Source organism: Halichoerus grypus, chromosome X, assembly GCF_964656455.1.
Source record: "Halichoerus grypus chromosome X, mHalGry1.hap1.1, whole genome shotgun sequence".
NCBI lineage: Eukaryota > Metazoa > Chordata > Mammalia > Carnivora > Phocidae > Halichoerus > Halichoerus grypus.
This window is the reverse complement of record NC_135727.1, coordinates 35,656,631-35,728,719: the sequence shown is the minus strand read 5'-3', so window position 1 is coordinate 35,728,719 and position 72,089 is coordinate 35,656,631.

Sequence of the window (72,089 nt, the reverse complement as noted above, 5' to 3'; positions counted from 1 at the left end):
CAAGCAAATAATCAAGAAAAAGCTACATGTAAAACAGTAGGAAAATTTGTGGCATTTTTGCTTGCTCTTGTCCTGCTCCTTCCCTACATGGCACGGTCAGGAGGAAGTAGTTCAATTTCTGGGTCTTTCTCTCAGAATAGAATGAAAAGAGCAAAACTTCTTTGCAACATTCTGGCCTATCTGCAGACTGCCTAAAGCACTGGTTTCTGAATCACCTAATGGAGGGCTCAGGCAGGAATGATGGTGACATAGTTTGGATCTCAAGTTGGAGGGTGCAGAAGGCAGTGGTATGTGCTGTGCCACATGAAGATTACAGGGAGACTGGAGACCTGTGGATACATGGCGGAAAGAGATTAAGAACAGAGGAATATAATATAACATCTTAGATCCCAAGAAAAAACAGGGGTGAGACTCTTAGTGAAATTAAATCATTTAGAAGCAACCTTGTACATGGGAGAAATGGAAAACACACACACACACACACACACACACACACACAAACCCAGGACCAGAGAAGACATATGGCCATAAAAGGCCTAAGAAGACTTTAAGCCTTCATACTAGGCCAATTAGTGAAGTTCTTCCCCAACACAACCAATCTGCAAAGACCAGGGGAAAAAGACTCTTTTTTCAAATGCCTAATTTTCAACCAAAGATTACAATGCATACAAAGCAATATGGAAAATTGAACATCAGGGAATTATATATGAATAAAATGATAATGTCAACAAAGGGATAGAAATTATGAAAAGGAACCTCACAGAAACTTTGGAGCTGAAAAATACAACAATTGAATAGAAAAATTTCATTAGAGAGGTTCAACAGAGGATTCAAACAGGCAGAGGAAAGAATCAACAAATTTTAAAGATAGTTCATTTGAAATTACCAAGTTTGGAGAGCAAAAAGAAAAAAAGAATGAAGCAAAGTGAACAGGGGCTCAAGAGGTTTATGAGACATTATCAAATTGACCATTATCCACATTATGGAAATCTCAGAAGAAAAAGAGAGAAAGTGGACAATGAGCTTATTTGAAGAAATATGGACAAACATGTTCCAAATTTGAGGAAAGAGATAGATATGCAAATTCAAGATCCTCAACAGATCCTATGCAATAAATACAAAAGACCCACAGTTAGACATATTGGTATTTTTTAGATTTATTTTTAAGTAAATACTACACCGAACGTGGGGCTCCAACTTACAATCCCAAGATCAAGAGTCTCATGTTTTACCAACTGAGCCAGCCAGGTGCCCTGGTAGGACACACTGTAATAAAACTGTCTAAAGTGGAAAAACAAAGAATCATGAAAGCAGTAAGTGAAGAGTTGTCATATACAGGGGATTCTCAATAAGATTATGAGCTGATTTCTCAGCAGAAACTTTGGAGGACAGGAGGCAGCCGAATGGTATATTTAAAATGCTGAAAGAAAGAAAACTCTCAACAGAGAGATCTATATCCTACAAAACTGTCCTTTCAAAATAAGGGAGAAATTAAGACATTCCAAAATAAGCAAAAAGGGAAGGAATTCATTACCACTAGACCTGCCCTACAAAAAATGCTAAAGGGAGTCCTTCAAGTTGAAATGAAAGGATGAAATACAGTAACTTGAAGCCATATGAAAAGTTCTCTAGTAGAGGTACATACATGGATAATTAGAAAAACTATATTGTAATTTTGGTTTATAACCCTACTTTTTATTCCTCTATATACATTAAAGTATAAAAACATAAAAATAAGTATATAAGTCTATGTTAATGAGTCCACAAGATACAAAGGTGTAATTGGTGACATCAATAACAAAAGGAGGGATTGTGAAGGACTAGAGATGCTGTATGCAATGGACGTTAAGTTGGCATCAGTTTAATAACTTTCAGATGTTATATATAATCCCTATGGTCACCACAAAGAAACCACAATAGGTTAAAAAAGAAATCACAAGAGAAATTAGAAAAAAACTTTTGGATGAATTAAAATGAAAACAAAATATGTCAACATATATGGGATGTAGATAAAGCAATGTTTAGAGGGGAAATTTACAGCTGTAAATGCCTATATTAGCAAAGGAGAAAGCACTCAAATCAACTAACTTTAAATTCTAAGGGACTGGAAAAATAACAAACTAAAACCAAAGCAAGCAGAATGAAAGAAATAATAGAGTGGACATAAACTAGAGAATAGAAAACAATAGAATCAATAAAACCAAAAACCAGTTATTTGAAAAGATCAACAAAATTGACAAATCTTTAGCTAGACTAACCAAGAAAAATGAGAGAAGACTCAAATTATTAAATTGAGAATTCAGAAGAGATCATGATTATTGATCTTACAGAAATAAAAAATATTATACAGGACTACTATGAATAATTGTATGCAAATAAATTAGATAACATAGATGCAATGCTCAAAACCTAGAGAGACACAGTCATAAGTGACACAAGAAGAAATAAAAATCTGAAAATACCTATGAAAGTAAAGAGATTGAGTTGGTATTTTTTTTTTAAAGATTTTATTTATTTATTTGATAGAGAGAGACACAGCGAGAGAGGGAACACAAGCAGGGGGAGTGGGAGAGGGAGAAGCAGGCTTCCCGCTGAGCAGGGAGCCCGACGCGGGGCTGGATCCCAGGACCCTAGGATCATGACCTGAGCCGAAGGCAGACGCTTAACGACTGAGCCACCCAGGCGCCCCCCCCTTTTTTTTTTTTTTAAGATTTTATTTATTTGACAGAGACACAGCGAGAGAGGAAACACAAGCAGGGGGTAGTGGGAGAGGGAGAAGCAGGCCTCCCGCAGAGCAGGGAGCCCGATGCGGGGCTCGATCCCAGGACCCTGGGATCATGACCTGAGCTGAAGGCAGACGCTTAATGACTGAGCCACCCAGGTGCCCCTATTGAGTTAGTATTTTAAAATGTCTCACAAAGAGAGGCATAGGACAAGATGGCTTTGCTAGTGCATTCTATTAAATATTTAAAGAAGAATTAACACCAATCATTCACTAAATGGATGCATGAATGAAAGAATGAATGAATGAACACTTTCAAACTTATTCTATTGCCCTGACTCCCAAACCAGACAAAGACATGAGAAAAGAAATCAAAATATCAATATTCCTTATGAATATACATGAAAAAGCTCTAAACAAAATACTAGCAATCTGAATTTAAAACATATAAAAATAATTATATAACATGATCATGTGGCATTTATCCAAGAAATGCAAGGTTGGTTTACCCTATGAAATTAATCAATGTAATACAACATATTAATAGAATAAAGGGCTATAACCAACTAATCATTTCAGTAGACACAGAAAAAGCAGCTGGCAAAATCCAACAAGCTCTCCAACAAGCTCTCCTGATACACTCGATAAACTGAGATTAGAAGATAACTTCCATTAAACTGATATAGACTATTTATGGAAAACCCACAATAACGTCATACTTAAGGTTGAGAGAGTTAGTGTTTTCCCCATAAGATCAGGAAAGCAAGAGCAAGACAAGGATGTCCACTCTCACCATTTCTACTGAACATTGTACTGTAGGTTTTGGCTATGGCAGTTAGGTCATAAACAGAAATAAAAGGTACTCAGATTGGAAAATAAGAAACAAAACTATCTATACTTACAAATGACATGATCTTGTAAATCGACAGTCATAAGGAATGCACCAAAAATCTACTAGAACTAATAAATGAGTTCAACAAGGTTATAGGGAATAAGATCACTATATAAAAATAAATTGGAATTCTATACACTAGCCATATAAAAATCCAAAACTGAAACCAAGAAAAATTTCATTTAAAATAGTATCAAAATAACAAAATATCTCAAAATAAACTTAACAAAATAAGTGCAAAACTTGTACTTTGAAAAATACAAACATTGTTGAAAGAATTTGAAGAAGACCTAAATATATAGAAAGATAGCCCATGGGGAAAAAAAAAAGAAAGATAGCCCATGTTCATAGACCAGAAGAATTAATATTTTTAAGATGGCAGTACTTCCCAAATCTACAGATTTCATACAATTTATTTTCAAATTCCAACTTTCATTTTTTTCATAAATTGGTAGTTTGTTCATAAAATTTTTATGGAAATATCAGGGATTCAGAATAAACAAAACAATCTTAAGAAACAACAAGGTTGGAGGGCACACACTTCCTGATTTTGAAATGTACCTCAAAGTTACAGTAATAAAAACAGTGGGACTGGCACAAGAATAGATCAGTGGAATAGAGAGTCCAGAAATAAACCCAGGCTTTCATGGGCAATTGATTTTTGACAAGAGTTTCAAGACAGTTCAATGCAGGAAAAGATCATCTTTCTAAAAATGGTGCTGGATATCCATATGCAAAATAATTAAAGTTGGACTCCTTTCTAAAGCCACACACTAAAATTAACTACAAATGGATCATAGACCTAAATGTATGAGCTAAAATTATAAAATCCTTAGAACAAAATATGCTAGTAAATCTTTGTGACCTTTGATTATTAAATATATATATATACACACACATACATACATATATATACACATACATACATATACATATACATATATGTATATATATGTATATATATATATATGTATTTGAAACTTTCTTCACTGTGCCCTTTGTGAAAAGACAATGTCCTAAATGGGAGAAAATATTTGCCAATCGTGTATCAGAGAAGGAACTTTTATCCAGAATATATTAAAAACTCTTACAACCCAACAATAAAAAGACACATGACCTAATTAATAAAAGGGTAAAGGATTTCAAGAGACATTGCTCCAAACAGATATACAGATTGCCAAGAAACACATGAAAAGATGCTCAGCATCACTAGTCATTAGGGAAATGCAAACCAAAACCACAATGAAATATCCTTTTATACCCACTAGGGTAGCTATAATAAAAGACACAGATAATACAAAATGTTGGCAAGGATCCAGACACACTGGAACTCTATACACTGCTGCTGGGAATATATATAAAATGGTGCAGTGCTCTGGAAAAAAGCCTGGCAGTTCTTCAAAAGGTTCAATATATAGTTACATTGGGACTCAGAAATCTCACTCCTAGATACATACCAAAAGAATAGAAAACATATATCCTCAAAAATACTCATATACAAATGTTCATAGCAGCATTATTCATAGAAGCCAAAATGTGGAAACAACCAAAATTTTTATAATATTATTCAGGATGAAATATTATTCAGTCATAAAAATAATGAAGTACTGATACATGTTGCAGCACAGATGAACCTTGAAAGCATTATGCTAAACAAAAGGATCCAGGCACAAATAGACACATATTTTATGATTTCAGTTATAAGAAATGCCCAGAACAACCAACTCTAGACAGAAATTAGATTAATGGTTGCCTAGGTCTGTGGGAGGTGGGGGAAGATGAGTGACCGTTAATATGGGGTTCTTTTTGGGGTGATGAAAATGTGCTAAAATTGATTGTGTTGATGGTTGCAGAACTCTGAATATACTAAAAATATTAAATTACACACTTTATTTTTATTTATTTTTAAAGATTTTATTTATTTGAGAGAGAGAGAGTGAGAGAGAGCAGGGGCGAGCGGCAGGTAGAGAGAGAGGGAGAAGCAGACTCCCCACTGAGCAGGAGCCTGATTGTGGGACTCGAGCCCAGGACCCTGGGATCATGACCTGAACCCAAGGCAGATGCTTCACCGACGGAGCCACCCAAGTGCCCCATTTTGAGTTAATTTTTATTTTATTTTATTTTATTTTATTTTATTTTATTTTATTTTATTTAAGATCTTATTTATTTATTTGAGAGAGAGTTAGAGAGAGCATGAATGGGGAGGAGAGGGAGAAGCAGACTCCCTGCTGAGCAGGGAGTCTGATGTGGGACTCGATCCCAGGACTCCAGGATCATGATCCGAACCGAAAGCAGATGCTTCACTGACTGAGCCACCCAGGTGCCCAAATTATACACTTCAAATGGGTGATAGTGTAATATGTATAGATTGTATAGTATGTGAATAAATAACTCAATTAACTGTTTTAAAAATAGTGGCATATGAGCTTAGCTGGATGCACCATGACTCTAATGAAACTAAAACCCTGGACAAGAGTCAGTACTTTGTTTTTTCCTGTATCACAGGTAGAAATACAACCTCTAAGTAGGCAGGCACCAAAGGAGAAGAAATTTAAAAATTAAAAAAATCTCTCTGCATGATCAAAAAGCAACTCCAAATACATAACATGATGACAGTTGGATCAGTGTTTCCTTCATGTAAATAAAGTATTACACAATTTTCATTTGATAGACAGTTCCAGGAACAATTACTGGGTGTAAACCACCAGAAAATTGTTTTGCTAGCTTTTTGTCTTGCTTTGTTTGTAACAATTCATTTTTGTGCCAAAGGGATCTTCCAAAACTGAGTATCTCTATTAATGAAAAGACAATTATGTGTTAAATAAGGAAGACAAGAGAAGAAAAAGAAGACAAAGAAAATTTATCTTTGTCACCCGGGAGCTTACATTTTATTAGAATTTGAGCACATGCTTAAATATAAGGGTCATTATACCTTTCTCTTTTACATCACTTATCACAAAACATGAAGGGTGGGCAAAAGGGCTGAAAATGGAGATGAATTTTGACTTGCGAGATGCTCTTTAATCAGGTTGATTTTGAATAAGATCTTTGAAGTCTAGAAATATATGAGCCAAAAAAGATGGTAAAGCATTATGGATTAGAAGAGATATCATGAGCAAAAGCAAAGTTAAGAGAGTGGGTGGTATGTTTGGACAGCAGCTCCTTGGGTTGAGTGGCTGGGATGGATAGAGCAGGACAATATTAGATACAACTGAGAGTGTGTGTTGGGGTCATTTTATAGAATACCAAGAACCGCGGGTTTTATAAGTATTGGAGAGCATGGTAAGCATTTCTGAGGAAAGATGTGATATGAGCAGGTTTATATTTTGGAAATGTAATTATGATAACATGTAGGGAAGAAGTGGCGACGGGGAGCCAGATAGGAGTCTAATGCAATATTCTAGATGTGAGATAACATGGGCTTGAACTTTATGAGTGAAGAAAGAACAAAGCCAGGGAAATTTACATAGAAAATGTGTGTGGAGAAGGAAGATCCCTGGGGTGAGGGTGCAGGTACACTGAACAGTTGTGATCAGACTGATGGGAGTAAAACAAGAAGGGCAGAGAATCACGGGAAGACAAGGGAAGAGAGAGTTTCAAGAATGAAAATGGTCGGCAATGTCAACATAAGGACCAAGGCAGTACTATTAAATTTGTGGACTTGAGGGTCAACAATGATTTTTGACAGCTGTTTCAATGAAGGGCTGGGTCAGTCAATGCAGAATTCTAATGATTATTTGTGAAAACAATTTTATAACTCATTTATATACCCTACTAGTTGTGTTTGTAGAGCCTTCAGACTGATGTAGATTATTGTCACACTATTATGAGAGGGATAATTGCAATGTAAATTACCTGCCTTCAAAAAGCATTTTAATTAGCTATGATGAGACATTTACTGTGTTTTAATTAAATAGTAGCTGATTTATAGAGAAGCACTGCTGAAGTATATTCAGTTTAGAAGAGTTAAACATTATTGATTTTTAATTATGTCAAAGTTACTTAAGCAGTCAACGGCAATGTGGACAAAAAGCTCTGAGGAGGGTGTGGAGTGTGGAAGAGCATAGCATCCACATTATCAGCAACATCAACACTAGTTGGATGACTCCATGCATCTTATTCAAACAACTGAAAACATCAATGTGCATAGCAGATAGGCTAAAATCTACAATGTCAAGTCAAAACTTTAAATGGGCCCCAACTCTCTTCCAGCCCAGTCCTATATTTTTTTCTACATAACTCTGTGACTTGGCAGGACAATAAGGAAGCCGGCAGTATTGCCCCTAAGCACACTGACACTGCCTCAGTTTCTGTCTTGCTGTCACAGCTGAGCATTTAGCCATAGCTCCCAAAACACTCAAAAAAAAAAAAAAAAAAAAAAAGAACTGTCAAGTACTTAGAAGATTGAATGTATTCTCAGGCTGATCCTAGGACTCCACATGTTCAGGGAAATGGAGCACTCGAGAATGGCAATAAGACAAGAGGAATCTCAGGCTGTTGTTTAAGGACATGCTACCTGCTTAGTAATCAGTATTATAACCATTTTCCATAAAGAGTATTTGTGAGTAACTTTTCCTGGTCTGCAGGATAGAAATAAAAAGAACTATATATAGTTCTTCACCTAGTCCTGCTATAGACCCTAGAATACATTTGTGAGCTCTTTGAGGGATAAAAGCTAAGATATGGCTGTGACCCAAGAACAGAGTAGATATAACTGACCTTTACAAAGATTTTTAACTCACAACTTTGCCATTATTAGAACCATTTGATTTCAGACAGTAATTGACAAATTCATTTCAGAGCGGTGGCGGGGCATGAAATGATTTTGTCTACAGTTTATCCTTCATCTATCAAGAAAGTCAAGGCCAACTTCCAGTTAAACATGGCAGAGTGAACATGCATTAATTTCTGCTCTCTCCTAAACTTCATTAATAGGATAAAAAGACATAAATCCACAAGGAAAAAGGGAGTAGAAAAGCAGATGAGATGTTAACACGCTTTTGGGAGCTGGAAAGCAGATAAATGAATGGTAAGTCATGGCAGAAGAGAGAAAACTAAAAATTGCAAAGGAGAGCAAGGTAATTATAGCACCCTGAATCCCTAGACTTTTAATAGCAGTTGTATAGTCCTTATTAGTTATGTAATTCAAGCACTGAATACTGATTTAACCAAAATTAATTATATAAATCTATGATGAGGATATTACAAGGAGGAGTGTGTGTGTGTGTGTGTGTGTGTGTGTGTAAGAGTGATGAGTCCTTGTCTTCCATGGCAGGAAGATTATAGAAAGTATATAAAACTGAAAATCAAAAAAGTGTTCTAAGCATGTTATTCGCAATCATGGGGGCAAATACCAAAAGAAACAGCTAGAATAGATAAACATTCTTATGGGGAAAGGAATCTGGGATGTGAAGGGGAGGAGCAGGGGACCACTGTTTCTGGTAATAAGCCTTATAGAGCTATTGGAGTTTTAAATGATGTAAATACACTAATTTAATTAAGAACACAACTCTTAAAAAGGTAAAAATACAGAAAAAAGAGAATGCCACATTTCTTTTGCTTCTCAGACAGGTAGGTAGGTAGGTAGGTAGCTAGGTAGGTAGATAATTAATAGATTCAGATTTATATTTTGCCCCTTTTGCATTGTCTTTTCTCCTGTACTGCATGGAATTTTTCTTTGTGTGAAGGTGACTTTGAAATCAGTGGTAGATTTTTACTTAAAAGTTCTGCATGGGAGTGTTGCTTGACCTCCAGAATCTGACTCATGAATAGAAAGCAGTAAGATGTCAAGCATGTGTGCTGTTTCTTCAGAAAGCAAGCACTCTTTTGAAGTTGTTGTAGCTAGTAATGGACCATTAGCCACAAATTTCATTTATAGAACATCTTAATGTTCAACTGGTCATGTTAACAAATGCCTCTTGATCATGTTGATGGTACTATTATGTTTTTCGTTATTGACATTAAGGACCCAGCATAAACTTATTTTCTGACATAAAAACTATCTTTGTCATTGTTTAGGAAAATTAAAGTTGTTTATAACTAAAAGCAAACCTATTCCTTAAGAAATTTATTTTTTGGTGTATACCTCCATCTCTAAAAACTTACTCTTAAATAAATATAGTTTTCAATTTTTTGCATAGTTACTTTTAGATATAAAATAAAACTTTTCTTCTTGGATCCTTTGAATTCTTTATTTTTTTTTCCTGACCCTTTAGTCCCTGTGTCCAATTATATTTAATTAGACTCAGGAAAATCTTTGTTTTTCTTTTTGTGAACGGTATTAAATATACTAAAACAACTATAAGTTAAATTAGAATTAGGATAGGTGTTATGAAATATTGGTATAGCTGTGCAATTTTCATAAATACAAAGACTATATAGATTTTAGAATTCTTTTTTGACTTTTTGTTTGATTTTCAATTGCAATAGGAGATATCAAAATCAGACTTTTAAAATTTTGTTGCATTTGAAATTCACTTATTGAAAAATATTTGATCACTTGCAATGTGTGGCAAACACAGCAATAAATGGTGGAGACGTACGTAATGGAAAACGAGAGCTACGTGATTCCTTCTTCATTAAGCTTACATTCAAGTCAAGGAGACTGATAAGAAAAAAAAGCAATAAAACGACAATACAAATGTAAAATTGCCAATTGTATTAAATGCATTGAAGGAGAGAGACAAGAAGCTAAGATTAAAAAATTAGGGACAGACCTCTTTAAGAGCAGGTCATTAGAGAAGATCTCTTTGAAGAGGTGACATTTAAACTTAAAAATTAAGGAGCTGATGTGGATGGAACTAGAGGGTATTATGCTAAGTGAAATAAGTCAATCAGAGAAAGACAAATATCATATGATCTCACTGATATGTGGAATTTAAGAAACAAAACAGAGGATCATCAGGGAAGAGAGGAAAAAATAAAACAAGATAAAACCAGAGAGGGAGACAAACCATAAGAGACTCTTAATCATAGGAAACAAACTGAGGTTTGCTGGAGGGGAGAGGGGTGGAGGGATGGGGTAACTGGGTGATGGACATTATGGAGGGCATGTGATGTAATGAGCACTGGGTATTATATAAGACTGATGAATCACAGACCTATACCTCTGAAACCAATAATACATTATATGTTAATTAATGGAATTAAAACAGTTTTTAAAATGTGCAAGTGGTACAAAGATAGATCATGTATTAGCCAATAAAATGATCTACAATAAATTTTAAGAGATTGAAAAAAAAATCAAGGAGCTGCCTATGTGAAGACTGGCATGGTAGTAGGGGAAGGAGCCCCCTTGACAGGAAACAGAGACTTTTATAAAGGACAAGAGGCAGGAAAGTTGGTGCTTTACAGGAAGTGAAAAGAGTGTAGGAGAGCTGTGCATATTGTATAAGAGGAAGTTGATAGATATTATCTAAAAGCGAATCATCAATGAACAGCAGTATAAGCATGTTTAGTTATAAAGATGTAGGTAGAGAAAGTATCACAGAAATGATGGGATAGAGTGAGCAAGGGGAAAGGGGCAGCAGATGAGGTTGGAAAGTTGGTAGGGGCAACATGCTGCAGAGAATTCTAAGCCTTTGTAAAGAGTTTGACTTTTATTCTAAGTCCACTGGGGAGCAGCTGAAGGATTTAAATCAAGGGAGTGACATGAATTGATTTGTATTTTGAGATAATTTTTGTTTCCATGAGTAGAATAGATATGGGGGAAAGTAAGACTAGAAAACAGGGAGACAGGGATGCTGTGGCAGAGAAATGATAGTAGTCTGGATGAGAGCAATGTCAGTGGACGAAGAGAGAAATTGATGGTTCAAGATATATTTTGATGGTAGAACCACAGGTCATTAATAAATGGATTGGCTGTAGAGGTAGGAGACATGGCAGAATTGGTGATAACTCGTAGATTTCTAGTTTGGAGGGATGTGATGCCATTTACTTAGATGATGAAGACCAGTATGAGATGGGGAACAATCAAGACATCCATATAGAGGATGTTAAATTTTTGATGTCTGTGAAACATTCAAGTGAAAATGTCAAGCAGGCATTTGATTTTAAAAGATTCAGGCTGTTGCTGATGGTTTATTTCTGGGGAACAATGAACACACTTGACTTTTTAAATTGAGCTCCATACAAAGGTGAATAATGTACAAATACCATTTGTTTGCCTTTTTAAATACTGATTATTCAGCCATCTGCCCCCACATCTATGTTAGACATGAGAATTGTCTGCCTCTCTATTATCTATTATCTATCTATCTATCATCTATCTATCTATCTATCATCTATCTATCTATCTATCATCTTATGTCTTTCTAGCTATTTAGTTATCTAATAATTATACCCACCTGCTACTAAAATTAATTTGAAGTAGCTTATGTTAAAAGACATATATACAATAGTGTTGCTAAACTAAATCATCAGGGTTCTATGGAGAAGAGGGGAGAAGGTGACAGGTTAACAATTAAGTATGATCCCTATAATGACTGTATTTTCTGAACTGAAAATCATGACTTGACACAGAATCCAACAAAGGCGTTTTTTTCTTCCCAAATTTGTGAATGTATTTACATTAAAAGTTTTAAAAGGTAGAAAACAAAGTGCGTATCTATGTATATACATATATCTGTATGTATATATTACATATATGAAAATATGCATCTTCTTTATATATAATATATGCATATATTACATATATATGTATGAAAATATGTATTACACACACACACACACACACACATAAAGAACAAACTTACATGAAGTCATGACTGTCTTTGTAAAGCAGCAGATCATTTGTATATTATGAGGTCCTGACTGAAGAAATGTAACATGGAGTTGGGAAGATGTCCAAAGAGAACAAGTAGGTGAGCCTGACAGATGGTAGTTACACTTGTAGTGAGCACAGCATAATGTATAGAGAAGTTGAAACACTATGTTATGCACCTGAAACTAATGTAACATTGGGTGTCAACTATAGTAAAAAAATTAAAGCAAAAAAAAGAAAGTGCAGTAGATTTCAGAGAAGGGAGAGCCTGAGGCAGTGGGTGAAATTCTTAACTGGGTCTTGGATATACTTAAGATTTGAAGGTGAGTAAAGCATTTTCTTTAAAGTATACTTGAGTAGCCATAGGGTACAGGGATCAGTATATCTATTTCATAAGCAGAAAAAAATTAAGGGGCATGATAAATATCTTAGGACAATTTTGATTCACAGTTTTAATGCTATCTGAAGCATATATAGTCCCCAGAATGGGCTGTCTAGCCATAAAGTATGATATTTATTGGCCAAACAGAAGCAAAGGGATGGTGTTTTCTCAGATGGGTCTACCTTAAATATTTATCTCCCTTGTCATCAGGGTGATGGGTGGTATACCAGCAAGACTTCCACTTGTCTGAGGGAACACTTGGTGTCCTTTAGTTCATTCATTTCTTTATTCATTCATATGTGTAGTCGACATTAATTTGTCACTTATCATGTACCCAGTACTCAGCTAAGAAGTGGGAAATACAGAGATAAATTTATAGTTCTTGCCTTCCTTCAAGGACTTCACAGTCTAGTGAAGATGTAATAAAATAAAATGGTGAACATTTATTGAACTCATAATCTGTACTAAGTACTTTCCATATATCATATCATTTCACTGACACAACAACCCCATTAGGTAGTTGCTAAGTATATTTTTTTAAATAGCAGGAAACAAGGGCACAGAGAGTGCCTTGTTCAAGGTCAGGTAGTCAGTGATGGAACTGGGCTTTGCATCCAGGCAGTGGGTGCCCAAAACCATGTTCTTTATTACTGTGCTCTTCTTCCTCTTGGATCACTCTCCTAAGCTTGTGTTATCTAGCTGCTCAGGAAAATATCTTATAGGGCCCAAAGGGCCTGAAGAAAGAGAAAAGTGTTAATTATATTTTGAGAGAAACTCCACAAATTGTTTTGTTTTCCCCCTTTTTTGCCCTTTCACGGCCCCAAAGCTCATCCCCAGCTGAAAAAAAAAAAAACCAAAAAACAAAAAAACAAGCAAATACATAAACAAACATACAAACAAAAAACATTATCAGTCTCAGGGAATAGAATCTTATTGATGAAATTGGAGCTTAATAATCACTTGGGACCCAGTTTGTATCTTTTGGGGCGTGGTCAAAGACAAAACCCATGCCCCTTTTACACTGAAGTAATTTCAAACCCTGAAATCATTGAATTCCTATGACATAAGCAAATTCTGACCACTAAATATTAGAACAATCTTCTATAATTAGGTAGAGTGTGCTTTTGTGTAAAGGTGATTACAAAGATAGCAGGAAAGCCCGTATTTCACCCCTTTTATCAACCTGCCTGTGATCACATTTTTAGGAATCATCCCTTTGGAAAAAGACATTGCCATTTCCAGACATTAAACAGTTACCATTTCAGCATCTGAATGTATGTGAAACTATTAGATGACTCTTCCCTGAGAACAGGGCTCAGAGGCAGTAGCCGGTGTGATGGAGGCAGGTAAGAGGGTGGTAGGGTAACTTTAGGGCTTGCACATTTTGTGTGTTTTTAGATGCTTTCTAGGGTTAATTTATATAGCAACACATTGAAGAGTCATCAAAAGCCTACATTTCTCTCATAAAGTTATGTATAGGGTTTCTTTATTCAGTTATACATTCAATAACCCTTTGCAGCTTTATTTGTAATAATAGCAGAAGATGGAAACAACACATGGCCTTCAAAAAGGAACTGGTTACAGGGCACCTCGGTGGCTCAGTTAGTTAAGCGTCTGCCTTTGGCTCAGGTCATGATCTCAGGGTCCTGGGATGGAGCCCCGCTTGGGCTCTTTGCTCAGTGGGGAGTCTGCTTCTCCCTCTCCGTCTGTGCATGCGCTCTCTTTCTCTTGCTCTCATTCTCTTTCAAGTAAATAAATAAAATCTTTTAAAAAGGGACTGGTTACATAAATTCTGGTATATACACAAAGGAGCTGGAGAAGAGGATGACAAAGCACTCTGTGTAGTAATACTGAAAGATCTTCGACATATAATGCAAAAAAGGCAAGGGTTAGTGCAGTGCTTATTGTATTCCCTCTTTTTTGTAATGAAGTGAAATGAGACTATGTATTCATATTTTCTTATATTTGCACAAAGAAACACTTAACAGATAAATAAGCAATGGATAGGGGCAGTGGGGGGAAATAAATGAACTGGGCCAGGGATGAAAGGACAGGCTTCTTAAATTTCTTTTCAACTTCATGAAAGAATCACTTATTCGAAATGTAAAAACATCAAAATATTAATTGCTTCATGAAAATCCAGCTAAGAATCAAATTCTTTTAAACAAAGCAGTGTAATCTGGGAGTAAGTGTCCTCAACTTAGAATCAGAATATCTGTGTGGAGATAGAGTTACTCAGAGGGGCTGTCATGGAGTGATATTGAGCATGGACTCTGAAGACTAACTACCTAGCTCTCCTATTATTAACCGTTAATTAAATTAGATGTTTGTATATTAAAAAAAAAAAAAAAACACCTGGCACAGAGTAAATGCTCTTATAAAATGAAAATCTAAGATGCCCTTACATTTAAAAAATGATGGGGGTATTTTAGATCCTATGGTAGAATCAATCAGAACAGTCATTTTGGAAAGGGTGAACTTCATGCAATATAATTTAAATTTCAAAAAATGATTCCTGTACCTGGGACTAATGCTGGGATCAGAAGCTATTTATAGCTGGCTTGTATTCATTTGCTACCTGAGTTTCTGCTTGAAATCCAGTTAAGTGTCTTTTCCTACAACTGTACAGGTTGCCAAATTGTTATCTATAATGTGGCAGGGAGAACTATTTGCATGAGATCTTTTTTGTCAACTAGGTACAGTGCTACCGTGTTCCTGCCAGGATAAATCTGGTCTGGTCTTCCATGGTGACTCGAGTCTCTGTAGCACCTGTGCTGATGACAGCTAATTAGAGGAGTATTCAGTTTTTGATGTTGAGTAAAAATATGAAGAGCATATGAGAACTCTACTATTTTTGCAAATTTTCTGTAAATCTAAAATTATTTTGAAATACAACCTACAGTGTGTGCAGTTTCACAAAATAGGGATATACAAATGCTACAAATGCTATACAACATAAGAAAAGATGCCCAGGCTCATTTATGATCATGGGAATGCAATTTAAATAAAACTGAGATGCTATTTATTACTCATAAAGACAATACCAAGTGTTAGTAAGGATGTGGGGAAGTAGGAACTCATATAGTGATGTTGGAGAATAAGTATATTTGCTTTGGAAAAAAATGGTTTGGCATTATTTAGTTGAAGTTCCCCCAGAGGGAAACTTCATATACAAGAAGGTTTATAGTAGCATTTTTCATGATAGCCCCCAAAGAGAAACAACCCAAAACCATTCACAGTAGAGTAAATAGGTTGTTTTTATAGATGGCATTATAATGAAGATATTATTATCTACGGCTCCCTACAGGACCTGTCCATATGGATGGATATAACTTCCCATCCTATTTCTACCAGGCTTGGCTATGTGATTTTCCAAAAAGTGTGAATGGAAGTGACATTTGCCACTTCCAAGCAGAAGCACTGAGAGTCGTTGTGTGAACTTCCATCTTCCTCTTTTACTTTTTTATGAGACTAGTAATGGTTTATATAGGGTCTGCTTTTTCAGCATGGGTCCTATAATGAAGAAGACATAAAGCAGACAGGCAACTAAACTGCAAAGGGCGTATAATGTGAGTGAGAAACGAAACTTTCTTTTTGAAAGTCCTAAGGTTTAGGGTTCAATTGTATTAATGGTACAGCCAATAATTTGAATAAATTTGACAAATATAACATTGAGGGAAATAAGCAAGATCAGAAGAAAACGTAGTGAATATTCCAACTATAAAAGTACAAAACCAGGCAAAAATAAGCTATACTGTTTCAGAATGCATACACAGGTAGTAAAAGTACAAAGAAAGACTTTAATTCAGATGATTATCATAGAAGTAAGTATAATGGTTATCTCCAGGAGGGAGGTAGGGGAATATGATGGGGGAGAGAAACAAAAGAGGTTTCTGGGGCACTGCCAATGTTCTGTTTCTTCATCTGATTTACTCACATGTTGGCTTTGTAATTATCTTTGAACTTTACATATGTTTTATGCACTCTTATGTATGCATATATCTTAAAATTTAAAAAGTAAAAAAATTATATATACATATACACACACACACACACACACACACACACTTGTACAAATGCTTATGGCCCTCATTCTACTTTTATTCAGCATGCATGTAAGAATTTTTTGGTATTTTTGAGGGGAATACAATAGATACAATATTTCTAAACTGCAAAATTGTACTGAGTTTTTGGTCTCACCCTGGTATTCTAGAGGGAGATGTTATCAAATTAGCCTATCAGTTTCTTGCTTTTCAAACAGTAAAGAAATTAAGGTCTCTCTCTCTTAATGATTTTTTTCAATAAACAAATATCTTCTTCAGTAATAGTAGAATGACTTTTGTCTAAAAGTGCATTTGCTAATTTGACACATTTTACAAATTAATTTTGCTTTATTTTCCAAAAAAACAGTAGCAATGTAAATGAGATCAGTTAATCAGTGCTAAGAAAGATAATTACTATAGTTCTCCAATGATGGTTTCCCTTTGCAAGTGAAGTTGAATTTCAGGTGTACCAGAAGTAATCTAAATACTGTCATTTACATTATTAGATATGGACAAAGCCATGATTTAAACAAATGCAAATCACTGGTATCAAAAAACTCATTAAAATAAAATAATATCTACCAGCTGTGTGAACCTTTCTACTTACTCCCAGAGTCTCTTTCATTTTTTTTTAAGATTTTATTTATTTATGATAGACATTAAGGAGGGCATGTGATGTAATGAGCACGGGGTATTATATAAGACTGATGAATCACTGACCCCTACCTCTGAAACCAATAATACATTATATGTTAATTAGTTGAATTTAAATTTAAAAAAAGAAAAAAGATTTTGTTTATTTATTTATTTGAGAGATAGCATGAGCATGAGCGGGGGGAGGGGCAGAGGGAGAAGCAGGCTCTTCACTGAGCAGGGAGCCTGATGTGGGGCTCGATCCCAGGACCCCAGGGTTGATCCCAGGACCCCAGGATCATGACCTGAGCTGAAGGCAGATGCTTAACCAACTGAGCCACCCAGGTGCCCCCCAGAGTCTATTTCAGAAGGTACTTTCAAGTTACCAGCAGTTAAAACAACAAAATAAACCCATATTTGGGAGTAATTTTCCTGGGTTGAAGTTTAACTTGAATGTAAACCTTGAATAAGGAGCTTCACCTTTCTGGACGCCAGGATCTCATCATCTGCAAAGAAACCTGCTCTTTTTTTGGAGGGTAAAAAAGAGTGTGGATGAGGGCCTATGATGAGAAGGGCCCACCACCTTGGGGGGATGTCTGCTTGGTGTTAATTTCTTTTCACCTAAAAGATAGCCACCCAAAGCCTTCCCACTAACCTTTCCACAGTTTCCTGATTCTTGTGGACATGCAGTTCTGGATGTCCTTAACTGACAGCCCAGATACTTTGTGGGTGTTAGGTGGATACATGGCCCTTATGACATGTGATCAATTGAGTAATACATTTTCCCTTTTTTGGCAGCATTTGCAAATGCTAGTTAGGGTTCACATCCAACCAATTGACTGATGACTCCTTAGAAACATAGTCCCTCCCTAATTAATGCATAAATACTTTCTCCTCCCTTAAGCCTGCCTTTTCTCTGATTACCCTGTCACTTACCAACCTCTGGCTGGTGAAGCCCTTATTTCTCGGGGAGTCCTGGATAGCATATTAATACATTCTGATTTTTCTGATTGATGTTGGTTGCTTAGCCATCTGGTAAATTCCCGAGGATAGGATTATGGGGCAAGAGGGCATAGATGTCCCTCTAGGGTTTATCTAAACAGGGACTCTGTTCTTCCCTTCCTAACTTGAAGAGCTCTCCTTTATTCTATACAGGCAATGGCTTTACCATTTGCTAGCATTTTATTAACCTTCTTGTGTTTTCACCTCATTTGTAAGGATGATGATACAGAGTTTTTGTGAAGGTTAAATGAGTTAGTACATGTTGCAGAATTTAGAACAATTGCTGGCATATGGCTAACACTGTTCAGGTGTTTGCTATTTTATAGTCATTACATTAACATCTATTTTACATTTATAGCTTCCATGTTAAGTAATGTTTGAGGAAAGAATTTCTCTTTTAAAAGTCTTTGAAAACCTTTGGACTAGGTGATGGGCAAAGGCTTTTCTTGGACTGATGTTCTGTGGACTTAGCTAACTTTAGGCCACAATTCTCTTTCATGGTGAGCTGGTAATTATGTTAAGATGATGTGATTTGGTGTGAGCAGCTTTCAAGCACAAGAGTGTTAATATGAAAGGATGAGTACTAAAGGTTTGTTGCCTTTTAATTAAATTATATAAACCAAATCACTACTGAATTGCTCTGATAGCACATTTTAAGCTACTTTCAATTAGAGAACATATCTAACTCTTCCTTCTCCTTTGACTGATTGAAGCCCAGTCTAATGAAAGTTAGCCAAAGGGTATCTGCAGCCTCCCAAATTAAGTTTATATGATTCTTACTTAAATTTGTTACTCAAAAACACTTTCCATCATATTGAAAGCAAAGTGATACCAGGGCTAAAAAGTTAATGAAAAACCTAATTAACTTGGCTGGGTAGCTTTCTGTTCTCAATTCAGGGTAAAGGGCTTACAGAATATCAGATAATGGAAGTGTTGATTTGGACAGCAGCAGACATTTAGCCAGTGGAGCATTACAAATGTCATAAAATGGGTGCCCCCCAAATTCCCTTTAAAACTCATATACACCAGGCCCCTACTTCCTAGCTCCCTAAATGCTACTGTTAAGCATGGTATCTGTCCGCAGGATACTTTCTATACTTTCAATGATTGAGATGTGATCATAAAGCATAAAGAAAATTCTAATTTTTTTAATAAAATGTGGCTGTGGATACAAATACAGACCCATGTGTGCGCGTGCCTGCCTGCATGTGCGTACATTTGAATTTAAACGAAGGGTTAACTCAGAGGAAGTACTGGTTATTGAAAAAATTAAACATAAAAAGCAATTTAATAGATGATGCGACGTGACCATCACAGCAATGAACATTTTTAAGAGTCTCACTGGGAATGACTCCCCCTGTTCTTGATTGGATTATTTACAAGCTGCACAAGCTAAAAGGGCAAAACCACTTACGCTGATAGCTCACCCAGAAATCTCTCACAACATTTTTTGTGTTGCTCTTATGTGGCTATGAAATAGTCATTGTCTATGTGGAAACTAAAATATTTGAGCGATACCCTCTAACTGATTGAAATGTGAATGTGTTTTCGCCCTCATGTAGTTATTTATGTGTGGGAAATCAATATGCATAATTGCACATATTCACGAAACACATAGTTATTAATATGTACCATGTTGTTACTTCTTACTTATTGAATCTTTTAACAAATATTTATTGAATGTTCCTATGCTCAGGCACCATGGTAGTGCTAAGATATAGTGGTGAATAAAACAGTTATGATTCCACTTCTCACTGAGATTACATTGTGGTGTAAGAAGCTGGCAAGAAACAAGTACATGAATCAGTGTACAGGCGCTAATATGAAGAACCTACTTAGATTATAGGGTCCTAGTAGGTTGTTCTGAAGAAGTGACATTTAAACTGAAACCTGATGAAGTGACGATGTTTCAGACAGAGCTGCAGTATGTGCAGAAGTCCTGAGGTGATAAAGGGCTTGGCGTGTCTAAGGAATGAAGATGAGTGTGGCTGGTAGGATGTAAGTGCTGGAAGAAAAGCCCAAGGTGAGGCTGAATTGTAGACAAAGGCTAGACCTTACAGGAGCTGGCAAAGCCACATTAAGAAGTCTAGGTTTTATTCAAAATGACTTAGAAGCCATTGAGGAGTTTTAAAACAAGGTTACATAATCCAATCTATATAATGAGAGTCACTCTGGTTACTTGATAGAATTGAAGAGAGTCTAGAGAGGAAGTAGGGAGGCCAATTTGGAGACTTTTGCTGCAGCCCAGGTGGTGAGAGTGTCAGTGAGAATGAAGGGAAAGCCAAAATGAGATATATTTTAGAAGCAGAATAGACTGGATTTGGTAGTGGAATGAGTGTGGGATGGGCAGGAGGAGAAGGACAAAAGTGTCTCTGGCTCAAGCAACTGGGAAAATGGTGGTGTGATTTACTATCATGTAGGAGATTTGAGTGAGGAGTATGTTTAGGAGGAATGTTAAAGAATTGGTTTAGGACATGTTAACTTTAAGATGCCTATGAGTGGTGCCTGAGTGGCGCAGTCAGTTAACCATCCAACTCTTAATTTCAGCTCTGGTCATGATCTCAGGGTCGTGAGATCAAGCCCCACATCGGGCTCCATGCTCAGCACAGAGTCTGCTTAAGACTCTCTCTCCCTCTCCCTCTGCCCCTCCTCTCTCTTTCTCTCTCTCTCTCTCTCTCAAAGAAGTAAATAAAATCTTTTTAAAAAGATGCCTAGGAGACATCAAAATCACTTGAAATTTTGATTTCTATCATGGGACTTGATAATTTCAGCAATCACTCAGGCTAGGCTATAGTTGCAGTTAAATAACAAAAATCCCTTCTCCAGAGGATTTATTTTCACAGCCATCACAGGCAATGCCCCTTTCATTAGTAATAGCAAAGCTACATTTACATCACTTGCTTATTATAAAATATAAAGGGATAAAAATACCCCAATTACATACTATATATCATTAGGCATCTGACACATTAGATTTTTTTAAAAGATTTTATTTATTTACTTGATAGAGAGAGCATGAATGAGGGAGAGGGACAAACGGAGAGGGAGAAGCAGACTCCCCGCTTAGCAGGGAGACCAACGTGGGGCTCAATCTCAGGACCCCAGGACCGTGACCTGAGCAAAGGTAGATTCTTAACTGACTGAGCCACCCAGGCACCCCCTGACTGCAACTGAAATTCGAATTAACCTTGTGGAGTTGGCAGGGCAATATGACCCCCATTCAATAGATGATGAAAGTGAAGTTTAGAGAAGTGAAATGATTTGGCCAAGTTTATTCATCTATTATATGGATGTGCATGTCTGAAAGGGACAAAGGTATTAAAGTATTATTATCCACAGTCTTTCTGCCTTACCTTTCTAAAGTTTTTAATGTGGCAAGATATACATAATATAAAGTTTCTGATTTTAACCATTTTTAACTATACAATCCAGTGTAATTAAGTATGTTCATAATCTCATGCAACCATCACCACTATCCATTTTCAGAACTTTTTGATCAGATCATCCAAAAAAAACCCCTCTGTACCCATCAGGCAATAACTCCTATTCTTCCCCCTAGCTTAACCCTCATTCCTGGTAACCTCTAATCTACATTCTGTTTCAAAGAATCTGCCTATTTAGTTATTTCACATAAGTGGAATCATGTAATATTTGTCCTTTTGTGTCTGGCTTATTTCACCCTACTATAATGTTTTCAAAGTTTACCCATGTTTTAGCATGTATCAGAATTTCCTTTTTATGGCTGAATAATATTCCTGTGTGTGTGTATGTGTGTGTGTGTGTTCATTCCTGTTTTGTATTCATTTATCTGTTGATAGACACTTGGGTTGTTTTCACCTTTTTGTTATTGTGAATAATTCTGCATGAACATTGGTGTACACGAGTATCTATTTGATTCCCTTCATTTAGTTCTTTTGGGTATATACCCAGGAGTAGAATTGTTGGATCATTTGGTAATTCTGTAGTAAGTTCTATATTTAATTTTTTGAGGTACCACCAAACTGTTTGCCACAACAGCTATACCATTTTACATTCCCACCTACAATGCACAAGGGTTCCAATTTCTCCACACCCTTGCCAACACATGTTAATTACCATTTTAAACATGACTTAGTTATTTAACTTTTTTCTAGGTTTACTGAGATATAATTGACATATAACATTGTATTAATTTAAGGTGTACAACATAATGATTTGATATATGTATGGATTGCAAAATGGTCACCACAATAAGTTAACATCCATCACTTTTTAAAAAAATAATAGCCATCCTCATGGGTATGTACTAATATCTCATTGCATTTCCATAATGACTAATGATACTAAGCATTTTGCCATATGCTTTTTGGTCCTTTTCATATCTTTTTTGGAGAAATATCTGTTCTATATCTATAATTGTCATTGGAGAACTGTCTGCTTATTTTTGAATGGGTTGTTTTTTGTTGTTGTTGAGTTTTAGTAGTTCTTTATATATTCTGGACTTTAATTCTTTATTGATATATGATTTACAGATATTTTCTTCCATCCCTTACCTATATTTTTTTAAAAGAGAGAAAGCACGTGCATGAGTTGGGGGGTGAGCAGGAGAGGCAGAAGGAGAGAGACAGAGAGAATCTTAAGCAGGCTCCCTGCTCAGCACAGAGCCCAATGCCAGGGCTCGATCTCAAGACCCTGAGATCATGACCTGAGCCAAAATCAAGAGTTGGACATTTAACCAGCTGAGCCACACAGGCACCCCAATTCTTTACCTATTTTTAAAAGAGGAATCTTCTGTAATTTATGGCCATTAGGTCTTTATGATATGGATCCAGACAATGGATGGAGAGGAGAATTGAGGAAACCAAAAGAGGATTAATTGGTTTATTAAGAAGCAAAGGGATATAAGGAAAAAGATAAGAGATCCAGAGGGTGACAGATGAGGGCAGGAATAGAGCAAGGGAGGGTGAAGAGAGGGTCAGATGATGAGAGTAATTTATGTGAAGAGAGAGAGAGAAGAGTGAGTATAAAGTTTGGGGAGACTATGTATAAAGCAGCTTTTTTTGAAATATAATTTATTTATTGAAAAATCTGAACTGTATAAATTACAATCAAAAAACAATTTTAGTCTTTCTCCTTGTTGGAATTATGAGGATACTCCAGTTTTCTCCACCTGAGTTTGGAAGTCACTAAAACATTTATAGATACAAATAAGAAAGAGAAACAAAAAATACATCTCTATAACTGGTAAAGCTCATATCGGATAATGCGGCTTATATCTGTGGGCAAGAAGGCTTTCTTATACACACTGCAGATTTAGACAGAATCAGCCCCAGATCGTAGTGGAAAATCTCAGGCCACCCCACGTCAGGGTTCTGGCTTTGTATAAAACTCACTGCATAGAGACAATGACTAGAATATGTACTCCCTACACGCCACAGAATCCTGAGTGAAAAAGGAGAGTCAGATTCTGAGTGATACATCTAGTTCCTTATCCCAAAATTATCACTCACATAAGTCACCACAGTGATCTCCAGGAGCAAAGTATGTGAGGAGGGTGGAGAGACTGTATGGGGTGGTTTTTTTAAATCAGTGTCCCACTATATGGAAGAATATCAGGTAGGGAAATAAGCATTTCTTTCCTATTATGCAGCACTTCCTGCAACCCAAGTACGCTGACTTTCCACAGTGATTTCACAGGCTTTCTGGTCATTCTTGAATAACAGAAGTCCAGCTTAGTAGATGTAATACTCTTGTTTAGCTTAATATTTTCTCTGTCACTTTGGATATTGGGGATCCAGGAAGTTACTTAGAGTTGAAGAAGGATATACATCATGTTTATGAAGCCAACACTGATGTCATTTATATAATGTCAGTAGGGGCTTCATGTCATCTATATGAGCCCGTGTATTTCTACAAAGACTGATGAGGGAAGCAAGTACAAAATTATTAGGCATGGAGAGAGAGATAAGGGAGAGAGATAGAGAAATGCCCTACATACAAAGAATCTACAAATAACACATGGCAAAACTAATGCTACGGATAGTAGCCCAAATAACCTGAGATAGAGGATTAAAATGGAAAACATCTAGAAAAGGTTTAAATTAAGTATATTTGGGAGCTAAAAGAGATAAAGGAATAATATTCATAAAAGAAATTTAAATAGAGAGAGAGAGAACAAAATCAAGAGCCCCCAAATAAACCTGTGTATATATGGTCAGCTGATATTTGACAAGGGAGTTAAGAATACTCAGAGAAAAGACAGTTTTTTCAATAAATAGTGCTAGGAAAATTGGATATTCACATGAAAAGAATGAAACTAGATTCCTATCTTACCCCACTCACATAAATTAATTCAAAATGGATTAAAGACTTAAATGTAAGACCTGAAAGCATAACACCCCTAGAAGAAAACAGAGGGAAAAAGCATCTTGACATGAGTGTTGCCAATGATTTTTTAGATATGACCCTTAAAGCAGAAGCAACAAAATAAAACATAAACAAATGGAACTACATCAAACTAAAAAGCTTCTTCACAGCAAAAGTAATGATCAACAAAAGAAAAGGCAAACTAAGGAATGGGAGAAATATTTGTAAACTACACATCTGATAAGGGGTTAATATCCAAAATATATAAGGAACTTGTATAACACAATAGCAAAAAACCCAAATAATCCAATTTAAAAATGGGTAAAGGATCTGCATAGATATTTTTCCAAAGAAGATACTCAAATGGCCAACAGTATGAAAAGGTTCTCAACATCACTAGTTATTAGGGAAATGTAAATCAAAACTATAATGGGATATCACTCACGCCTGTTAGAATGGCTATCATCAAAAGGATAAGAGATAATAAATGCTGGTGAGGTTGCAGAGGAAAGGGAATCCTGTTACAGTGTTGGTGGAAATGTACATTGGTTCAGCTACTATGGGAAACAGTGTGGAGATTCCTCAAGAAATTAAAAGTAGAACTACCATATGATCCAGCAATGCCACCTCTGGGTGTATATATGAATAAAACAAAACAACTATGCCAAAGATATATCTGTACCCCATGTTCACTGCAGCATTTTTTATAATAGCTAAGACATGGAAACAACATAAGTGTCCATCAGTGGATGAATGGATAAAGAAAACTCACACTGGAATACCATTTAGCCATAAAAATGAAGGAAATTCTTGTAACACCAAGGATGGATCTTGACAGTATTATGCTAAGTGAAATAAGTCAGAGAAAGATGAAGACTGTATGTTCTCACTTGTATGTTGATAGAAAAAATCAAACTCATAGAAACAGAGATCAGATTTGTGGTTGCCAGAGGTGTGGGTGGGAAGTGGGGGAATTGGATGAAAGGAGTCAAAAGGTACTAACTTCCATTTATAAGATAGATAAATTCTAGAGATGTAATATACAGCATGGTGACTATAGTTAATAATACTATATTGTATACTTAAAAGTTTCTAGGGGCGCCTGGGTGGCTCAGTCAGTTGGGTGTCTGACTCTTGATTTTGTCTCAGGTCATGATCTTGGCATTGTGGAATCGAGCCCCATATTGGGCTCTGTGCTGGGCATGGAGCCTGCTTAAGCTTCTCTCTCTCCCTCTTCTTCTGCACTCCCCTCCCCCCCCCAAAATGTTTCTAAGGACTAGATCTTAAAAGTTCTCACCACAAGAGGGAAAATTGTTACTATGTAAGGTGATGGATGGTAACTAAACTCATTGTGGTAATCATTTCATGATATATACTTATATCAAATTATTATGTTGTGCACCTTAAACTTATACAATATAAATATGTCAATTATATCTCAGTAAACTTTTGGGGAAAGATTAAGATTAAAAGGATCCTAATAGAAATCTTAGAAATGAAAAACCTCATTATTAAGCTAGCAATTTGGTAGGCAAGATAAACTAAACATGTGAAAAAGGAATTTATGAAATTGATTATATGGCCATGAAATTCACTCAGAATGCAGCACATTAATAAAGATATCAAAATGATGAAAGTTGAATTAATAGAAATACATTCCCATGTGGGGCTCCCTGCTCATTGAGGAGCCTGCTTCTCCCTCTCCTCCCTGCTCATGCTCTCGTTGTCTCTGCTGCTCTCTCTCTCTCTGTCTCAAATAAATAAAATCTTTTTAAAAAATAAAGCAAGCTCAAGGTGATGGGGCTCAAGGAGGGCACTTGTCCTCATTGATGAGCACCAGGTAATGTATGGAAGTGTTGAATCACTATATTATACACCTGAACCTAATATTACACTGCATGTTAACTAAGTGGAATTTCAATAGAAACTTAAAGGAAGAAGAAAATCAAGTCAAGACTATTCCGTGTATGTATGTCAGAGGAGGAGAAAAGATGTGCTGAACAATGTTAGATACTATTAGAAAAGTTTTTAGGTAAAGATATGTGTAAAAATATAGTCTAACTATTTATAAAATAGAAATATGATCCTTGGATTTGGGGGTACCACAGGAAATAAAAAGGTTTATGGAGAACTTCATGAATTAAAAAAGAATCAGTAAGGGTGGAAATGAATTATTAAGAAGGGAAAGTAAAAGGGAAACACAAGAAAGAGTGAGTGAAATACACTCAAATATTTCATAATCAGAATGAAGTAAATAAGAGTACCAGATTGGATTTGAGAATAATCAGGTATATTGTGCATATAAGAGAGACCTAACATACAAATGAATATAAAGTTGGAAAAAAGATATATTAGAAAAATTATTTTGACAAAACTGTCATTTTGTACTTGAGATGATTACCTACATAAAAAACTGAAAGAGGGGTGCCTGGGTGGCTAAGATGGTTAAATGTCTGCCTTGGGCTCCGGTCATGATCCCAGGGTCCTGGGTTCGAGTCCCATGTCAGGCTCCCTGCTTAGTGGGGAGTTTACTTCTCCCTTTCCTTCTGCCCCCCGCCCCCACTTGTGCTCTTTCTCTCTCTCAAATAAATAAAATCTTTAAAAAATACTGAAAGAATCTACAGAATCAATTAATCTACAGAATTAGTAGAGTAAGTAAGACAGGTTGGCAAATTTTTGGGACACAAAAATCCATTAAGTACATTTATATTCACCAGAAACCAAGAGAATATATAAGAAGAGATACCATAATTAGTAGCATGAAACATTTAAAAATATTTTAATGTTACTACTGAATTTTAAATACATATATAAGAGCAAAGGCCAAAGAGATTCAAGATACTGCTAAAGGAAAAGGACAAAGTGTAGTGCCTTGCCTTACCAGATATCAATAATTATTAGAACTTGACCAAAGAAAGAGAAATAGCACAGAAAAAGATTTTCACATATGTTTAAGTAAGCTGTATTATTATTCCCCCTAATTGCTCTTCTCTCTGTAAGAGGATTATATGTGGCTACTCATTGCCATACAATTTCAATGTCTCTTCCCTGTGAGGTCAGGCCTGGCCGGGTGACTTGCTTTAGCCGATGGAATGGGAGAAGACCTCTGCCACATCTGACAGAAGCTTTAACCATGGTAACTCTGTAACTATATAATGACAGAAATTTCACTGCATGGTTTGACAGTTCTTTTCCTTCTGCCAGAAAAATGTCATGTTCCAAATAGAGACTCTTCCTTCAGTTTGAGTCCTGAAATAAAAAATAGAAATGTAGATGAGACCCAGCGCTGATATACTGTCAATAATGTCAGCAGGAAAGAAACTGCACAAGCCACTGAGATTTTGGGGCTGTTTGTTATTGCAGCATTAATTTTATGAGAACCTAATGTACAACAGGATCAGCTTTCCAGTTCAAGGAGGAAAGAAGAGAATTTGCAATAGAAAAATATGAAACTGTGCCCCCACATCACATGGGGCATAAAAATAGATTGCAGGTGTACTAAAGACTTCTGGCTAGTATTATAAAAAGTTTTAGAAGACAATATAAGGGACAAAAAGTACAATATGTGCAACACATATTAATCAGGAGGGACTAATATGCAGGACATCAGAAAAAGCAATCTACTTGATAAATAAGCGAAAGACTTGAATAGTCATTGTGCAGAAGAGGAAACCCAAGTGGCCAATAAACATATGAAATGATGTTCAGTCTCATTAAATTAAAATGACAACAAGATACCATTTCACATACCCCGTGTTGGCAAAAATATAAAAGTTTGATGGCTCTTTCATACCCGGCTATTTATTCTGCAGGGGTTGGCAAACTATGGGCCATGGACATATGTGTCCCACAGACCATTTTGGGAAGGCCCTGAAAACAGAGAATGTTTTTTTCTTACACTTTTAAAAAGATTTTATTTATCTATTTAAGAGAGAGAGAGAGAGCACAAACCAGGGGAGAGGCAGAAAGAGAGGGAGAAGCAGACTCCCCACAGAGCAGGGAGCCTGATGCGGGGCTCGAGCCCAGGACCCTGGGATCGTGACCTGAGCTGAAGGCAGATGCTTAACCTACTGAGCCACCCAGGCCCCTCCCTTTTTTACATTTTCAGAGTTGTAGGGAAAAGAAAGAATATGCAACTAAGACCCTATGTAGTCCACAAAGCCTAAAATATTTACTATCTGGCCCTTTATGTGGAGTTTGCCCATCCCTGACAGAAAATCTAATGTATGCATATGAAGAGATGTTTATAAAAATGTTCCTAACTGCACTCTTTGTTAGTGGCCGCGATCCAGAAATAATATAAATGTTTATCCATTGTGGCATAAATAAACTGTTTACATATTCATACAATGGGCTATTGCACAGAAGTGCAAATGAGTGAACTAAGCTAAGCAATAACACAAATGAATCTTAGTCATACTGTTCAGTGATAGAAGGAACTTACAAAAGAAGGTGATTTCATTTATCTAACATTAAAAATATAAAATAAAATAATGTATTATTTTAGGATTCAAACATGGTTAAATAAGCTAAACCAAAAAATTCAGGTTGGAGCCTACATGTGAAAGCAGAGAGGAAGGATGGGTAAGGCTTCTTTTGGTAGAATTTAAGGGATAAAGCATTAACAGGGGTAAAAAGAAATATCACCTCATAACAGGATCAAGCTACCAAGATATAACTGGTATGAGTTTTTATGCACTGAAAAAAAAACATATTTTCAAAAATAGAGTATGAACTGACAGATTAACAAACAGAAGTTGACAAAACTGTATGACATTGGAAGATTTTTACACATATCTGTCTGAAACTGATAGATTAAGCAGACAGAAAACTAGTAAGTTTTGAGAAAACTCAAAGATGCAAATAACAAATTTGATCTAATACACACATATTCCTTCAGAGAAAAAGTATGGAATGTATGTGGTTTTTAAGCTCACCTACAAAATGTATAAAAATTTATTATGTGCTAGATCCTGAAGGAAACCTAAACACATTTGAAAGAACCGATATCATGCAGGAAACTTTCTCTGAACACATTGCAGTTAAAAGATAGGTTAAAAAATATATGTTAGTTAAAAACCATATGTTTGAAAGTTAAAAATATGAATTACTAAATAAGGAATAACTAGCAAATCATAAGGGAAATCATGCATATTTAATAGTAAATGATAATGAAAGCAAAAATTCCAGAATATGCACAACAAAGTACCATTTATGTCAGCTAAAATGTAAAACACTAGCACATATTTTAGAGATAAATACATATGTAGCTAATATATGTAAACAAATCAGAATTATATGTATATGCTCAGTATTGAAGTGGGCATGCAGGAGAATGGAATCAGATACACACAAGGTGCTGGGACTCTGTGAGTTTTCAAGATCCAAAAGAAATGGAAACTAGTGAAGATTTATTTAAGCTGGGTGGTGATTATGCATTCTATTATCATCTCTACCTTTCTGTATGTTTGAAATATTTCATGATAAAAAACTTGCAAAAATAAAATAGAGAGGGAAGATGCATTGTACATAAAAAACTACATATAGTTTTGTTTTCTGGTGGGCATAAGAGATAATAAATGTAATTGTTATAAGTTTATTTTCTCTCTGGGAACAAGGGATTAACTTTGAAACAAAAGGCTTTAAATTGATGCACGCTATAAGAAGATGACAAATGTAAGACCTTTTATGTTTTCTTGTAGTGTTTGTCACTTTTTTTCTGATGGTTGGTTTACAATTCCTCTCTCTGGTGAGCTATGTTGGGCAATTTAAGTGGATATAGCTGAATATGACAAGTAGAATGGAAATACTTTATTGGCATAATTTGTGGATAGCTTTGGGTTAAATCTGGGTACTGTAAAATCCTAGCCAGTGTGGGCCCTACTGGAAAGAAAGCAGGGAACTGTGGCCATGGGGAGAGGGGCTCTTTGTGTGAATTCACTTTCTCATGCCTCACCTTCTCTTGTTATTGGAAGTCAAGGGGATGATACCAAGGGACAGGGCACACAGTATACCTCTACTTCATTTCTGAGCCCAGGGCCAAAAAAGAATTCTTTCAGTTCCTGTGGGTTCAGCCCAGCTCAGTGGGTAGGTAGATCAACAGGTGGTATCGGTTAAGAATTTAGCTAATGATAAAAGAGTGTGGATATTCCTGGAGTTTTCTTGGTACTGTGTGTGGGTGTGTAGCTTGTGAATATACTATGGCAATAGACAGCTGGTTGAGGAATCAGGAAAGTGGGGTCCGATCAAATATCTCTTCCATCCCAAAGTCTGATGACGATAGACAACTGTTCCTTTCTTCCTGGAACTCTCTCTCCTCTTGATTGTAGATCTCCTGCTCTTTCCAAGTTCTCCTGCTATCTGCCAGCATCATTTCAGCCTCTTGTTCTGATTCCTTTTTCTCTAATCCTTTCCAAATATCTGTGTCATTTGAGGTTTTTCAGTCCTCTTCCTGGATTTTTTTCTGTGGATGGTCTTACCCACCCACCCTTGACTCCTAAATGCTCTATCTCTAGTCATATCTCCAGACTTGTATCTCCAGCTGGATGTCACAGGAATTGTCCCAAACTGAATTCATCACCCCAATGAACCTGATCTCATGCTTTTTTCTATTTACATTCATTTTGCTGATTAAAAACGCAGTGCTTTCTACTAGGTAAATCAAACTAGTAACCTGTGACTTACAGCTGCTTGATTCTTTTCCTTTACTCCCAATATAAAACTATTCTCCAAGTGCTGTTTCTATTTTTTAAACTCTTTTGTGTTTTTTATTGTCCATCCACACTTCTTCCCTAGTTCAGATTTGTTTCCTCTCCTGCCAGCTTCCACACTGGTCTCTAAGTCTCTATTGTTTTCCATTCCCAATACCTTTTCCATGTTTCTGCCAGAGTAATCTTTCTTTCTTTTTTTTAAAGATTTTATTTATTTATTTGACTAAGAGAGAGGGAGGCAAAGAGAGAGAGACAGAGGGAGAGGGAGAGGGAGAGAGAGAACAAGCAAGGTGAGCTTTGGGCAGAGGGAGAGGGAGAAGCCGGCTCCCCGTTGAGCAAGGAGTCCGATGTGGGGCTCTATCCCAGGACCCTGGGATCATGACCTGAGCCAAAGGCAGACGCTTAACCAGTGTAATCTTACTAAAACATAACTCTCAGGGGCACCTGTGTGTTTCAGTCAGTTAAGCGTCCAACTCTTGATTTTGGCTCAGGTCGTGGGATTGAGCCCCGTGTCGGGCTCCAGGGAGTCTGCTTGAGATTCTCTCTCTCCCTCTCTCTCTGACCCTCCCTTCACTTTTGCGTGCTCTCTCTTGCTCTCTCTAAAATAAATATACAAATCTTTAAAAAAAAAAAGCCCATAACTCTCAGCATGTAATTCCCTTGACTAAACATTCATAGGGCCTCCTTCTCTAAAATATAAATAAATTGTATATTCCTTCGTTTGGTATTAAAGACTGTAGTAATTTGGCCCCTGTTCACACTTGGTGTTCAATTTGCTCCTGCTTTCTTATCATGTAACCTATGTTCTAGCCCTACTACACTAATTCCTATTCTCTGAATCTTCAGTAAACTTCAGTACCCCTTGGCATTTGCTCATGCCATTTCACCTGCCTGGAATTCCCTTCTAATTCCATCCACACACAATTTGCCTTGTGAAGATATACTCATCCTACAAAACCCTCTCCCAGTGTTGTTTTTTCTATGACATGTACCTGCCCTGATCATAATTAATTGGTTTATGGCTTTTGGAGCTGGACTTGTTTTCTTTTGGATATACCATCAATGCTTAGTCCACCTCCAGTAAAACCCAGTTTTATTAGAGTAAAATGTCAATGCATTTTATTTCTAATTAAATCTTTTAGCTAGAAAAAAGGTTTTCTTCAGATATTTTGAAATGCACTTTTAGCACTCAAGAAGACTTATACAAGATGTTTTATAACATTATTCTCATTTAATGAAGAAGTGAATTTATGCTAAATGAGTATATGTAAGCAGACTCTGAAGCCTATTCGGAGAGTAGCTAAAAACTCTCATTTTGTTAATTAAGAACACGGAATTCCAAACCAATCTTTAAAACTTATCACTAAAATGTAGAAGTACATTAAGTATACAAAAAAATTAAAGCTAAAATGCAGAACAAGAGTCTGAAAACACTGATCTTAATTAGGCCCCATCTAAGTAAAATAAATCTTTTTTCAGAGTTAGTCAATAAGAGTTGTAGACCCAACTTCAAGTCATAATGGAGTAAAGAATGTTCCCATTATTTGAGAGGTCAGATAAGAAGTGAAGAGAGAGCAACCAAAGAGAATGCTTGATAAATGGGTACCTTAGATGGAACTTCTGAAAGAAGATTCAGAGACTTCTCAACCAACTTTCTGGATTCAATAACTGGGCAGTCTGGTCCATATTTGGGCTACCCTGAGACTTTATTAAGTACCTCTATGTACTTAGTGGAATTTTGTCTTTTCTTTTTCAGTTTACATTTCTGTCTGAAATCTCTGGACTTTGTATTAAAAGATTCAGATATTTTAGTGTTATTTTTCAAATATCAGAGTTATTGTCAAAAATTCGATCATCTGTGCATTTCTCTACCAACACACAAGAAAGTTGTCTGCTCAGACTCTATGTAGAATGGCACAGCAGTAAAAATGAAGTAGTTTCCCTCAGTCTGTTTCCTGAGATTAAGAATTCCTCCTATCAGTGAGATCATATGATACATGTCTTTCTCTGATTGACTTATTTCGCTTAGCATAATACCCCCTAGTTCCATCCACGTCGTTGCAAATGGCAAGATTTCGGGGTTTTTTGTTTTTTTTTTTTGGAATTCTTAATCTCAGGAAACAAACTGCTGGAATGGTGGGGGATGGGAGGAACGGGATGGCTGGGTGATGGACACTGGGGAGGTATGTGCCATGGTGAGTGCTGTAAATTGTGTAAGACTGATGAATCACAGACCTGTACCTCTGAAACAAATAATACATTATATGTTAAAAAAAAAAAAAAAAAGAAGATAATAGGAAGGGAAAAAAGAAGGGGGGGGGAATCGGACGGGGAGATGAACCATGAGAAACTATGGACTCTGAGAAACAAACTGAGGGTTCTAGAGGGTGGGGGGTGGGGGGATGGCTTAATCTGGTGATGGGTATTAAAGAAGGTACGTATTGAATGGAGCACTGGGTGTTATACGCAAACAATGAATCATGGAACACTACATCAAAAACTAATGATGTAATGTATGGTGATTTACATAACATAATAAAATAAAAAAAACTAAAGATGTAATGTATGGTGATTAACATAATAAAATAAAATTTAAAAATAAATAAAAAATAAAATATAAAAAAGAAGTTGTTTTTTTAAATATATAATTTCTTTTACATTTTTAAAAAAGATTTTATTTATCAGAGAGGGAGGGCAAGCATGCGCATGAGTAGGCAGGAGAGGCAGAGTGACAAGCAGACTCCCTGCTGAGCAGGGAGCCCAACTCGAGGCTCCATCCCAGGACACTGAGATCAGGACCTGAGCTGAAGTCAGATGCTTTACCTACTGAGCCACCCAGGTCCCCCATAGATAGTACTTTTTAATGAAACCTAAGCAGATGGAAAGAAAAAAAATAACCCTCTGTTACACATTTTCAATAGGATGGCTTTATCTTATCCTGTCTAGAATGTGCATTTCCATTAAAATATTAACTCTTTCTTGAGTTCATGAATTCATAATGAAGACATTTCTCAAATTAGCCATTTTGTACTTCATTTGGTAGGACTTGAATGTTATTTGGTAATATTCTGTTAGTAATTTCTCACTATGCTATATTTTCACAGAAAAATTAAACTATTTGCCATATATGTACACAGACTTAATCAAAATGTGTTAGAAGAGGCTGAATAAATTTTGGTAGATGGAGCATTTGGAAATAGAGATTTTTGCAACATTTTTGAAAGTAGAGTACTTAATATCTTCTATTTTAGTAATTGTAGATAATTTGGGGAATAAGACACTTTTTTCCATTTGTACCAATATAAATATTCTGCTACAACAGAACTATCCCCTCAAAATACATTGGTCATTTGCAACTCCTCTTTGCACCTTTTTCTCATTGTGCTGTTTATACACACTGCCCTCCTTATTTCTAGTTGCCTGAATTTTCCTATCCCTAAAGCTATCTTAATCTCAGTGGTTTGAGTTAACTTCTCCAGAAGTCTTCTGTCACAACCTGGTCTGTTTCTCAAATACCAGATGCCATTTTTATCTGCCTGTGGGGCATAGCATGGCTTGAAAAAAGGGACTGGTACGGCTCAGACAGACTTAACTACAGAGAACAAACTGATGGTCACCAGAAGGGAGGGGAGTGGGAGGATCGGTGAAATAGGTGATGATCCCTTCTATTAAGGCGGGCACTGGGTAATGCATGGAAGTGTTGAATCACTATATTGTATACCTGAAACTAATATTAAACTGTACGTCAACTAACTGGAACTTAAATAAGAACTAAAAAAAAACCACCCACCTATTTTCACTATATCCAGTTGAACTCATGGAGTCTATGACGGTTTATTCTCCTTATTGCTATCTGAATTAAATTCACCTTCCCTGACCTTCACTCCCACTTGACTATAGGTTTGGATCATATCTTGGTATTGATACACTAGCATTAGAAACCTGGGACTATACTACAAGTTCCTCTCTCCTAACCACTGTAGTCATTTAGCAAGTCCATAAGTCTATCCAGTTCTTTTCATCTCCATCAAAAATAGTGTAGTGGAGGTCATTACCTTTCTTACCTGTACTACCAAGTCTCTTAACTAGTCTCCTTACTTCCAATTTTTCCCTCATCCAGTGTGTTCTTCACACTGTTGCCACAGTTACCTTGCTAAAATACATTCTTTTTTTTCCTTTTAATTTTATTTTTTATATTATGTTAGTCACCATACAATTGAGGGTTCTAGAGGGGAGGGGGTTGGGAGGATGGGTTAGCCTGGTGATGGGTATTGAGGAGGGTACATCATTAGTTTTCGATGTGGTGATCCACGATCCATTGTTTTCATATAACACCCAGTGCTCCATGCAGTATGTGCCCTCCTTAATACCCATCACCGGGCTAACCACTCCCCCCTCCCCCCTCCCCTCTAAAACCCTGTTTGTTTCTCAGAGTCCATAGTCTCTCATGGTTCATCTCTCCCTCCGTTTTCCCCCCTTCATTTTTCCCTTCCTTCTCCTAATGTCCTCCATGCTATTCCTTATGTTCCACAAATAAGTGAAACCGTATGATAATTGACTTTCTCTGCTTGACTTACTTCACTTAACATAATCTCCTCCAGTCCCATCCATGTTGATGTAAAATTTGGGTATTCATCATTTCTGATGGCTGAGTAATATCCCATTGTATATATGGACCACATCTTCTTTATCCATTCATCTGTTGAAGGGCATCTCGGCTCTTTCCACACTTTGGCTATTGCGGATATTGCTGCTATGAACATTGGGGTGCATATGGCCCTTCTTTTCACTACATCTGTGTCTTTGTGGTAAATACCCAGGAGTGCAATTGCTGGGTCATAGGGTAGCTCTATTTTTAATTTTTTGAGGAACCTCCACATTGTTTTCCAAAGTGACTGTACCAACTTGCATTCTCACCAACAGTGTAAGAGGGTTCCCCTTTCTCCACAACTTCTCCAACATTTGCTGTTTCTTGCTTTGTCAATTTTTGCCATTCTAACTGGTGTAAGGTGGTATCTCAGTGTGGTTTTGATTTGAATTTCCCTGATGGCTAATGATGTTGAACATTTTTTCATTTGTCTGTTAGCCATTTTGGTATGTCTTCTTCAGAGAAGTGTCTGTTCATGTCTTCTGCCCATTTTCTGACTTGATTATTTGTTTTTTGGGTGTTGAGTTTGAGAAGTTCTTTATAGATCTTGAATACCAGCCCTTTATCTGTGGTGTCATTTGCAAATATCTTCTCCCATTCTGTGGGTTGCCTCTTTCTTTTGTTGACTGTTTCCTTTGCTGTGCAGAAGCTTTTTATCTTGATGAGGTCCTAAAAGTTCATTTTTGCTTTTGTTTCACTAGCCTTAGGAGATGTATCTTGAAGGAAGTTGCTGTGGCTGATGTCAAAGAGGTTACTGCCTATGTTCTCCTCTAGGATTTTGATGGATTCCTGTCTCACATTGAGGTCTTTCATCCATTTTGAGTTTATCTTTGTGTATGGTGTTAGAGAATGGTTGAGTTGCATTCTTCTGTATATAGCTGTCCAATTTTCCCAGCACCATTTATTGAAGAGACTCTCTTTTTTCCATTGGATATTTTTTCCTGCTTTGGGGAAGATTATTTGACCATTTGACCATGTCTATATCTGGGCTCTCCATTCTGTTCCATTGGTCTATATGTCTGTTTTTGTGCCAGTACCATGCTGTGAAGTCCTAGCAACAACAATCAGACAACAAAAATAAATAAAAGCTATTCAAATTGGAAAAGAAGAAGTCAAATTCTCTCTGTTTGCAGATGACATGATACTTTATGTGGGAAACCCAAAAGACTCCACCCCCAAATTACTAGAACTCATCCAGCAATTCAGTAATGTGGCAGGATACAAAATCAATGCACAGAAATCAGTTGCTTTCTTATACACTAACAACGCAACTGTAGAAAGAGAAATTAGAGAAATGATTCCATTTACAATAGCACCAGAAACCATAAGATACCTTGGAATAAACCTAACCAAAGAGGTAAAGGATCTATACTCTAGGAACTACAGAACACTCATGAAAGAAATTGAAGAAGACACAAAAAGATGGAAAAACATTCCATGCTCATGGATCGGAACAATAAACATTGTTAAAATGTCTATGCTACCCAGAGCAATCTATACCTTCAATGCCATCCCGATCAAAATTCCAATGACATTTTTCAAAGTGCTGGAACAAACAATCCTAAAATTTGTATGGAATCAGAAAAGACCCCGAATTGCCAAGGAAATGTTGAAAAAGAAAAACAAAGCTGGGGGCATCATGTTGCCTGATTTCAATCTATATTACAAAGCAGTGATCACCAAGACAACGTAGTACTTTGCTAAAATACATTCTTGATCATACCACAGCTCCATCCCCCTTTAAAACCCTTGCTCTCTGTGGCACTTAGCATAAAATCTAGAGCTCTTTTTCTTAAAAAAAATGACACGTAAATTTATGAACCATTGGTTATTCTAGATCACCTTATCTAAAGCCAGCTCTCTTATTAGTTTTCTATTACAGTACTTAAAAAAACCCTCCATCATGGCACTAATCATGTTAATCATTTATGTTGTTTATCTGACTAAATTTTTAAGAATGTAAACTTTAGGGGTGCCTGGGTGGCTCAGTTGGTTGAGCATCTGACTCTTGATTTCAGCTCAGGTCATGATCTTGGGGTTGTATGATTGAGCCCCAAGTCAGGATCCATGCTCAGCGGGGAGTCTGCTTGAGATTCTTTCCCTCTTCCTCCGCCCCTGCCCCTGCTTATTCTCTCTCTCTCGAATAAATAAATAAATCTTTTTAAAAAAAGAATGTAAACTTTATGAGGGTAGGGTCCTCATTTGCCTTGTTCTCTGTTGTATCCCCAGTGTCTAAGTTGGTAACTTTAAGCTTCTATTGAATGAATATGTGAGTGTATATAAATAAATGCCTACTTTGTCTTCCAGCCTCATCCTCAACCATTTCCCCAAAGCCCTTCCTTTGCATCAGTCATAAAGAGAAAACATATTTCTTTGAAGAATTATGATGTTTTCAAATTCTCTACTTTCATAAATACCGTTCCTTCATTCCTTTACTTGGATTGTACTTTCTCATCTGTTCCTCATCTAGCGACTCATATTCATTCATGATAACTTCTCCTGAACCCCTAGTTTTATACAATGTATCTGTGCCCACATAATACTTTATGCTATTTTCATTATATTGTGCTTTTCTTTTTTCACATTATGTTTTAATTGCCCATTTTCTTATCTTGTGCCCCATTACACTAAGCCACTTGAGAGCAGGGCTGATGTTTTATGTTTCTGTCTTCCTGTTGCTTTGAGAAACATGGTAAGTGATCAATAAATACATGTTGTATGAATAGATATTTTTTCATCTTTTTCTTTATTGAGTGTTTTGTTCCATTCTACCATATAGATATTATTCACCTGAATTATTGAATTCACTACTTCTTTTGAAGTATTTTCCAGATTGGGATCTCACCCCCATATTATTCATGTGTTCCTCTGCCAAAACTCCATCTAATATCTTTTCCAGGTGGATGTTGTCAAGGTGGTTAGTTGGAGGAAGGTTCTCTCTCCTGTTCCTAGTTCCTAAATAAGGGGTTACAAATGTAGTTTTCTACAGAAGCCATGCAGGCAGCATTAATAAGTATAGCAGGCAATAAAAAACAATAAGGAATGGAACTTTAGTAGAATGTTCTGATTTTTAAAAACTCTGTGCATGCCAAACAAAGCACGTCTGTGAGCTAAATGCAGCCTGAGGGCCAGCCTCTTTGGGACCTCTGTAATTTGATACTTTTGCAGCTCTGTAGTGGACAAGGGCCAAATTGATACATAGAATTGAACCTTTGTGTTCTAGACTTATTTGCTGAGCTTCCTTACATTACATGGCTTATAATGATGTCATCCATTTCTGAAATCCTGTGACAGTGATAGATGTTGGAGATGTAGTTTGATGCAGCATTCAAAGACCATGGACTTTGGGGATGGACAGGCATGGGTTTGAGTCCCTTCTCTGTAGATTATTAGTTATGTGGTTTTAGAAAGGTTACTTAAACTCTCTGAAACTCAGTTTACTGCTCCATAAAATTAGGACAGTGATACTATTATCATTATTGTTTTAAAAATTTATTGTGATAATGGATATAAAATGCCTGGGACTAACTGTGCTGGCTTATCTGATTGTGCAACAGCCCCGAACAGTCAGCTCAATACTATTCTTTCCTCCCTCTATACCTATAATATATTGCTTTATACTCTTTGTATCCTATATCCCCCAAAGATAGTAAATCTTACTGAAAACAGTGAATATATACTTTTTCTGTTCACAATGATCATTTCCAAATTTTGTCTTATCAAAATATTAGTTTTTAATTTAAAAGAAATCTTATGAGTAATCCCAATAAATCAAAGGATAAATGAGGAGTTACTCTGGTTGAAGCAGAGGTGGGCATGGTGGGTAAGCCCACACAGTCAACCTTGTTCCCCATAAGGCATCACCATAAGGTGACTGAATAGAATGCTAGAGCTCTATAGATCAGGATTTGAGAATCCCTGTACTAGGGAATGGTTTAACACTCAGGTACTCAATAGAAGTCTATGGTTTGGCCCATCTATTAACAAAGTGAGATCACTCCAGAAATAGAGTAGTACATCTCCAGTAGCAGCTCTGAACCACTACTTACATGTACCAGTATTTCTTAAGTACAATATTTCTTAAGTCATCAGCATGACTGGCTGATGAAGGCTGAAGACATTTCACAAAACAAATTTTTTTGAACAGCCATTGAATCACTGATGAATCACTGATGATATTTTAGTATTGTTGGTTGCTAAATTTTAAAATTAAAATACCGATGCCAAGATTGCATCCCATACAGAAGTCAGATTAATTTTGAAACAAGAGTATGGTCATAACTGAAGTACTGAAAAATTATATCTTCCCATTTGAAAGCTGTAACACCTCTCAGGTGACGTAGCTGCTATAGCATAATGATTGCTTCAGTGGGCTGATGTCTCTGAATACATTTAAAGACTATTTTAATGCACCATGTCAGGACTGGGGAAGCTTCATTTACATGGTGACAGCTCTGTGTCTGCGATGTATAAATTACTCTCTGGGGAAGGGAAAGTAGTTAAGGCAATTCACAAAGTTGAGCCAGCAAAAGAGGAGGGCCTTCTGAAAAAGGGAGCAGAAAGCCACCAGTGACTTTTGGCATCCTGTGAAGACTGCTGCCCACCCCCCTCTCCAAACACAGCCTTCATCCATTTGTCGAAGTCTGGAGTCCCTTTAAAAAGGGACAAAACTTTTCCATTTGCAGAGAGTATATATCTCATCTCCTATAGAGGAATTAGAGAAACGGAAACTCAACTGCATCTTGAGGAGCAGTGTGGTTTAGTTGCCAAGTACATGGCTTCTGGAGACAGGCATCATGGGTTTGAGTCCCAGCTCTGCATCTTTTTTTTTTTTTTTAAAGATTTTATTTATTTATTTGACAGAAGGAACACAAGCAGGGGGAGTGGGAGAGGGAGAAGCAGGCTTCCTGCTGAGCAGGGAGCCCGATGCGGGGCTCGATCCCAGGACCCCGGGATCATGACCTGAGCCGAAGGCAGACACTTAACGACTGAGCCACCCAGGCGCCCCCCAGCTCTGCATGTTAACTAGTTCTGTGACATTAGGCAAATCACTTTGCCTATCTACCTCAGTTTTCTCTTCTGTTAAATGGTGATGATAGTAACACTTAGCTCAAAGACTTGGTGAGGATTCATGTATAATTGCTTAGATAAATATTACCTATTTGCTTATATTTTTGAATGCTTACTCTGTGCTAGGCACTGTGTGGAAAATATGTGAACATTTCCATGTTTAATTCTCACTACAGTTCTGCAGGGTGGGTACTACCAATGTCACCCTTTAACAAATGAAGAGATTGAGACACAGAAATGGTGATGAACCTGTCTGGTATGTGGTGAAGGCAGGATTCAAGATCAGATCTATCTAGCTCCATAGCCTAGATACTTAGCTACTCTATCATATTCTTCCTTCATATTTCCTGGAAATGGCTTAGCAGTTGACATTTGCTGAAGGAGAAGCTACTCTTTCTAAAGCCCAAAGTATTATGTTTATATTTATTTAGTTTTCATTTCTGAAAAATCCACAATTCTGGATAAGCTTTATAAGAGAATCCCAGAAAAACAAAGGTATAATCTTTCCGCAGGAACCCCCCTGCCTACTGGTAGTGGCAGAGGCTAAAGCACACATGAAAGTGAAAGAATATTTTTAAAAAGTCTTACAATATGGGATAACCAGTAATTTCCAATTTTTATCCATAGAGGAGCAAAGCACCATTTTTTAAAACCAATTTCTTGGACATGGCTGCAACTTATGTATTTTCTTCTGATTTCTTCTTTCTTGAGCCTAGGGTCTGAGTATAGAGAAAATAAATTGTTAACTACTTGTCCACAGTAAAGTTTGGTTAGCGGAATCACTGACAATAATTCAATGGTGTATGTATGATTATCTGTTCAAAAAGGAAGTTAAAAACCCAATTAGCAATAGGATTTTACTGAAAGTAACTCAATGCCATTTTTAGAACATCTGTTCTACATGTCATCTCTCTCTTTTTTTAATAGAAGAACAAAGACATTTTATTGCAATTTGCTTCAAATACAAGAACAGATAAAGAAATGAATTAAAAAAAGAAAAAAACTCCATTCAGAAGAATATGGTTGACTACATTTTGGTACAACAATACTAGGGAATATGATACAGCCATTTAATAAAATGTGAAAGTCTGTCCAAGAAATATTGTTGAGAAAAAGTAAAATACAGATCACATGAAGAATTTGATCTATTTTTCCCAACAGAAATAAAAATATAGAAAGCCTTTATATATGTATTAACCTTTATATTAAACGAAAGAAAAACTCTTGATTGATGCATACCATGGGGATTAAATGAGAAAAAATATATTATAGATCTATCTTTTTATTTATTTAGGATTTATTGACAGCAAGTGACACACAACTTATTTTAAGCTGGCTAAGTCCCAAAAAGAAACTTATGAATATGAAATGTGGAGGGTTTTAGGTACAGCTTGATGCAGATACAAATGTCAATAGGAATATATATGTGTGTTATCTCCTTTGCTGGCTGTGGTTACTTCTGCCTTCATGTGGTTGCATATTTGTATATATCTATATCTATATATATATCGTTCTCTATATATTATTCTGTTTGGGTCTCAACAGATTGAATAGTGCCCACTCACGTTGGTAAGGGTGATCTCCTTTGCTCAGTCTACTGATTCAAATGCTAACCTCTTCTGGAAACATCCCCACAGGTGTACCCAAAAATAACATTTTATCAGCTATCTGGGCATCCCTTAGCCCAGTTAAGATGACACATAGAATTAATCACCACACTCTCTTTGATGTACCATCATCTATAATGACTGCATTTTAAGCCAGGTGTAACAACTCCAGTATTTATATCATAGACATTTTACATCTTGTAAATAAAAGTGGAAGGAGTCCATTATTTTCCATTTAGATTTTCCTGTATATTTAAAATGACTACATTGAGTAAATATTATTTTAAATAACATGCATGTTTTTTAAAAGTATTAAATTAAAATATATTAAAAAATAATGAGCTAGGGAAGAATGGATACTAAATTCAGTGTCTAATCATATCTCTTTGAAAAGCAATATAGCATAGAGAAGGCTGAATTCAGACTGAGTTCAAAATCTGATCCTGTCACTTGTTAGCTGTGTAATGCTGAGCAAGTTATATAACCTCTCTATACCTCAGTTTCTTCATCTGTAAAACAGGGATGATAATAACAGTACCTGTGCCACAGTATCATTTTGAGGATTAAAAAACTAAGGCAATTATAATAGTGTCCAAGCCACAGTAAGCTCTTAAATAGCATTAGCTATGATGATGGTAATGACAGTGACAACAACAATATTACTGATTAAAGATTTCATTTGAAGAAGCTTTTATGGCTGTGATGGTCAATTTTATGTGTCAAATTGGAGGGTGTTTGGGGATGAGATTAACATTATAACCAGTGACTTTAAGGTAAGTAGACTGCCCTCCATAATGGGGATAGAAGCCAATGGGTTGAAGGCCTGACTAGAACAAAAAGACCAGCCTCCTCAACAAGAGGGAATTCTCCAGCAGACTGCCTTCAGGCTTCATCTGTACCATCAGCTCTCCTCAGTCTCCAGCCTGCTGGCTTACACTGCAGATTTAGACTTACCAATGTCCACAATCATGTGAGCCAATTCCTTGTAATAAAGCTCTTTAGATGTATACATCCTATTAGTTCTTTGTCTCTGGAAAACTCTGACTAATATAATGGCTAATAAAAATTTTGAAGTCCTTGGACTAAATTTTCTGTAGGGATTCCTTCTATGTTTGCTACTCTATGAGTATAATTGACTTTATTATAAACCCTGAATGTACTCAAGGACCACAAATTATGATTACCCTATGTCGGTAAAATCAGGTTTCTTGGAGGAATAAGGTTCAGGAAATAATGGCTAGAAATTGATAGAGAGGAGGAAGAAAAGCCCTCCAGGTAGGGAAAAGTGTGGAATAAGGCATGGAAATGGAAACAAAAAATGAGGGATGTATGTGTGTGTCGGGGGTGGGGGAGTGGATATTTGTGTGGCATATGTGTAGGATTGGTCTGACTAGAAGCAAGCCTAGCCATTAGAGATGAGCTTGCTATGTATAGAGTCAGCAATAGCCATTGTTAAGAGCATGCTGAGGTGCAAGCCTTCAGCATGCATGAGACAAATGTCTATTTTTGACTCAACATTGTTCAACAATGGATTGTTTTTGTTATTAATTCTGTTCTTAAAAAATACCACTAAGCTTTGATTTTGTCCAGGAACTACCAATATTGAGAAAATAACAATGCTTATTTTTTTTTAAGTTTTTATTAAAATTCCAGTTAGTTAACATACAGTATAATATTAGTTTCAGGTGTACAATAGAGTGGCTCAACACTTCCATACATCACCCTGTGCTCATCAGGAAAAGTGCACTCCTTAATCCCCATCACCTAGTTCACCCCTCCCCCCACCCACCTCCCCTCTGGTAACCATCAGTTTGTAAGTGTCTATTTCTTGATTTGACTCTCTCTCTTTCTTTTCCCATGCTCATTTGTTTTGTTTCTTAAATTCCACATATGAGTGAAATCATGTGATATTTGTCTTTCACTGACTTATTTCACTTAGCATAATACTCTAGCTCCATCCATGTCATTGCAAATGGCAAGATTCTGTTCCTTTTTATGGCTACATAATATTCCATTGTATATACATATACCACATCTTCTTTATCCATTCATCAGTCAATGGAAAGTTGAGCTGTTTCCATAATTTGGCTACTGTAGAAAATGCTGCTATAAACATCAGGGGTGTATGTATCTCTTTGAATTAGTATTTTTGTATTCTTTGGGGAAATAGTAGTTCAATTGCTGGATTGTAGGGTAGTTCTATTTTGTAATTTGCTTTCTATTTAACAATATATCTTGGAGATATTTGAGTGTCAGAATTTATAGTGCTACTTTATTCTTCTAAATGCTACACAGTGCTTCATAAATTTCATATATAGACATATTCATTTACTTAAGCAATTCCCTATGGGATTATATATTCATATTTATATATATATTCAGTATTTAAATATGTATACTCAGAATTTAAATATGTACTTGTTATTTAAAAGAATGCATGAATCAATATCTTTATTATATTTTGTATACTTGCTACATGTGCAAGTACATATATAGGCATTATTTTAATTAGTAAACAACTGAAAATAATCTGAATGCCCTTCCATAGGGGACTATATATATAATATAGGGGATTTCATATATATATATATATTCTTAAAAGAGGAATTGCTGGGTCAGAAGGTATGTCATTAAAAATTTTTACAGTTATTGCCAAGTTGTCATTCCAAACCAAAGGCTATACGAAATGTGTTCTGTCACCAATTGTGTATGAAGGACCTCATAATATCCTAGCCAAAGTGGATATTGTACATATTTTAAAATATTGTCAGTCATAGTACGAAATGTTATCTTTATTGTAATGTGTATTTTCTAATTATTTATGAAGTTTGACATTTTATGTTTCTTGACCTTTTATGATATTTCTGTGAATTTCCTGTTCATTTCCCTTGCTAAATTTTCTATTTTTTCTTTATTGATTTGTAGTAATTCTGTATATTTTGGTTGCTGATCCTTTGCCTATTATTTATGCAGCAGGTATATTCTCCAATCATATTACCTTTTCTCTATTTTATAATAGTCACTTCCCTTGTATAAAATATTTTAATTTTTAGGCAGAAAAATCTGCCAACCTTCACTTATGGATCTGGAACTTGAAAGCTTTTCTTTTTTTTTTTTTTTTTTTTAAAGATTTCATTTATTCATTTGACAGAGATAGCGAGAGCAGGAACACAAGCGGGGGAGTGGGAGAGAGAGAAGCAGGCTTCCCGCCGAGCAGGGAGCCCCATGTGGGGCTCGATCCCAGGACCCTGGGACCATGACCTGAGCCGAAGGCAGACGCTTAACGACTGAGCCACCCAGGCGCCCCATTGACAGCTTTTCTTCTTCTAAAATATTTTTTTCTAAAAATTGACAGTCTTGTAATTATGTTTAACCCTTTAATCCATCTTTTTTTTTTTGCATATGGGATGAAATAACAGAAGATCTACATTTTTTATATGTTGCTGGTTAATTGTACCAATACCATGTGTTTCTATGCCAATACTACACTATTTTAAATACCATGTAGCTATATAGTGCTAATATGACAACTTCTTCTTCCTTATTGTTCTTTTACCAAATGTAATTGACTACTTGGATGGATTTTTCTTTTCCATAGGAATTTACAGTTATCTTATTATCCTGATATTTTAGATTGACTTTAAATTCACAGATTAATTGTTGTACAGGTTTGTTTGATATGTAACCAATGCAAAGGAGTGGTAATAGATACAGGTAGCTAGATGCAGTTCCAATGATTATCTGCAGTGGTCAGACTGATAGATGTTTCCCCTTGGATTGACCAGATATTTGAATAAATTGACAGGGGAAATCTTATACATAGTAGAAGAAGAACCATGTTATGTAATATTAGGAATGCTGTTCTATCTTGTCTAGTATGGTAACCACCAGTCATATGTGGATATTACGCACTTGAAATGAGTCTAGTGTGCCTGAGAACTGAATTTTAAAATCATATTCCATTTTAATTAGTTAAAATGTAAATTAAACTGAAGCATTGTAAACTGTCTTTTCCATTACACACAACTTAACGTTTTGGTAGGACTACATTTCACTTTTACCATTACTTTGCATAAGATATCATTCTCATATTGTAGTGTGCATGTCGTGTGTGTTATTTCTAGTATTATACATAATCACACCATCAATCTAGACAGTGTCAAGAGATTGATTCAGTTCCAATGATTTATTCTAAGCACTGATATAAGATTGTAACATATTTATTTGCATATTTTATGCAGGCAGTGTGATTTATAGTGATACCTATGTAAGTCATAATTGGTTATTAAATTTAAATACTTAATATTTTAAATGTAATATAATTAAGTCATTTTTCTAGCTTAAAAAAGTTGGATAAATTTGAAATTTAAAATAAAGACATACTACTCATACAAAATTGAGTGGAGAGCAGAAGCAAATAGTACAGCCAGAATAGTAAAGAAAAAAATAGATTGGAAGAAAACATGTTGAAAATTTCACAAAAAAATGGTGATTGCAATCTGCCATGACAGAAACAAAACAAAACAAAACAAGCTATTTATTGTGTAAAAAAAAAAAAGTGTACAATATTGAGTGACATTTTCAGCAAAACAAAGTGAATTTGATAAGAAGTTTCCTTTGAACAGTCAAGAAAAATCAATATAATTAATTGCTTGAATTCAGAATTAAATATCCAATAAAACTATACAAATTATTCTTAATAGAACTTGCGTTTGTAACTCTAGCCAGCCATAAAATAACTTGGGTTTTTTTTCACAAAAACAAAAACTGTATTTAGATGGAGAAATGGTAAAAAAAAAAAAAATGATTTGACTTATATAAATCTTGTTGGAAATACACCAGAGAAAGAATAAAAAACAATTATTTTCTGTCTTTTCTCTGCATTATTCTTCCTTGCAAACTCTGACTCCTTTTGCCTGTTTGGACCCTCATATTTCTCTCCTTAGCTTCCCTGTGCTATGGCCCACAAATTCTCTCCAGGCAGTACGTAGGGGCAATAGTAGAGCTAATTTAGTTTTTTCCATTACTTAGGGCGTGACTATCTTTATTTGATGGTTATTCTCTGAAAACCATTGGTTCATATGTTTTCTCTGTTTTTTTTTTTTTTTTTTTTTTACTTGCAAAAGGTTAAATTTTTATCCCTGGTACTTCATCTCAGCTGTATTTGAAACCTTCAGCTTGTGCTCTTAATTAGAGAGCTATACTGTATTTAAAAGTAGCTAACTATAAAAAAATAAAAGTAGAAAACTATATGTATGGACATGGATGGTGTCACAAAGGTGTATGTGTGTGTTTTATGTATATCTAAGTGTATGTGCTCATGTCTTGTGTGTTCATACAAACACACACGTGAGTACTGCTAATCAGAGAGAGAGGTGAAGGAGTAAAACTAGTCATGTAAGGAAGTGAAGTACTCCCAGTCAAAATGCCATGGATAGTGTAAATGGAATCCAGCTCTCTTTCCTTTTGGTCCCAAGCTTAGGGACTGATGGTGGTGGGGACTTAATCACATTCCTAAAAAAGGTTTTGGTTATCTGCACAATGAAAAAGGGGCATAATTTACACAGTGGGAAAAAGAAACATATTGAATTGGCACAATGAAGCATAGAATTCTTTATATTTATTATATAGCATATGATGCTGATCCTAGTTTACCATATATTTAGATGGAGGAAACATTTTTTTTCACTTATCTGCATACATTTTATGTTTATTTTTTTTATTTTGAAAAGGCAACTCTTTATTGGACAACCATATATGATTACAATCAAAGTTTTTTTCATGATACATCTACATAATTTTTATTTTTATTTTTTTAAAGATTTATTTATTTTAGAGAGCGAGAGAGTGCAAGAGTGCAAGTGCGAGCGGGTGGGGGAGGGGCAGAGGGGAAGAGAGGGACAAGTAGACTCCATGATGAGTGTAGAGCCCATCATGGGGCTCAATCTCACGAACCTGAGATCATGACCTGAGCCCAAATCAAGAGTCAGACACTAACCAACTGAGCCACCCAGGAGCCCCCATCTACATAATTTTTAGATATGACTTGGAAGATGTGTGCCCAAGAGATTAGTTGCTTTTGAGGAGCCTCTGGAGAGATTATGATGATCATTTTATTTTCTGCAAGACAGTTTGCCTTTATTTTTTTTTTTTTTTTAAAGATTTTATTTATTTATTTGAGAGAGAGAATGAGACAGAGAGAGAGCATGAGATGGGGGAGGGTCAGAGGGAGAAGCAGACTCCCTGCCGAGCAGGGAGCCCGATGCGGGACTCGATCCCGGGACTCCAGGATCATGACCTGAGCCGAAGGCAGTCGCTTAACCAACTGAGCCACCCAGGCGCCCCTAGACAGTTTGCCTTTAGTTGGAGGAAATTTTTTTAAGAAAAAGAACACTACAAAATGATGCTACTCCAAAAGATATATACTAAGTTATTCTACCAATATTGGTGATTATTCGTAGTGGTTTGATTCTCATTTCCCTGATGACTAATGATGTTGAGTACTTTTTCATATACCTGTTGGCCGTTTATGTCATCTTGGATCACTATTACAAAAAAAAAAAAATCGATGAGTGTTGGCAAGGATGTGGAGAAATTGGAACCCTTGTTTACTGTTGGTGGGACTATAAATTGGTGCAGCCACAATAGAAAACAATGGGAGTGCCTCAAAAATTTTAAAAAAGAACTACCACATGATCCAATAATTCCACCTCTAGATATTTATCCCAAAGAATTGAAATCAGGATCTTGAAGAGATATCTGCACTCCCATGTTAACTGCAGCATTATTCACAATAGCCAAGACATGGAAAAGATTTGTGTCCATTAATGATGAATGGATAAAGAAAGTGTGGCGCATACATACAATGGAATATTTTTCAGCCTTAAAAAAAGAATGAAATCCTGCCATATGCAATGACATAGATGAACCTGGAGGACCTTATACTAAGTGAAATAAGCTGGTCACAGAAAGACAAATACTGCATAATTCCACTTATAGGATATATCTAAAACAGTCAAACTCATAGAAGAGACTAGAACAGTGGTTTGTCAGGGTCTGGGAGGAAGGGGAAATGGGACATGATTGTTCAAACTGGCGTAAAGATTTAGTTATGCTTGATGAATGAGTTCTAGAAATCTGCTATACAACTTAGTGCCTAGAGATAACAATGCTCTATACACTTACTTAAAATTTTAAGAGGGCAGATCTCATATTAAGTGTTCTCACCACAGTAAAAAAAAATTATATATATTGGTGATTAAATATTCTAAGCATGTGTCCAAAATCAAACTGTAGGCTGATTTTTCTTTTTTATATTTCAACATTTCAATATGAAAAATTGCAAACATGCAAAAATGTTGAAAGACTTGTAGAGTGAACACTCATATTTCCACCACCTAGATATTATAGTTTACATTTTACTATTAGGTTTTATCACATATCAGTCCCTCTACCCATCCTTCTACCTATCCATAATCCATCTTATATTTTGAAGTATTTAACAGTAAGTGGCAGACATTTAGTATACTCCCTAAACACCTCAGTTCGCATATAGTTAGATTTAAATGGTGTATTTTTTCCCATATTTTTCCTTTTTTAAGGTGAAGTGTACCATTCTATTGTATGCATTGGCAAGTGCGTAGAGCTGTGTATATCAAACTATTGTCAAGGTATAGAGCATTACCAAAACCCCCCAAAGTTTCCTCTTGTGCCTTTCCATTATAACCATGCCCTCACCTGCCAGAGGCAATACTGTCCTGATTTTTTTTTTTTCCCTGCTGTGTATCTGGTGTGTCTTTTCTAAAACTCCACATAAATGGGATCATACATTTATGCTTTTTTGTGTACCTCTTCTTCACTCAGCATGCTTTTGAAAATCATCTATAGTTGTGCATTTGTTGTAGTTAGTTGCTTTTTATTGCTGACTAGTATATGAATAAATCATATCATGTTTATCCATTTTTTGTTAATAGAAACATGACTAATAGTTGTAAAATGTGTAGGGAACACTCTGCAAAGTGTTTTTCACCTTTATATTTCCTGTTTCCATCACATTTGAAAATTTGCCATGCAGTGGTTGATTCATATTTGTTGCTTTCTCATAATGGTAGGGAAGGAAGCATGGCAGGTTTTGAGCTGCCCAGTTCAAATGTGTGGGGTAGCCATACTCTACAATGGATTATCTAGCCAAAAATAAACCATTTCAAGTTGTCCTTTTAGCAGAAAAAAATATTTATTTTGTGAGAAAATGTCTATATAATTTGAAGATTAATACTCCATTATTGAACCTGTCATTACAACTGAAGTTTTTCTAGCCTAGGTAAGTATGCCACTATCATAGATAGAAAATGAATTAAATGGAGCATATTTGGATATAGAGATAATTGTTAGAATTTGGGCATGTTATATTTGAAATGCCTGGAACACCTTAAAATAAGACTTCAATATAAGTAAGATAACGATGGATATTATTGCATTTAGATCTTTGGTGACATTAAAAACATTGCTTTTTGTAGAGTTTGGGGGTTCAGGAAAATTTAAACTACTCTCAGAAGACATTTTATGGTGAAGAGAAAAAAAAGGGGGGTGTAGTAGTAGTTCGGGGGATAGCTCATTAGGAGAGAAAATTTTAAAAACCAAAATATAGGGATCTTAATCATGTTTGTACACTGAAGGGAAGGAGATCAGAGGGCCACAGACAATTTAATCAAGAGTCCAATGTAAAAAAATTAGCCTCAAAAAGGAAAATGCACATTTCTTTTTTGGAAATAGGAAATAAGGAGGTAAAAATATAACAATAGTTTATTCATTCTGTCTCATGACAGTATGCAACTATTTGCTTTTTACCCGGTATTTGCATGAGATCCTGATATTTGTTGTTTATCTACTACTGACAATTATCCTTCATCTTTGTTACCTTATGTTGCCAAACTACCTCTCTATAACCTTCCATCAAAACTAAACTAGAAAAAAAAATACACACACATACACAGGTGCACACAATTCACAAGATGGAAGAGAAGGAGTAGAGATGAAAATGTGTTTGTGGGGCTTCCTTTATCTTATCGAGTCTAGAACACTTAATTAAACAGTATATGTGTCAGACACTGTGCTAGGTGCTAAGGATATACTAATGAAGAGAAGAATATGGTTCTTGCCTTGAGTCAAGGGAGCTTGCAATTCAGTGAGAAGAACTGACAATTTCTGTTACTAGGTAGTAACTGTTGTTACATGAGTGCACAAGGAGAATTTGGGAGAGCATAGACAAAATATAGTGACCTGCCTCTTGCAGGTCAGTAAAGGATTTACTTGGAAAATGAAGTGCATTTCTTATCTTTTGTAGTTAGGTAGACTCTGATATGTAATAAAGTAGCAAGATTGTGCTAAAATGAAAACTTGCCATTGCTTACCTAACTCCTACAAAGCTCATTATAAAAGTTTTCAACCTTTAATTGCTTATTGCTTTAAATGTAGTTAATTTTTGCTCCTCTGACACAGAACTGAACATATAATTTTCCCTAAGGTGCAAGAGATTAATGGTAACTACTGGGTTATTATCACAGACATTATGCTCTAAAACACTATCTCAAATAATGAAATTCATGATGTTTATGTCCTGCTACTCTTTATCTTTTTTCAGTTCTCTAACTGATATTTGCATCTTTCACTTCTGTGGTCAAACACATCAAATCAGTGTCATAGCAATGGGATCACTGAAAGAAGCATTTTAGATTAAAGTAGAAAATGTGTTGAGGTTTGACATTATTTTCATAATAAATAATAACTGTTGTATAACAAGAAAATGTTTATGTCCTAGCTATTGCTAATATCATCAAATTTTGGTCATTTAAATGGTATGAGTGTGCTTTGGAGTAATTACTGATGCCTCACTACATCATAAAACATGTTTTATCTCACTGAAGGTTATGACATGCTCTTGCACTGAGCAAGCGCTTTATTATGTTTATTCAGTCAACAATATCATTCCAGTTCTAGAAGATCAATGCAGCATAAAGTCTTTTAAAAGTATTTGAATCACAATTTGAGGACCAAAAAGAAAAAGGACAAGAGGAGACAATGGCAATAAAGACAGACAGCAATGAGGATGATATATTTTTTTTAATTAAAATTTCTATTCTTTTGATTTTTTTTTCATTTTGGGGGAGAGATCATGTACCCTGAGATAGAAAACATAGGCTAAGAAGTTAGAAGAAGCCCTACTATCAAGAAATCTCATACTTCTGCCTTGAAATAACACAAATCACTTCTGGAAGTGGTGTGTTAGATATTTCATTTTAATTATGACATTTAGGGAATTTATGAAGGTTAAAACAAGTAGCTGTTGTTTTTGACCTCATCTTTGTACTCTTCATCAACCATTGTTATGAACATATAAGAAAAATGTTTTTGTTGTTGTTGAAGCCTCAAAGCCCCAAATTGTTTTCTGGTTATAGTGAACCTTTTGAGAAAAACAGCCTCAGATTTTTCCTAATGGTGTTTAACCCCATGTGACCCTGACACCTCGAGCATATCTGACTGGAAGAGGGATTGAAGCTAACTACCATGATATGAGTGGCCCAGGCAAGAAAACTATCTAACATGGGACCAATTGACCTAAACAGAGCCTTGCCTCTGGAGTGTTCAAATACAGACCATATAGTAAAATCTAGTAGAAGAAAAAGAAAAAGGAAAGGTAGAAGCTGAGTTCCAGAAATGTTCAAGTGCTAGAGATTTTGTGGGAGACTAAGATTGCTGTGGTATCCTGAACGATGCTTCAAGACTCCATGAGACCAACCATTAGACTCTTGAGACTATTACCTATGCAACCTTCTGTCTCTATGTATGTAGCCTTGCAGAAAACCCTCATCACCTAAGATAACATATCAGTGCCTTTGTTCTTCCTTTCAATTCTTGCATGCCAAATGGTCCAAATTTTCACAGATGACCCATTATTATGGATTCATTTCTTATTTTTCTGATTAGCAGTGTTCTAATGGCAGTGTTTGGTAGCCTTATTGGACCATGGAGACAGAGAGCAAAAGGGCGTGGTCCTGATCCCCATGCCCTGCTCTCTGGATTTACTATGGTGCTTTCTCTGGTTTACAGAGGTGCTTGTCTTGGAGTCTATGAGAACTGAAAGTTGTTTGAACAGGGAGAACCATTACATCTAACAGCTACTGCTGCCTATGTTTTCCTAATTCTACTTCATGACTATGAATTCGCTGGCATATGATCCCTTTAATTTAAAAAAAACTGATTTCCCTTCACAAATTTTCAGAAGGAAAGATCATTGATTTTCAACAAAGCATAAGACCAACATAGGAAATTCTTATCAGAAAATTCATATTCGCTTTTTCAGATTATAGGTGTCTTAAAATGAAGAATTCACAATAAGATAGCATTTGATTTTCAATAACTCTTATTAAAAGGATATATTTATATAAAAAGATATATATTATATATATTTATATTAAAAAGATATATATCCCTTTAATATATCCATTTATATTAAATATATATATATATATGAGTGACATCGGCAAGATGGATAAGTAGGAAGCTCTGGACCCTCCTTTCCCCTAACAAAAATACTGATTCAATAATTCATGGACAAATTTCCTTTGTGAGAGATAATAAACCAATTAAAAGGCTCCTGCACCCTGGGAAAACATGAAACCAGACTTATCAAAGCTGGTAGGAAGATTTGGGACACCCTCTCACTGAAGACCTGCCCCCAGTGCAGCATTTTTATATTATCCAGAAATGATCTGTTAGCATACACCTTCATGCAAGGGAAGGAAGCGATTGGTTAATGTGTACAGTGCCCCAGTTTTTCTGACAGGGCTCCCCAGAGAGCTGGCTTTGGTCTTGCCAGTCTTGGAGCTCTGACATGACTGGCAGTCTAGCCACCCAAGAGAGAATGGAGGTGGCAGCTTGGGCTGGTAGACTTCATTGATCCTCTACCCTGCTTAGCACAGAGAGAGTGGGTGAAAGATCCCAGCTCTTAGCTTCCCCCTGGGGAGGGGAAGAGTTAATCCATGCATCCAGCACCCTAACTTCACCAGAACTATCCAGAGAACTAACATCTGTGTCACCGTCTTAGAGCTCTGATGGGTCTACCATAGTGTAGCTGCCTGGGGGAGAGCAGAAGCAGTGGCTCTTGAAATTAAAAAAAAAAAAAAAGCAGTTGAAGTTAATTTGTTATCAGTTTTAAAAAGATTGTTTTCTGTAAGTCCCATGGTAACCACAAAAAAAAAAAACCTGTAGAAATTACACAAAAGAAAAAAATAAACTAATAAAAGCATACCAATACCAAAAAATTTAACAAAACACGAAGGAAGACAGCAAGAAAAGAGACAAAAGAACTATAAGGCTAACAGAAAGCAGCTAGCAAAATGAAAATGGTAAATCCTTTCTTATCAATAATTACTTTAAAAGTAAATGGATTCAACTCTCCAACCAAAAGAAATAGAATGGCAGAATGGCTAAAAACAGCCAATCATCCAAGATCCAAGTATGTGCTGTCTAGAAGAAATTCACTTGAAAATCTGAAAATGTCTGAAGTCATTTCCCCTGGGACCAACACTGTTTAATTCTTGAGGATAGAGCACCATCTTCCATGGTCTTGCCTGGAACAGAAAACTAGAGAAGAGGTAGGCACAGGATTTGCTCAGTAGATAGTCTTGAAAAAAAATTGCTTTTTGTAAGTGAAAAATGCAATTCCTGATTTGAAACTACCTTTTGATTTGTATTGCCAGTCTAAATGTGGAGCCAGAAAAACAAAAGCTTTCAGTAAGTTTAGCAGTCATGGTACTCAATATCTTTTCTAAAACAGTGATATGATTCCCCATGCTTTCCACTCCACAAACATCTCAACATAACACTGCAAGATAACATTCTGTTTGACCAGTCGGAGGGGATCTTATCTGTCAGAATAGGGTGGAAATCACCTATATATATTGTGTAACTAAAGGCCCTGTTCAATTTGTTCTGCTATAGAGTAAAAAAAATATATCCATAAGAAAAAACATTAAAATCAAGTATAAAATATGACAAATTCTGCCACCCATTTTATATTTATTTAATGCCTACAATGTTGGTTGATGGAGAAATCTGGTCTTCTAATGAAGTAAGGGTTGTTTTTGAATACTGTTAAATCTTGGAAGAGACACAAATGTGCCTTTCTATAAATGATGCTGGATGGTTTTACCACAATGTGACAGCCACCAAGAGAAATAGAAGTCCTATAGCCCTGACTACAGTATCTAAACTTGACTTTCGTCATCCATGTTGCTATCACATCAGCTTCCTGAGGTCACAGCAATCATAACATTGAGCTCCTGAGCTGAGTGAAGATATCCTGGAAGGACTTACAAAAGTTGATATCCCTAAGGTGCATTAGACTGTGGGGTTTGCAACTCAGCTGTGGCATTAAGGAAATCTCATTGCTTTTGTTCCCTCATCTGTAAAATGAGGAGAGAATTGGCTGACCTGAAAAACATTTTAGGGGATTAATTTATTAATTAAGGTGACTGAAAAAGGAAGAATTACACAGAAGTTAAATTTGGCAATGAATATGGTCCATTAACAGTGGTTTATAACCAGCTCTACTGATATGAAATATATGCAGAAAGAACTGCTATAAGGTTTGATTAGTTATTCCCTTAATCACTGGAACATTGGGCAGTGCTTGGTGATATTTTAGGCTGCATTGTTGAGATTATGTTGAGAGAGAGAGAGACACACACACACACACACACACACAGAGAGAGAGAGAGAGAGAGAGAGAGAGAGAGAGAGAGAAACATATTTTTTCTTTATATGTCCCAAGCAGATTGGTTCTGCAACCTTCATGTGTGAAGACTCACCAATATAATGCATATAACGTGCCAGGCATAGAGCCTGACCGAGAGTAGTTACTCAATAACTGCATGTTCCTCCTCTTGTACCTTCTCTTCTGACAGCACCATCCTGAAAGGATCATACTCACCCTAACCGGCATGGCTCCCCTTATCACACCACTTCCATAAGCACTTTGCATCTTTTGATGTATTAATAAGCTAATTTTATAGTCATTTCTCACATTCCTCTTTTATAGATGAAGAAACTGCAGCACGGTAAAGTTAAGTGACTTGCTGAAGTTCACATAAACCAATTAGTTGTGTTCATCACTGTCATCAGCTATGTGCCCGATAGTGTGCTAGAATCTGGGGATACGACATTAAGCACATTTGATATAGCTTTTGCCTTTATGAAACTTGCAATCTAGTGGCAGAGAGAAGAGGAATCAGATTATCACACACTCAAGGAAATGTAAATCTCTGGTAAGTGCTATGATAAAAAGGTATGTGTGCTATGAGAATATGTAACAGAGGTACCTGGCATGGTCGGAGGGGTCAGAGAGGGCTTATCTGAGGAAATTCCATTTTAGATCAAAAGGATACTAAGATGTTAATTTAAAATAGTGGGGAAGATGCTACAGGAGAGTGAGTTAGTCAGGGAAATATCCACCAAATTCTTATTGTAAGGATAGATGCGTAGAAAATTCATAAACAGGGGTGCCTGGGTGGTGCAGTTGGTTAAGTGTCCAACTCTTGGTTTTGGCTCAGGTTGTGATCTCAAGGTCTTGAGATCGAGATTTTTGTAGGGCTCTATGCTCAGCATGGAGTCTGCTTAAGACTCTCCCTCTCCCTCTGCCCCTCGCCCCCATGTGTTCTCTCTCTCTCTAAAATAAATAAGTAAATCTTAAAAAAAAAAAGAAAATGCACACACACACACACACACACACAAAGTTAATGTGAGTGGAGCAGAGAAATTGCAGAGGAGCTTGATGCAAAGATGATATTGCAGATGCAGCCTTGAAGGAGCCTAAGCAGAGCCCGGAGGCTATGTTAAGAAAATTTGTTTTTATGCTAGAGCGATGAAAAGTCATTGAAAGGTTTTAAGTATGGCAGGAGCTGAAATGGCATAGAGGCATGAAAGACACAGTTTCTGTTTTAAAAGGTCAATCTTGGCAGAAATGTGGGAAGTAGATAGGAAGGGGTCAGAGTAGAGATCAGGAAGCCAATTCTGAGGCCATTGCAAGAGTTTGGACAAAAGGTAGCGTTGGCTCCAACAAGGATGATGGTAGTGTAGATGCTGAAAAGCAAATGAACTTGAGCCATACACAGTGGATAAAATGAACAGAACTTGACAACTAATAGATTGTGCAAGTGAATAAAGGTGACTGAAGTTTGGCAAAAAATGTAAAAAAAGCAATTTCTTCATAGAATGTTTTTCATTGATGCTATAAACTGATCACATAAATGAAATTTATGGATTTCCATTTCTTCCCTTGCCTCCAATCTTTTCTTCATCCCCTTTCTGCTATATGTAAACTACTACAATAAGCCTCTAGCTTCCAGCCATTGGACCCAAGATGCTTGGCCAAAGTATATATACTTGCTTATATACTTGCTTAGAAAGTATACCTCAGAGTGAGAAGTTAGGTTTAACAAGCTTCTCAGCATAAAATCTGTGGGTGCCAGATGGAGCATTGCACCCTATCCCAACACAAGTTTCCAGAATCTTAGACCAAAGTGGTCTAAAAAGAAGATGAAACTCTATTCAGAGGCTGCTAAGGATAAGAGATGCCAACATCTGTGAAAACAGACTACTTCAAATATTGCCCAGATATAAGCTTTTTTAAAATTTATTTATTTGAGAGACAGAGAGAGAGAGAGAACATGAGCGGGGGGAGGGCCAGAGGGAAAGGGAGGGAGAATCTCAAGCCGATTCCGTGCTGAGCACGGGACCCAACATGGGGCTTGATGTGAGGCTCGATCCCACGACCCCAAGATCATGACCTGAGCCAGAACAAAGAGTTGGATGCTTAACCGACTATGCCACCCAGGCATCCCCAGATATAAGCTTTTAAAATTTATCTATTTCTGGGCGCCTGGGTGGCTCAGTTGGTTAAGCGACTGCCTTCGGCTCAGGTCATGATCCTGGAGTCCCGGGATCGAGTCCCGTATCGGGCTCCCTGCTCGGCAGGGAGTCTGCTTCTCCCTCTGATCCTCCCCCATCTCATGCCCTCTCTCTCTGTCTCATTCTCTCTCTCAAATAAATAAATAAAATCTTTTAAAAAAAATTTATCTATTTCTAATTGGGTAAGGCAAGAGCTCTCTGCCACTGCTTTGAAAGGATTGTTCTTGATTGAGGTGGCGTGGGCATGGAAGAAAATAGAATTTAGGTGAAATAAAATAAAAATTCCACTTGCCTATTTTAGATTGTCTTTTTGATACTGTTTTGAGACAAATGGAAGCTTTTAGTGAATTGCAAAAAGCACAAACCCTCAGTCTTTACTTTATAATGATTAAGAATTTACTAGGTTCAGTTATTGAGTAAAAGTAACAGCAAAACTATTGAATATAGGAAACCTGAGCATTTTATATATTTTTTTAATTTGCAGAAGGAGATAATAGTCCCTATTTATTTGCCCTGTTGTGGGAACTAAAGGAAATATCTTGTATGGAATGATGTTGAAATACTAAGGAAATACTATGCATAAACCAAGTATTATAATGATAATCTTTGAAGAATCAATTGATAATTTACTGTTTCTTTATTCAGTTTTTCCTCTACCAAAATTGGGATAAATTTCCTTCTGTTTTCCAAGTACATTGATCTCAGTGTAATGCTAAAGTTTTGGTGAACTATTGTGTGTCTTTTGCAAGTGTTCCTAATTCTTCCAGCATTTTTGGACCCCTATTAATGGTAATGTAAGTGGATATTTTTTTTTTATTTGTAAGCCAAGAATTAATGGTCAAAAAAGAAGTAGTTTATGAGATTCTCCAGTTTTCCTAATACCTTTTATAATGACTTGTTAGATGTCCTTACTGGTGACTTGGGTAGAGGACGGGTTGTGCGTACAAGTAGTATCAAATGGCACATCCTCTGCTTGCCATTTTTTATAATTTGTCTTCGTTTTTCTGTATTTTTTTGGCAAGTTATGGTATTCTTACCCCACTTCCAACCTTTTATCAAAATGCTACTGTAAAAGATACAATATGTATTGGATTTATGGTCATATTGGTACTTAACATAAATTAATATAAAGACAAGTTTTAGTCATGTAACTTTAAACAGAAACCTATGACTATATGCTTTTTTCTGATCAGTAAAATTGACCTTGATTAACTTACTGTCTTCTTCCAATCAGTCTGAATGGCTTTGGTGTAAAAGTTTTTGTTTTGTTTGTTTGTTTGTTTGGGATTTTTTAGGTAATAGCAGAAATTTACTAAATCAGAGAACTAAAAATGACAGACTCTTACAGTTGATTGTAGATATTGCTACATTTTGTGCTGGAAATAAGTTACTTCTTTTTTTAAAGCTTTTATTTAAATTCCAGTTAGTTAACATAAAGTGTAATATTAGTTTCAGATGTGCAAAATAGTAATTCAACACTTTCATACATCACCCTGTGCTCATTATGACAAGTGAACTCCTTAATCCCCATCACCTATTTCACCCATCCCCCCACCTGCCTCCCTTCTGGTGACCATCAGTTTGTTCTCTGTAGTTAAGAGTCTCTTTCTTGGTTTTCCTCTATCTCTCTCTCTTTTTTTCCCTTTGCTCATTTATTTTGTTTCTTAAATTCCACGTATGAGTGAAATCATTTGCTATTTGTCTTTCTCTGACTGACTTATTTCACTTAGCATATTACTCTCCATCCATGTCATTGAGAATGGCAAGATTTTGTTCTTTGTTATGGCTGAGTAATATTCCATTGTATTTATCACATCTTCTTTATCCATTCACCAGTCGATGGGACACTTGGGCTGTTCCCATAATTTGGCTATTGTAGATAATGCTGCTATAAACATCGGGGTGCATGTGCCCCTTTGAATCAGTATTTTTGTATCCTTTGAGTAAATACCTAGTAGTTCAATTGCTGGATTGTAGGGTAGTTCTATTTTTAACTTTTCGTGGAATCTCCATAATGTTTTCCACGGTGGCTGCACCACTTTGTATTCCCACCAACAGTGCAAGAGGGTTCCCCTTTCTCCACATCCTCATCAACACCTATTGTTTCTTGTGTTGCTGATGTTAGCCATTCTGACAGGTCTGAAGTTATATCTCATTGTAGTTTTGATTTGCATTTCCCTGATGACCAGTGACATTGAGCATCTTTTCATGTGTCTGTTGACCATCTGTATGTCTTCCTTGGAAAAATGTCTATTCATGTCTTCTGCCCATTTTTTTTTTTAAAGATTTTATTTATTTATCTGACAGAGAGAGACACAGCGAGAGAGAGAACACAAGCAGGGGGAGTGGGAGAGGGAGAAGCAGGCTTTCCACTGAGCAGGGAGCCCGATGCGGGGCTCCATCCCAGGACCCTGGGATCATGACCTGAGTCGAAGGCAGACGCTTAACGACTGAGCCACCCAGGCGCCCCATCTTCTGCCCATTTTTTAATTGGATTATTCATTTTTTGGGTGTTGAGTTTTATAAGTTCTATATACATTTTGGATACTAACCCTTTATTTATACTACCCCTGTCATTTGCAAATATTAAAAACTTCTTTTATTTAGATTAGATTATTCTTTTTCTGATCTAGCAAATTTTATCAACTAAAAATCTATTTTTATCAGTTCTTCTTAAAATGCTACATTGCTTATTGAAAATAGCAAACACACTATTCTGTCTATGTAGTTTATTTTTAAATTATTTTAATGTAAAATATCTACATTGCTATACTTGGGCCATTAGTTCTTTAGTTTGCACTTATTTTGTTCTCATCTAAAAATTTTAAGGAAAGAGATGTGGGCCCATATTACTGTGTCACGTGATTAAGTTAATTAGATTTTAGAAAGAAATAGGGATTAAGAAGCTCAAACCAAACCACTAAATTAAAGGAATAATTAGAATGTTGGAATTAGATTACTAAATTTAGGTCAAGTATGTGGATATCACAGCAAAGGTCAATCATCCATTTTTCTATCTATCCATTCCTTGATAATTTATCATGTGTCAGGTACTATGTTAAGCTGAAGATACATTAATATTGTATTAATGTATTATTATTAATATTACATATTAATAAAGCCCAATCCCTGACCTCAAGTTGTTCACAGTTTGATCAGGAAGTCTGGTTATCAGGGAAAAGGCAGAAAGGTTAGATATCAGATGACATGTGGTCATCTCATCTCAGGAGGTCAGAACATATTTTTATTAGGTATAGACTATATGTTAAACAGATAGCACATGTGCTAGGTATATAGCTATATATGTGTTAAATGTATATATGTATAAATATAAATTAAATGTTGCTATAAATGTATTAAATACATTGACTGACTAGTTATTTGGACACTTGGCCAGAGAGAAGAGAGGGATCAGGTACATCAAACTCCTCTGGACACTGCTGGACCCTGTTGAGTTTAGCATGGCTGCAATTAAGGTGCATCTACCTAAAAATCATTTGGAAAAGTTGAATGTAGAAAGGGTATCATTAAAAGTGTGACATTTTCTTTTAGTTGATCTCTCTGTCTCATAAATGCGGGAGTTGACTGAAACATAGGCTTAATCCATTCTAGAAATCCATTTTACTAAAGCAGGTCTCCCTTTATATTAGCTGGTCATTCAGACTTTGCTAAGTTCTGTGCTTCAGTGTGAGCAGTAAAACATTCATCTGTCGTATGACTTGCACTCATTTTCAAATACAGACTAGGTGAATATTTTTTTTGAGGGGAACCTGTGTGCATGCCCCCATGAAACTCAAATGCAATTTCTGTGTAGCCTTGGTAAATTAGCATATACTGAAATGGTGTTTAATTGTAATTCATGCTTTTCATGATCTATCAGATATGCTACTTTACTGCAATCATCATCTTCATTTTGCAAATGTAAGTTGGTTTTTTGGTCTTGCAATTGGGCAGCTGTTAAAGGCTTCCTATTTTAAGTAGGTACTGTCATAGTTTTTTTCTCTCCACTTCCAGGAAAATCATACACATAGATCTTATTGAAGACACCAGGAGGCTGTGTTAAATGACCTTTCCCCAGGCTTTGAATTCAGAATTCAGATGATTGTCAATCACTTGAAAGCTGTCACCCACAGCACAATAAATGAAAGAACGGAAGTTCTTCACTATATGATCTGAAAATGTTGAGCTCAAGTGTTCATTAAAAAATACAAAAAGATGATTCTGTTGTACAGATGTTAAAATTAAAGTTCCAGTGCTCATTTCTATATAAGACAATTATTTCCATTGTTCTTTCATAAACTTTTTATTACTCAAAGAATTTTTCCCTGGGATGCAGCTACCTTGGTTTTCTAAATGCAGGATGAGCCTTTAGAAATTCATGATTGAGCCTAATGAGAAATCTGACTAGCGGATCACCCAAGAAAAACAGCTGCAGAAATCCATATAGTATAGGGCTGGTGGAGACATTAAAAACATGTTTTTAAAGCTTAAAACCATTTATGAAAAGTAACTCAGGACATTCAAAGTCTGTCAAGTAACTTATTGATGAAAACACTTGTCTCCACTTGGAATCAGAAGGTATGGATGGTAATAAAGTCAAGACACCCACAAGATAACCCAAATTGGGAGTGTAGTTATATAGAAGTCATCAAGTCTAAAAGATTTATCTGATGCCTTATTGATGGAGCCATTTGATAGAATCTGATAAGAAGAATAAAGGGGAGTTGTTAACATAGCTGCTTCTGCTGCTGAAACTCATTAATATAATAGGAACAATACAAACTTCTAAAGGGCTTTTCTCACTATCATGGTTGACTCAGATCATGCCTCAGGCAATTAGCCTTGGTATCTTTCCCTTGGCCAGCTATAGTTTTGTTTGTGGCATGATTCTTGAAAGATTAACTTGGATATGAGTCCAGTAATTGTCCTGCCTTAGCTCCATTTATGAGGTCTAGACACCAGCTAATGGGTGATATAAGGAGTCAGGGAGTCAGTGGAGTCAAGTAGTCACAGAGTGGCCTAAGGATACCACTTGGCTCCTTTGGTGGTTTATTGAGTACTTTCTGGGAAAACCAGAGATGACTCTGGTGGTCAGGCCAAGGAGAGTAGAATCATGAGGCCAGATTCAGGAACTGAGGTGCAGAGAAAAGCGAGATTACTGTGGGCTGACGTATATGTTCATGGCAGGAACTCTAATGCTAAGGCAAGGCTAAGAGTCAAATAACATTAAAGCCATTTTATTCATTGCTTGTGTGCTTACGTTGTTTGCTAGTACAGTACTAGGTGCCATACAATAATAATGATTGTGTGTGACTTGTGTTGCTGTCTTCAGATTCCTTTCAGTTACACACAGACAAGTATTTTCCTACTAGCTCAAGTCTTAGATTTTCCATGAAGCCTTCTCTAAATAATCCAGCTTCTCAATTGAATTATTGTAATTCCACCACCTATACCACTTACTTTGCATTTTTTAAATATTTACTCTTGTGTAGCTCTCTGTCTCATATGAATGTATTTTGTCTAATGAGACTGTTAACTTTGAAGGTAAGGATTTCATCTTATACTTATTTTATATCTTTCATAGTGCACAAAACAATGATGTATACATATATATTAGACAGTCTTGGTTTATGTCCATTGTTCTAGCATATAGCACATTCAGCATTTGTCCCAAATTTTCTTTTTTAATGAAGTATAATTATTAATACTTGCATGAAAATTAGGCACGATGGGTTTGGTAGATCTTCACTTTGTATTTTCAGTTTTCACCATGATCTCATAGAGTCGTGTGAGGTGCATGTGCAGAGTTCTCACTTTGAATTGGAAAAACAGCAGCTTGAACCTAGGTCTTGGTTTATCCTATTTATTTCTATATGCACCATAGCTAATGCCTTCCTTTTAAGACATATAAGAGCTCTTACTGGTAAAGCAAAATGTGTTCAGAAAGGAGCAGCTGTGAACAGCTACATCATTCTTGTTTTCACTGGTGATAAGATTAGATTTCATTGTCTTTGTCCCTGCCAGCCATTTTATGTACTTAAGAGTTGTTCTATGGCCAGGAACCCAAGCTCAAAAGACGCCTGGAGCTCACAGGCTTAGGGGCGCCTGGTTAGCACAGTTGGTTAAGCGTCTGACTCTTGGTTTCTGCTCAGATAGTGATCTCAGGGTCATGAGATTAAACCCTGAATTGGGCTGTGCTTGAGACTCTCTCCCTTTCCCTCTGCCCTTCCCCCCCGTGCTCTCACACTTTGTCTCTCTCTCCCAAATAAATAAATAAATATTAAAAAAAAGAAATAATAGTTTAGATGTATATGAAATATTTATGGGAAATAAAAGCTGAACAGTTCTTCAGATTATATAGAACATACAGAGAGGAGTCTGAATATTCTTCCCATGGTGGATTTCTTAATTCCTGTATACTGAAAGTCTACAAATATGTATTGACTTTCTTATTTGTAGTATCTTTATATGTAATAGCTATAAATTGTTGCCCCTTTTAGCAACAGTTTTATGTATTCCAGAGGTATGCTCTATTAACATTGGGGAGGGAAAGAATAATTGTGCCAGGGATGGGAGGGGTTTCAATTTTAAAAAGGCTTCATGGAGAGGATGCTATTGATCCAATTCTTGAAGGATGAGTATGAATCTCACAAAAAGACAAGGGTAAATATATGTAGAAATGAAAGAGATGGTGTGTTATGAGAATTGAGTTATTTCACATTTGGGGAGCATGGGTTTCCTGTAGAAAAATTGCAGGAGATAAGGCCTGCAAGGTTAAGCAGTGGCTAAACTGCAGAGTCCTTTGTATATCATGTTAGGGACTCTGGCTCCACTGAAATCATTCATACAGGGAATAATATGATCATATTTTAGATAGATCACTGGTCATCATACAGAGAATGTATGAAAATAGAGATTTACCCAATAACAAATGATACTGAAGACCCAGATTATGATAGTAACAATAAGTATGAAAAGGAAGGAACAAATTGGAGAGATATTTAGAAGGTAAAATCGACAAAAAAAAGGGTGACCTATGTGTTGTAGGATAAAGCAAAGCAAAGTTAAAAATGACACTGAAATTTATAGTTTGGGATATAAGATGAATTTTAAGGTTTTCAAGTGAAATATGGTATACGAACAAGGGACTAGTTTAGGAGAAATGTAAAGGAATTTGATAAAATCTTTCTTGGACTTTTGAGGTTTAGGTGTCAATGGGACATCCACCAGAGATGTGTTGTCATTGGCAATGTCAGTATGATGTTCTGGAGGGGGCCGGAGGCAGGGATAAGGAGGGACTAGAGTGAGAAGAGGTATGAAGTATACATGGATTCCTGAAAACTACTGACATTTAGGAGGGGATGGTGGAAGAGAAGATTTTTTTAAAAAAATTTAGGCTCTATAATCCTGTTCTAGGAGGGAGATAGATATATAAGCCCTCCTTCTCTCCTCTGAGTCTGTTGGACTACAGGTGTTTCTGTAACAGTCTTTCTAGTGACCAGATGGTCCCTACATTAAAACTAAATTTAGGTATTTTTATTCTACACAATCTCCAATTAGGACTTTTTAATTGAAATTTCAAACTGAAAGGGAACTGATATTAATTTAAGCATACCATAGATAAATTATAAACAGATTTACTAAGTAGGTAAGTTTACTATTTCAGCTCATTACAAATATTCATGTGGGAGTTTTCTTAGATCACTGGGAATCAGTTCTTTAGGGAGGGGCTGACGAGGTAAGGATCATAGTTTTATTCTTGTCTCATCTTCTGCCTCTTTTTCCTTTTCTTTACACAGGCTTTCCATGTTGCTTTGTATGTGTGTTGGGCCTTTTGGACTCCTCCTGAAATTTAATCAATGTCACATTCTGTTATTGGCCTTATTATGTAATAATATGTTACTAACCCTTTCTGTAAATCTTTATAAAAGTGTTCTTCTTTTTTCCCATACCCTTGCACTGCCTTGTGTTCCTGTGCTTTTCCCTTCCAGCAGACAGAAGTAAAACACTGATGTTTTTCTCTTACAATAGCCACTGGCTGCTTTTGTCTGCCCTAAGCCTGTAAACTACCTCCTCTCTCCTGCTGTCCTTGCTGTGCTTTTACTGCATATCCCCTGTCCCTCTGTGCTTTGGTCACCCCTCATTTCACGCTGCCATATCTCTGCTAAATGCCACACATAGTCATAGCATTTCTGCTTTCTGCAGTGTATTCTTGAATGATTTTGCATTGTTTGTGTAGAAAAAAGACTGGCTTCCTTGTGGCTAACCATTGGGATGATCACTTCTCAAGTGGAAAATCCATCTACATACATACAAACACCACACACACACACACACAATTTATGGAACGATATGATATCCTCACATTTTAAAATATCCCCAATCTGAGAAAAAATATCACCTCAGTGCTTTTTCTTAAGTTTTGACTTTATACTGCCTCCTACATGTGAGTTAAGTGTGCATTTTATGTGAGGCTAAGTATACAGATAAAAACTAAGAAATGATTAGAGTTAGGAATTTAAAGTGTTCACGATTTTTAAAAAATATAATTAGGATGATCTTACCTCATGAATCAGAATGATTAGTGACATCATCTGCATTTAAATATATGAAGGAAAGCTTTTACAACAGGTACCAGAATTCTCAAAATTAGAACTATAAAAGAATTATAAAAATGCAAAATTCTCATTACCTTGTCAACATAGTACTTCTATTTTGCAAGAATTAATCATTCCTATCATCCAATTTCAGTGCTCTGTTATCTGTGTGTTATTGAGTTTGATAGACTCAGATAGAGGGGCATATAAATTTTGGTACATAATGGTATGTGCCATAAAGTTGTTATAAACTATCTCTTTACAGAATGCCAAGCAACTGGTCACTTCATTGGGAAATCAATCAATATGACTTTTACCATAGGTAAAAAATAGCATTAACAACTATACCCCACATATTTATGTTAGCATTTTATTCCCTTTAAAGCCTTTACATAAAGAATCTCTACTTTTCTTCTTAAAACTCTTATAAAGAGGCAGAGTGGGTGATACTATCATTTTATTTATCATTTCAAAGATAAGAAAAAAATTATGTCCATAATTATTTATCTGGATTTAGACAAAGTTCAAATCCAGTGTTTTCTGACTGGTAACCTGTTGGTTATTTTTTCATAGCCAGAACCATGAGCTGGATCACAGAGGATTTTGTTATATAACATTAGTTTATCAGTGGATTAGATAAGGATCTCAGTAGTTGCTAAAGAAAATGGGAAATCAAACAAAGCTAGGAAGCATAACCAATATGTTAAATTGCAGAATTAGGAACCTAAGAGGTTGTTGTTTCCCCAGGGAAAAATGAAAAGTTTACGTTTGGGTCATAAAACAAAACAAAATACAACTTTATGAATATAGAACTAAAAAGAAATACAAGCAACCTCCTAACCCCTCCAAATCCATATTTACTAGTTTCAGTGGAATGTAAATTCCATCTGAGTCCACAGAGGAATGCAGGAGGTTAGAAAACCTAACGTGATATAAAACTTTATCCACAAAATAAAAACTTTAGAATGAGCACTGTCATGTACTCATTCTACTCTGTCTTGGTCAGTTTACATGTGAAAAACTCCATTTCTAGACTCTATTCTTGAAGAGAAGGAAAATCAATATGTGTTCAGAAATAAATGATGAGCATTGAAAATAGCCTAAAAATCATAATATATTAAAAATAGTTGCAGGAACTGGGAAGTTCTTCACAAATTTAGAGGGATGTAATGTGTAAGAGGGATCACAATTGTTCTGTTTTGCCCAGTGGATATAATCAGGCTTAATCACAGGGGGTGGAGGTGGGTGGAATGGGGAACTACATGAAGACAGATTTTAGCTGAACTTAAGGGAGCACTTTCTAATAATTAAAGATTTTCAATAATGGAGTGAGTCACATCTTGGAATGTTCATGCAGAGGTACAATGACCATTTGGCAGGGTTGTACGGAGTATGCCAAACTATGTTATCAATTGGCTGGACTAGGAAAACTGGTTCCTTCAAGATATAGGATTCTTTCAGAGAATGCTTCTAAATGATATGATATGCGATTCTCAGAATGTGTAAAATTACGTGTTAAAGCAGTCCCCAGTGAAGGACTCAACCATAAATACCTATGCCAGCTCCTTGAGGTCATGAAAATACTTTTTGATACAGCCCATAGCTCAGGAAATATTGTAAGTGATCCCCAGAGAATTGATGGATTATAAGTTCAGGGGCTACTTTCCTAAGAAATGTGAGAGTGGAACACCATTCCACCCCCAAATCTGTATGAGGTATCTTTCCCTGGGTTGTATAAGCCTACTCTCTGACCTGACTAGGTAGCTGGGAGAATGGAGCTAATGGAATAAGTCTTGTTTTTTGTGTTTTAGCTTTGAGAATCCATTTTCTTCCAGGGCCATGGTTAGTCATCAACCCAGAAAAACAACAGGAAAGTTGAAGAGAGCTATGTAATACTATTTAATTTTTACGTTTCATTAAATATATACTTTTGAAAAGTGGCTGGTTAAATGAAGAATTTCTTTATTTTCATGATTTTTTAAAAATCCACCAGAGTAAGCCACTATATGATTATTATATAGTATTTCAAATGCTTTTAAAATATATTTAATTGTATTAATTTAATTACTTATATTAGATTTGTATCAAGGTCAATGAATTCTCTACAGGTTGTTTTGTGATTAAAGATACTGCGAGGATCAGCATCTTTAATCTCTTGTGCCTCGTTTATGTTCATTCAAAAGAATGTCTTCATGGAGGAAAATTAAGTTGTTGGCTCTGTATTTTAGGCTGAAGGAGTAGCCTAATTATATTGTTAGTAGCAAATACATAATTTTACATTAGACTGCATATATCAGATAGTATTTAAGACCCTTGAATACAGACTTTGAAAATTACTTATGTACTTGTTTTTATTAGCTTTCAGTATTTATTTCCTTCATCAATATTTACTTGTATCATAAATGATATATAGGATTTCAGGAAACATCTACAGGTTGGAGAGATACTGACAATTTTCATGCATTCAAATTAGCTTATCAAAATTTTTGAAGTCCAATAAACACATATTTTATAGCAATGTGTTAAAAGCAACTAACTCACTGTTTATAGAAACTCGCTCTACCTCCTAACTCGCTCTACCTCCTATATGTATCCTCAAACATATAAAAGGAACATAAATTGTTTTGTATAACATATATAAAACACTAAAATCCTCAAATCTAGTTTCTTCAAAAAGTTTGTTTTTGGTTTATACTGCATGTAGGCCATTGCGTGTCAGCTGTGGCTCAATGCCAGGTGCCTTTATTCTGAAATCTGAGCTAAAGGAAGCTCTCCCATGAGATATGTTCTTCTTGTAGCAGATTGCAAATGGGTTGGGTCTTGGTAATTTTTGTTCTAAAATGATCACATATGATTTTTATAATCTGACAATGAAAAGAAAGGTTATCTTAAGAAGAAAAAGCTATGCTTTCCCAAGAAAACATGACTATAATGCAATGATGTTGAAATATTGTAATCTTAATATGTGGCAATGTAGCATTTAAATGCAAATAGAGTTTTGAATGGAATCATATATAAAAGGTGATAAAAGTACAAGAATTTATCAGGATCCTTTTAGATGCTCTAGGCAATACTGCATTCTGATCAATCCTCAGGATCCTGCCAGACTCCTTTGCAAGAATACCAGTATTATAAGGAGAAGTTCCCATAGTTTGGTGATACTCCCTTAAGATTGTCCACTTCTCTCATTAACAAACTATTATCTTGCTTTCATCTGTTACTTTTAACAGACTTCTTATTAAAGTATAATGTACAAGGAAAAAAGTACACAAATTCTAAATGTACAGCATGATGAATTGTCACAAAGTGAGCACACCTGCCTAACTGCTATCCAGATAAAAAATAGAGCATTATGAGCATCTCAGAAGTCCCCTTTCTGCCACCTACCAAGCATTTCCAGTTCTCTTTCCCAGAGGAAACTACTTTCCATACTTCTATTGCCACAGGTTATTTTGTCTGTTTTTGAACTGTATAGAAATGAAATCATACCGTATATATTCATTTTTTGGATTCCATCTTTCCACATTATGGTTGTGAGATTCACTCATGCGTTGAACATAGTAGTGATTTGTTCATTTTCATTGCTGTGTAGCACTCCATTGTACGGATGTGCCACAACTTATGCATTCTGCTATTGATGGATAGGTGGATTTTTTTCCAGTTTTGGCTTTTCTGTATAATGCTATGATGATCATAGGCAGATTTATCAAGCAGTTGATGAAGCTTAAGCTTCAGGGTCCCTCATTTGCATAGGCCTCTCTGAGAGCTATGAATTATTAGAATTTATAGAGTATTCTAGATAGGGAGGGGAAGCCAGATTCTATGAAATATCTTTATGAAAACATTTCTGGTAAGATATCTAAAAACATTCTAAAAGAAAGAGACCTGAATCCCCAAGCCTACTATAGTTGTGATATCTTTTATCATGCTAATTAAATATTCATTTCTGTATCTAATCTTACATTCATAATTTTGTATTTTTTTAATCAATCAGAGCCCCCTAAATTGTATAAACCTCACATCAGTGAAACATGGATACACATCTGGGTATGGACTTTTTGTTCATGTTTTTGGCATATATTCTGTAAAGTGTATACTTAGGAATAGAGCACTGAATCATTTGATATACTCAATTCAGCTCTACCAAATAGAGTTCCAAATTTCTTGCACCCTTTTTAAATTTCATGCTCAGTGTTTGTGGGTTCCCTTTGCTCACTGGCCAATAATTGATATTTTGGTGTAGGGTCATACCACCATGGTTTTAATTTGCACTTCTCTGATGACTAAAGAGGTTGAACATTTTTTCGTGTGATTATTGGCTATTTGGATATAATCCTTTGTGAAATGTCTGTGTACGACTTTCACCATTTTTATTTAGTTGGTTGTCTTTTTCTTACTGGTTTGTAGAAGGTTTCATATATGCTGGTTACAACACTTTTGCTGGTTACAAACATATTTCCCCACTCAGTGCTTGGCCTTTTCACATTTTTAATGGTTCCCTTAATTCACAGAAGTTTCTGATTCTAATTTAGTATGATTTGTCAATCTTTCCTTAATGGGTAGTACTTCTTGTATTCCATTAAAGAAATCATTGTCTACATCAAGGTCATAAGCACATTCTCCTATGTTATCATCAATAAGTTCTATTTTTGTATTTTTACCATTTATATCAATAATCTACCTGAATTATTTTACTTTGTAAACAGAATAA